General features: G+C 33.5%; 1 pseudogene; it reads left to right on the top strand.

Moving 5' to 3' along the window:
• Positions 1–15,570: 15,570 nt before the first annotated feature.
• LOC149577973 (protein trichome birefringence-like 36) lies at positions 15,571–71,135 on the top strand (annotated as a pseudogene).
• Positions 71,136–72,089: the final 954 nt, after the last annotated feature.

Here is a 72,089-nt window from a genome sequence, read left to right as displayed (position 1 = left end):
GTCACCATAAAATATGGTCACTGCGAACATACCTAATAAATGTATAATATGTTTGTAGCAAACACTATTATAATATATGTTCACAATGAACATGCTTTATATGTTCACGCAAACATGTGATAAATGCGATTAGCACATTTTGCAATTTTTTGGATTTTCTTTGTCCCACAAAAGTGAAAACATTATTGTGGGTTCACCAATACATACATGTAAGTATGTATGTATATATATACAGAGAGATCTATTTTGAAGTGCTAAGTGACTTATGTAGAGATCCTTCACAAAAATAATGCAGGCTAGGGAAAATGGAAAGAGTTTGCTAGAAAATTTACAAAAACATATCATAGCAGATATTTTTATAAAGAAAAAAGCCATAACCCAATTAAATGGGTCTAGTTGCTGATTAGCTGAGTTGATACTTATGTTTATTTTATGGCTTCTGCAAGGAAATGTGCCTCATGATTATGGCATTTACATAGAAGAAAAACTTGCTTCTTCAACTCCTTACACTCAACTCTTCACTAAAGTTATTCTTCCAGCAGTGGGAATAACTGCTACAAATTCCTGGGAGCCAAGGGACCCTGAACCTATGCTACATTTTTTGGAGACACGGGAGAAGTTACTATCTGCTTCAGTATTTCATAACATTCTAGATCATATAGTGATGCCCAAATTAATAGAAGTAGTAGATACTTTGGGATGCAGAGATCACAAGGGCATGACAATGAAATCCTAGATCTCCACATGATACATACATACATACATACACACACACATACATACACACACACATACATACATACATACATATGCATATACATATATGTATGTATGTATGTATGCATACAGAGAGAGATCTTTTTAAAGGTGCTTATTAGATATTAGCTACACAACAAAAAAAATGATCCAGCTACATACATATTCTAGAATCCAAATAATAAAACAATAAAACTCACTCAACTTGTGCTAAGTGACTTAGCTCGAGATCCTACACAAAAAAAGGTCAATTGTTCCTTTTATTGTACCTAATCTGATGACAGTTCTATAAGAATTTTTAATCAACCTAGCCAATTAGCAACTAGACCAAATTAAAGGCAGTAGTAGATACTTGGGATCCTTGTAGGGAGAGCATGCTAATACAATTCAAAACCCGTAGAATTTAAATCAAGTTATTTTTCTGCAATTATTTTAAACCTTTAATAAGATAGGCATAAAATACCAAGCCTACTAGATCCAGACATTCCAGTTAAATTTACTAGAAAACATAGAACAAATAATAACATAGCCCACTAAGTTTCCCAACATGTTCGTACATTGTTAATACCCTATCTTAGCTAATTTTCCTAGATCTAATTGAGGTCAAATTGGAATTTCAAAAAGTCATATTTCTTGAGCACATAGAAAACATAGTTATAATTAATAGGTGCAGACAAGTAAACATATTTCAAACCCCATTTCAAAAGAAAGCAACCATTAAATACATATACTCTTTAAAAAGCTAAAAAAAATTTCTCTTAAAAAAATTTGATATATTCTAGGATTCTATAAGATATTTCAGCTAGATTTTCTTAAAGAAATCATGACATTTGGAAAAAAAACATAGATTTGAAATAAAAATTTGTATTAGCCAAAACCAAATAAAAATCAACTCAATTAGATATATTCTAGGATTTCTATTAAATAAAGAATTAGGTCTTATCACAAGACACATCTACTTGATTAGTTTAGAATTTGTTCCCACCAAAAATCATAAAATGTAAGAACAATTGTGCCAAAAAGAACGCAAAAAGATGATTATCATGCACAATCATTTTTTTTTAGCTCTTTTGGCACAATTGTTCTTATAATTTTTTGGCTCAATCTCCAACTGGTCAGTATGTTATTCTTGGATTGTGAGTTAGGAAAAAGAGAAATATCACACTTGAAAAAGATGTACATAAATTCAATTAATTTTTAAACTTCAATTTTATAAACTTACAAAGAGATCAAAAGAATTATAAGAAACTGTTGTAGTTTGCACTATTGGAAAATTACAATTACAAGTGATAAAGTAATATACCTTTGATTCAAAGAGTGCAAATAATGGAAATGAAGTATTACCAAATGTGCAAGCTCAATTACCACCCTCCCCAACATGGGGATGAAACTGTTAAGTAGAGAATAGTTACATACATACATACATGGTTAAGTGCTATGTAACTATGCCCAAGGCTACCTAACTACATCCAAGGTGTCTGCACACTGGAGGCATACTTCTCCTACCAGGTTGCCTACATACCCATATCCATGGGATCAAGACCTTTGAACTACTCTAAAAAATATGTAGTTATGGTTTCCAATTTTTTTCATGTATCTATATTCCCATTACCACTAGTGAGCTTTACTCACCTAATACAACTTTTTTCAATCTTACACCCACTTGGGCAAATCAAATGATTTTCTATAATTAAAATACTATAATGCCCTGGTGCAACCTTTTTTTTTTAGTTTATAGTTAATGTAAGGTTAACCTTATACATCCTAACTCACTCCTTTTATAGTTATGTTTAAAATCTTGTGACAATACCCATGTCCATGCTACTTATTAAGTTAGTTTTATTTTTTTCTGTTGTGCCAAGATCTCTCTATTTATATACATACATACATATACAGAGATCACAAGGGCATGGCAATAAAATCCTAGATCTCTACTAATCTCCACAATCCACAAGATATCTCTCTATATATACATACATACATATACATACACACACACACATGCACATGCACATGCACACGCACGCACACATGCACACGCACATGCACATGCGCGCACACACACACATGCACACACACACACACACACACACACACACACACACACACACACACACACACACACACACACACACACACACACATCTACATATGCAATTTTATCATCTTGGAAAATTGTATTTGATCCTACTAGCTGGGAACAACTAATTATTTGTTTTATTGTACCTAATATGATGACAGTTGTACATAAATTTGTAATCAACCCAACTAATCAATAACTAGACCAATTTAACTAGGTTATGGCTTTCTTTTTTCTAAAAATATTTGCTATGATATGTTTTTCTTAAATTTCTTCCATTTTTCCTGGTCTACATTATTTTTGTGTAGGATCTTGAGCTAAGTTAGTTAGCACAAATTGAGTGAGTTTTATTGTTTTATTATTTGGATTGTGGAATATGGGCTTTGTTCATGTCCCAATTTTAATGAAGTAAAAAAGTCATTTTTAGGGTGTAAAGGAATATATAACGAAGAGGAAACTTGAAAACTTGAATGTTGAAATGCTAAAATGAAATCTATCAAAGATCAAACACCTATGGCAGAGTTACAACACAATGTGAAGTTGATTTTAGATATTTAAAAAATAATGACATAAATCATTCCCCATGTGTTTTGTTTGTGGAGAGCTCCGAACATTGGTAAAGATTTCATTTCCGTGCCCTTGTGATCACTACATTTCATTGTCATGTCCTTATGATCTTTTCATTTTGTTGTCATACCCTTGGTGGAGATCAATGGAGATCTAGGATTTCATTTTTGTGCCCTTGTGATCTTTGTGCACTTTCTCTATGATTTCATTGCCATGTTATGCCCTTGTGATATATGTGCTCTTTGCAGCACTATAACATTTGGAGTCAAATTACAATGACATTTTATGACTACAGTGTAATTTGTGGTGTTCGGGCCTAAATGTAGTAGTGCTTTCTTTGTGGTTTTCTTTAAGGGGAGAAGAGGTACCTATGTAGATGTTATTTTCATTTCCTTCTAGACATGTATCTCTTTATATTTCCCCCAATAGGTGACTAGAGAAGCTTCTCTTTATGTATATGTATGTGTATGTATATACACATATACATACATACATACATACATACATACATATATGTATATGTATATGTATATGTGTGTGTGTGTGTGTGTATATATATATATATATATATATATATATATATATATATATGTATGTATGTATATGTATGTATGTATATGTATGTATGTATATGTATATATGTATATACATACATACATACATACATCTGCACATGTAATTTTATCACCTTCAAAAACTATATTTGATCTTTACTCAATCACCAAGAGATAATATAATTTGTAAGTATAGATTTTTGCATACTTAATTTGGTATGAATAGTTTCAACTGAAATCATCTAAGAAAAGCGTGTCTACTCATGATGATAATGGCTCCATGTATTGGGTCTTTAGAGGAGAGAGACTTACATAAGATTAGATGTTGTTTATGGATATGGGATGATTCATTTGTGTGAATGGCTGATCGGGAAATTTGCAAAAAATTAGTTCACTAATTAGATAAGGGAATCAACTTTGAAAGCGGGATGATCAAAATTGGTATGTCCATCCTTATGATAGATGCCTCTATCTCATAATAGAAAATTGCCTCAAATGACAAGTGATAAATTATTAAATATACAAAAAATTTGAAGAACATACACCTATAATATTTTTGAAGGAAAAAATATTATAAAATTATAATTTAGTGGAAAAATCCATGAAGTATGTGGCTCCACATTTTGGCTATTCCACTATCCAATAGTGGAAACTCTTCACGTTAAATATGAAGATCTTCAGAATAAAAAAGAAAACTATCAGAGATCTATATTTTTGTTTTAGTGATAACAAATATACAGTCTAATTTTAAGAAAAATAACAGCCTTAAATGTATATGATCAAATAAAATAAAAAAGAGTACTAGTTGTAGTTGTATAATTTTAGTATTATTGATTGTGTTAAACAAAATGTTCAATAAAACAAATATGAAGTAACATAAATGCACCATTTGCTCAATCCTATTATGACTTAATGTGAATGCATCCGATCATTACCTGGATGATATTATGCACAAGATCTTTACTCAATCACCAAGAGATAATATAATCTATAAGTACATATTTTTGCATCCTTAGTTTGGTATGAATAAATTCAAGTGAAAGCAAGGATAATTTTTTGTGTGAATCCAAGACATGAATGATTAATTTAATTCAGCACAAGTACTATGCAATTGTTTATGTATGCATGTAAAGTGGTTCACATAGTGAGCTAATTTACATACATACATGCACATATGCATACAATCATCACAATCGGTTATCCTTGAATCTGACAAAAGCTATTATATATGAAAAAGAGATACATATTTAGAAAGAAAAGAAAAGAACATTTACATAGGTTCTAATGGGACTCAAAATCACCTTCCTGATTTGAGTACCATTTCAAGCTTTTTAGCCCTTTTAAATACATTTAATGCATGTGTACCTGACTGTCCTTTTGAGGCCTAAGATGTGTTTAATATTTCTAACACCTTGCATTTAGAATATCCATGTGTTCTATAAAGATATCTCGCACCCAGTAATGTTTCATGAATCTCCACTTTGGGAATGTTTAGTATGCATATTGGAGAATCTATTTTTCATAATTCAAGTCATTTTGATATGTTTTTGACTAGGTTTTGAATCCCTCAAAGTCGGTCATTTATTGTTGTCATGCTGATGCAAATTCTTTAGAATTCTAGGAGGCCCTGTTTGACTTGTTATAACTTTGACCAAAGTGAGAAAATTCTTTTTGCATTGCATTCTAGAGGTCAAAGACTTGTTATCTTTCAATTTTGAGCTTATGATGAATCTATTTGATCAGTTTTCAAATGTGATTCCATTTGGAATTTGAAAAGTTTTACTGGTGTCATAAAGTGTAGATTGATCAGTACCCCTGTTCATGATGTCATAACTCAGAATCTGTGACAGGTGACATTGAATAGATTGTACCATTACATTCTACTTTGAAAATATTTTAAGTGTGCCAATTTGCAAATCTCGATGAATCTTTTTGGACACTTTCCCAGGTCCATTCTATTTGTGAAAATCACTTTTTTGCCATTGTTTTCAATTCTGCAAATTTGAGTAGCCTACTTTGACTGTTTGCCAAATATACCTTATTATTCATCATGAGCCTAAATTCTAGATTTATACTCTTATCATGAGAGTGAACAAATGCCCCAATTTTCACTTCCTCAAGTATCTGTTTGCCCTATTTTTGAACCCAAAACCAAATGTGATTTATGGTTTTCTGACATGTTTGCTTGTAGGTAGTTTTGAGAAAGCAACTTTTATGGTCAATATTTTTTGACCTTGATCTCGTCTTGGCACAAGATTTGATAGTGTAAGATTATGTGGAACAAAGAATCAACATGTCTAATCTCAAAGCTTAGTCAGATGTTTTGATCAATTTTTTAAGGCCAGTCAGAGGACCTCTTGGCATGGAATGGAAAAGTTGCAAAGAAAGGTGAATTGAGTTTTTAAATTGTCAATCAATGATCAGTTTTTTTTTCAATCACTACAATGAGTTTTGTAGGGTCAAATTGAGGAATTAGTGTTTCAATAAAAAAAATTAGTCAAACCCACTTTCAGGCCTGATTAATCTACATTGCACGTGTTGAGATTGTTTCATCTCTTCATCATCTGATGTAATCACTGATTAAAATTTGTATCACTAGTAATGTGAGAGTGACTCTCAATAAGTGAATTGAAGCCTTAACAAGGTATTTGTATCTTAGTCAAGGCTATATACACGATAAGGTTGAGTTAGAGAAATGCAACATCTTAAAATCTGAGAAGGATTGGTTCTGATGTTTCAATGAGAAACACAAGTGCTTAATTATTATGATTGCTTGTTCAAAGATTCAGTACACCTATTCAATGACCAAATAGCAACAATCACTATGGGATATTATGGAATGATAGAGCCAAACAATGGAACACTAATATGTAATATTGTGCCAAATCAATGCATATGTGTCACAAAGATGCAACAAACACAGAGCTACTATCAATTGTGGGAAGATAAGATACAAAAAAAAACTTGAATCATTATCATATGTTGGCAAGAAATATCGATAGTTTCTGTGATGACTTAGTAATAAAGAGATGGAGACTCAAGATATCATAATACAAAAACATAATAAATAATGAAGAAAGGTCTCAAAGAAAGGATAAAGTTCATTCATGATAGACGAGTGTGAGAACTAGTAAGGCAAAGGAAGAAGAGTTGGTACAAGGAAGGAGAACAGTGTGAGAACTAGAAAGGAAAAGAAAATTGTAAAAAACACTAAAGACTTTAGTCCCACATTTTTGCCATTATATACTTTTAAAACCTTTATATGAATTAGCACTTTCTTTACAAGTGTCTAACAAGACAAGCGCTTTTGAAGCACAAAGCTCATATTGGGGCCCACACACTCTGGACGACCAGTTGGAGGTGCGAAGACCAAAGTTTTGACCAAAACCATGGGCAAAGAGAAAGCATGTATGATGTTAGCGACAGATAGGTGGTGCCATTCCATGGATTCACATCAAAAATCCCCCAGTTAATGTAAATGGCTCTAAACATGCAAAAATCATCATTTCATACCCTAATATGAGTTAATCACAGTTAAGCACGAAGAGTTTCGACTGTGTGCCAATGCATGAAATTGCCAGTCCACTTGAGTTAATGTGTAATCCTAGGTTATACCCATGAAGCCACCTAAAGATGACATGTGTCAAAGCTAGCCAATTAAAGTTGACACATGGCGCTCAACTAGGGGTTGACTCAGATTGACAAAAAAGGAAAATATGAAAATGAAAAAAATAATTTTTTCTTTTTTTTTTCATAAATTTTGAACATGCAAAGTCTCATATGAAGAATTTAAATGAATTTCATATTTTTCTATAGTTTTAACTATAGAGAGTTTTTAAAATTTTTATTTTAATGCTCCGAACTTGCAATGGGGGTCTAATTTTCAAATGCATGCTAGAGGGCCATTTTTTGTCAAAAATATGCAATGCCATATACCATCACAACTAGGAGAAGATGAACTTTCCAAATATAGGATCAAAATTTGCAATAGTATTTAGTGGTACAATCTATAAGCAAATTTGTGCTTTCTGGGACATTCTCAACAGAATGGGTAGAATTCATCATTGAGCATCAAAATCAATTGGAAGGAAGATATGAAAGTTTTTTGAAGCCAAAATTTGGGGAAAATGATTTTGAAAGCATTATATTTCCTCAAGAAGTTATTTGAAGGGTATTTTACCCTTGATTTGATCTTAGATCCAACATCAAAATAAGTTACAATTTTTAATCATTCTAGGGATATTTTCAGGCCATTCTTTGTTGGTCAAATAAATAGTATTGACAAATGAGTGTCAACACACTTAACCATTTCCACCATACATGTCGAGTATACAATAGGTGTTGCGTCACAGTTAGTGCCGAGCAAACTATAGTATAACACATGCTGAGCAAGACAGGAATCATTCAAGTTCCAAGTAACAGAATCATTTAGATGCCAAGCAACTCAAAACAACATATGGCAAGTGATACAGGACACAAAAGTTGCCAAGCAAACCAGCAAACATAATAGAAGTCGAGCAATCCAGAAATAGTATGTGTCGAGCATCAGTAATACTTCATGTGCCAAGTAACACAAGATCATCATAAGAATTTCTGCCTACACAAACTAAGATGTAAATCATTTTTGAAGTCGACGTAGAGAAATTTTGAAGGAGAAAGAGGATAAGGATGAGTCATTTGTATTCCCTATGAAATTTGCATGCAACCAATCAAATAATTGTGAAGGCATTCTACTAATGAAAAAAATGCAAAATATGAGCGAGAATTTGAGATTCAATTTGGATCGTAGATCCATACCTAACCCTAAGTCTTCACATTCTTTATAAGGAAGATGAATGCACCATTGTATGCATAGAAAGAAAAGTTGCATAAGGGGAGATTATAGTGAAATCTCAGTAAAAGGGATAGCAGTTATATTCAGCTGACCATAGTAGAACAAGAGACACATATAGAGATCAGATCAAGTAAGGATCAAAAGAGAAAGATAAGATCAAGTGTCTGAATCCAACAATTTGAGATTGCATTCAATCAGGTCAAAAGTTCTAATACTCTCTTACAACTGTATTAGAAGTTGAAATCCTATGGTGATAGGTTAGCTTAACAACTAGATAGGAAAGTCTTTGGAGAAGGACAAGAAAATCCTATGTATTGGGTAGGTTTAACAACCTTTATGTAAATCCTTTAATAGGGTGACACTTCATGTAAAGTGTTTGTAAATCCTTTCAACAAGTCACTATTGACATAGTGTAAAGCCTTTAATAGGGAAAACCATTAGAAGTGGTTAAATTCATTATTGCAGTAATTTTGTGGGTGTCATCCCCACCCCAGTTTTACCTTCTTATTCCTGGAGGGTTTCTAGGTAACCAAAATCTCTTGTGTTATGTGTTGATGCATGCTCTCATTTTATATTAGTTTACTTGCATGCATGTTAATTTTAGTTATATGTTATTATGAATTTGAAAGGTTAACAATTGGTACTTCTGCTTCACCCCCCCCCCCCCCCCCACTCTTAGAAGTCCTCTTCCCATTTGAATATTCCAACAATTGGTATCAGAGCACTGGTTCTCATAAGGAGAAGCCTAATAGCTTGGAGAAAAAGGTCAGAAGATGGAAGTCTTCAAACTTGGGAAGATCATTGATAGTCAGGTGATTGATGTGCAACTAGCTCTACACAAAGTAGAGGAAGCCAGGGAGGAACTGAGAAAATCTTTGAAAAGAAGGAAGGGGATAGCCATAGCTGGGAATGACACACATTACAAGGAGATTGATATCACACATGTATTTGCCAATGGATATTCCAAGGAATTTGATATAGTAATAGCAGAATTAATGGAGAAAAATAGAGCACAAGCTAAAGAAATAGGATTACTGAAGCTTGAACAAGAATCATAAGCCACAATGCTTTGTGAAGTAACTAAACTAAAGAAAGAGCTATTGAAGACAAGGTCATGGTAGAAAATGACAAGAGAAATCTCATCAATAAACTAGAAGAAAAGACAATTAAATTTGAAAATATTTCAAACATGTAGCTAGATACCTTGAGCTAGATGATGAATGCTCATCATGAGTTGAACATGAAGGACATTGAGATCTCTAGCTTGAAGATGAAGAATGAACAATTGCAAAATGAATTGAAGAGAGAAAAGGAAATAGTAGAAAGCTACAACAAACCCAGTGAGGCCATCAAGTATTTTGAGCAATTGCTAAAATCACCAAGGGCTAGTAATGATACTTAAAGACTTGGCTACATTAGCACTGAACAAGGAGAATCATCTAAGACTGTAGAAGAAAGAATAAAAAAAGGAAAGAACACTAAACCCAATTGTCATTATTGTGATAAAAAGGGACATATCTCTAATATGTGTAGAAGCAAGAATAGTCATCAACATGTTAAGCCCACAAATGCAAATTTTTGTCACAAGTGCAAAAAGTAAGGACATCAAGCACATGAATGTAGAACCAAGACACTGAGATTTGAAGGTCACTGCTACAATTGCAGAAAATATGGACATAGAGCTTTTGAGTGCAGATCAAAAGCCTATGTGGACACCTAATCAGCCTACAAGAAGAACCAATCATGCACATCACTGCAATTGGGATTACAACACCAGGTAAAGCTGTCACTATTGTCAAGAGTATGGACACATTCCTGAAAATTGCATAAGAATGCATTTTAAGGGAAATTACAGCAGATGGTTAAATCAAACTACTTGTTTTAGTTGCTTGAAGATTGGTTATATCAACAGAAACTATCCAACAAAATTCAAAGCACCCAAGACTAAAGTTAATAAGGAACACATTAGGGAAGATATGAAGAAGACATGGTAGAAGAAAGGTGAATGCAACACATCAAATGGAGAGATCACTTCACCCAAGACATCAAGTGATCACACCTCATCTAATTAAGCACTAGAAAGGCACATAGGGTTGATACATATAAAGATGTATCATACATCAACCCAAAAAGAACATAAGAACACTATAAAGAAGAAATCTACATAAGTTAAGATGCCAGGATAAAAGTTGGAAGATGATGCCAAGCTATCTTTGGTTGTCGAGTAAAACTCCAGTACATACCAAGTTAAAATAGATTAGTGGATGTTGCGTGAAGTGATAATAGTAGCTATCAAGTAAGTGAAAAATAGTTGATGCCAGGTAAGAAAATCCTTTGGAAGTCGAGTGTACAGCTGTAAAGCAGAAAAGCAATAAATGCTAGGTTTCAAGCCTAATAAAAGTGAAAATCATTCATTTTCATGGCATTCAAATGAAGAGCAAAAATTAGAAGAGCTAAGAAGTGATCAAGTAGCCACCTTACAGTTACTCGCATCTAATACAACAAAGATTCAACACAAACTTATTGATCTAAAGGTATTTATTAAGTGCCGAGCTACACAGAGTTTTAATTTTTAATACATTTTAAAGCCCTAGTTTGGTAATATGGCTTCTAGCTCAAGAAACCCTAAGGCTAAGGGAGATCATGAGATTCAACTAGTTAGCAATGAAGTTAAATAGCCTGAATTCAGACCAATACCCAAAGTAGCCTATAAAAATGACCCAGTTGGCGCACTATTTGTCATTCCACCCAAAGTGATTATGGTCCAAGATGTAAGGAAATGCTACAATTATAAAATCGGTGCTATAGGTGACCTAGAAAACTTTAATGCCTATGATAAGTTATGTGAGAATAAGATATTGAAGGATGAGTTTTCAATCATTGAGAAGAAGGGTTTAACTAAAACCCTAGTTTTTCCCATAGTGTTTAAAAAAGAATGGATTCATGATGGATGTTTGTGGCTAGAGTTAGGACCGGTCAAGATTAATAAGAGGATCGTACATAGGGTTACTAGTCTTCCAACCCTAAATCAACCAAAAACATTGAGAATGACAGAAAGGAGGTAATTGAGAAGAACACAGGTGTAAAATGGAATAATAGGGGAATAACTATTGATACTGTGAATGACCCCCTACTTGACTTTGCTATGAGGATAATTTCACATAAATTTTATCAATCCAGCAAACTAAACAATGTTCCCTACATAGCTGTTAATGTGGCATTCAAGTTAGTAAAGAAAGATCACACCTATGATTTGGTTGAACTCATGTTGCAACAAATCAATGAGAACATAGGAGCCATAAGGAGATCAAAAGGTGCACAGTGTAAATTTGGCTCAGTTCTCATGTGCATATTCTTTTATGTGATGGAAGAATTCCCTTCATTTGGGAAGGTAAATTGGAATTCTAACAAGACAATAGTCAATCAAATTAATGAGTTCATTGATCAAATGGGAGACAATTTTGAGGCTCAAATGACTAGCTACTTTGAAGATTTTAAGAAATCTATGAAGCAAAGGATGAGGATACCAGTCTCACTAGTTGAGAAACATGTCAATGGCATATGCTTCTTGGTTGATATTGACTTCACATATATTCAAGCTGCAACACCAAGGGTAAGATGGTTAAGGCCATTAGGATATGAACTGGATATTGATGAAGTCTCAGCAACAATCACAACATTGTTATCAGAAGAAATTGACAAAGCAACTCCTCACTTTGGAACTTACGATGTTGTTAAGTCAAAAATTGAGATAGAACTAAAAAATGCTTCAGTTGTTAAGAAGAAGGATAAAATGGTGAGGAAAATAAAGAAGACATTTGGAGCAAATATTGAAGGAGAAGCAAAAGAAGCAAAAGAAGTGGAAGGAGATAGTGAAGAAGAAGAAGAAGAAGAAGGGAAAGAAAAGGAAAAAGAGGAAGGTATCAAGGAAGAAGAAGCCAAGGAAGCACCTACATCTGCTAAGAAAAAGAAAAGAAAGGCAAAAACACAGCTTGCAACTCATTCAAAGCCCAAGAAGGAAACAAAACCAGCCCCAGCCAAGCTACATCCAACCAAGCCAATAGCAACAAGGGTCTCAACAAGAGCATCAACTCAAAAGGCCAAAGAGGCAACTAAACAAAAGAAGAAAGCTACTACACAGCCAATAGAAGAGACCAAGAAAAGACGAAGATATGTGGCTCAACTAGACACAGAAGATGAAAGGACAAAATCTGAAGATATAAGTCAATTGAAAGTGGTAAGTCATCCACCAAAGCCTTCCATTGATAAATTATGTGTTAAGATTAAGAATGGAGACTTAATGATTTGAAGAATGTAAATTTTAATAAGATCACAAAAGATGAGAAAAATAAAATAGAGACATATGTCTATAATATGATGGCAGAATATAAACATATACCTCTTGAACTGGACAGTTCATTGCCAAAGGAATTATACAAGATTGTAGAGGAAAAATGGCATTTTTGTTTGCAAACTAAGAAAGAAATAAGGGAGTCTACCTTGGCAAGGATGTTGCCTAATTTGACTAAAAGTCAAATAAAAAGTGCAGTTAAAAGGATCAATAGTAGACTTACTCCCAAATACAAGGCATTCAGTATTCTACAAAATAAAATTGTAGAAGTTGTGAATAAAACCACAAAAGTGTGAAAAGTTATCTACAAGAAAATTGATGATGTATTTGATGAAGAATACAAGGCAGAAGAAAGTGGCAAAACAAAGGAAACAAAAGAAGCAAGAAGAAAGAAGGTAGAAGAGAAGAAAGTGGAGGAAGAAAAGAAGGATGAAGAAGAAAAAGGAGGAGGAAATAAGTAAAGAAGAAGAAAAGGGGATAGGTGAGCAACACGAACATAGTGTGCAAGACACACAACTGCCACCTCCCAGCCCTCCTCACTCAACTACTACACCTATAGAGATAGTCATCATAAAAGATGTTACTGACAAAACAGTTCAAAACATCAACCCACTCACTATAGAGGATCTCTCAAAGATCCTTCACCAATCTACTCTTTAGGCACAATTACGCACAAATCCTGTATTGGTGAGTGTAGATGAAATACAAAGAGCAGGAGCTGTAGGATTTGAGCAAAAGCGCACAACAAATCCACGAAGCCCAAGAAAACCTGCATGCAGAAAACCTGTCACGGAGAAGAAAAAGATAAGAAGAGGCAAGGGTTTGATCTAAAAAAACTCAAACGAAGAAAATATTATTCAATGGATCTTCATAATTAAAAATACAAAGAGATCAATCCTTATAAAAGGACATCAAAACTCAAAAAGGGTAACCTAAAGCCTAAAAAAGCTAGGTTGCACAATATAATTAATAAAATGTTAATTATATGCACCTACAAGATAGCTTAAGAAAACTAGAGTAATAGGAAACTTAATTAATTAAATCAAAGTGATTTAATTAATAAGTGTGAACAAATAATTACTCTAACACCCCCCCTTAAACGAAGCTTAGGAGGTAAGCTAACTTAGCACAGCTATGAAAGCAGGACAATTGGGTCATGGCAACAAGGCCTGATCAAGTACCCAATCACAACAAAATCTCTATAAAGAGGAGAAATAGAGAAAATTACATGGGAAAAACCCTACTCCAAAAAAGAGATAGCCAGATCAAAAGAGAATCACTAAAGCATGAAGAATCGCAAAACTCTGTCAAAATGCTGATCTGTAGAATCTCCATGGAAATAGAAGGCACAAACCGAGCATGTCTATATGGTAGATGATCCATCTCATCGAAATGCATAGGTAGCTAGCACTTGCAATCATCTAGTATGTAGGATCAAGTACTAAATACATAGCTCACACCAATGAACCATCAACCAAAGAAGCATAGAACAAAATAATAACCCCCCCTTAAGGCAGGTGAGGTGATAGGCAACTGAAAAGTTGGGCCAAAAAAATCTCCTACAACATAGGAACCAGACACATCGAGAGTGAGGTACAAACACCTATAAAGGCACATGTCATCAACACTACATGAGGCAAAAGAGAAAGAGGGTCTATAAATGACAAACAACTATCCCCCCCACGACACTTTATAAAATAGTGTGAGTACAATGAATCAAATTGATGAAAAAGATTTTGAAACACAAGAGTGGAACTTTATCTTAGTGTGTTGCATAAAGATGCTTACAATGAATATAAAAAATGATTAAAAAAAATATAAGGCTAAAACAATAGAAGGTAGAGCCCAAAAAAAAGCATCTGAAGCAACATAATTGATCCTCAGACCTGAAATAATCAGGATATCCACCAGAATGCTAAAATGCAAAAGACTGAATAAGATGTTCTAGAATAGAATCTAGAACAAAAACTAGCATCACTGGAAAGATTGCAGAAAGAGCTTTCCAGCGATATAAAGAAGTCCAAAAATGGAGATTAGATGCTCAAGATATGCCTCCTAGAGTGCAAAATAGAATATCTTGCTTTGACTACCAAAACAAGCAACCAAACTACACCAAAACCCAAAAACACCTATACCAGCATTTCCATCTTGAAAATAATTTTTTGGCACATTTTTTAGATTGAAAAAATACGTTCATATGCTCAAGTTATGGAAAAAAAAATCCAGGCCCTTTGAAATGCATGAAAAAATTATTTTTTAAAAATAAAAAAAAAATTTAAAAAAAAAAATTTTAATTAAGAACATCGCACCAACCCCGCACCGCCAACAGAGCGGCAGTCGGGTAGTGGGTGGGCAGTGGAGGAGTTGAGCTTGATCAGGGAGGTGCTAAGGTGAAGCGGGGCACGACCCGAGTGGAGGAGGAGCAACGATGGAGCTATGGGTGAGCCGAGGTGAGGCCGAGGCGGTGCTATGGCCGTGGACAGGCGATGAGCAGTAAAATCAACGCCAACGCCTATAGATGCTAGAGTGGGCCGGAGAAGGGTTTTTTGGTGCTGGAAAAGGGCTTGTGGGCCGGAAAACCTTTTTTTACTTGGAAAAGTGTTGGGCAAAAATAAATTGCCTCCCAAATCAACATTGTCCAAATCAGACAAATTTTATATCAAAATGAGGGTTTTGACACCTTGTGAATCCATCCGTGAGGTCTGTTTGGCCTCAAACTACTTCAAAAATTAGTGACCCCCCTATTTTCTTAGAAAAAGCTAAAAAAAACCAGATCTGATCTGCCAAACCCTTGTTCTCTCTTTTTCTTGAAACATTGAACAAGCTATAACAGATCTGGTTCTAATACCATGTAGGATTTGAGAAAAAGTGCACAACAAATCCACAAAGCCCAAGGAAACCTGCATGTAGAAAACCTGTCATGGAGAAGAAAAAGACAAGAAGAGGCAAGGGTTTGAGTTGAAAAATTCAGACGAAGAAAATATTATTCAACGGATCTTCATAATTAAAAATACAAAGAGATCAATCCTTATAAAAGGAGATCAAAATTTGAAAAGGGTAACCTAAAGCCTAAAAAAGCTAGGTTGCACAATATAATTAATAAAATATTAATTATATGCACCTACAAGATAGCTTAAGAAAACTAGAGTAATAGGCAACTTAATTAATTAAATCAAAGTGATTTAATTAATAAGTGCGAACAAATAATTACTCTAACAGTAGCAACACCACAAAGACAAAAGGTGAAGCCAAAGGTATAGCCTTTTACATACACTAAAGCTAATTTTTTTTTGTTGCCACCACCACCTCCACCAAGTGTAAATATGCATAATGCTTAGATACTGAGTACATAGGAGAGGAAATCAAATGAAAAGGATGATGCAGCAAAAGAAAAGGAGCAGGTCGCCATTCAGACATTGATATAATTACCAAAGACTAGCACTCCTACTAAGACTATTCAGGAGCTGAGCACTAAAGCTATTCCATTGCAATTCTCCATGCTAGGCTCGAGTTCAACAAAAGTGGCCAGGGTACTTCACTATGGAGACCCTAAACTCGATGAAGAAATTGAGATACCCTCCTATGATTCCAAAACTATCAAAATGGCACAAATGACTAAAATGCAAAATGCATTGGATAGAAGGATGAGGTAAGAAATTTTGAGAAAAGAGTTTAAACAAAAAAAAGCACTTCATGATATCAAGGACATGTTCATGGATGCCTTCAACTTGTAGTCACCAAATCAAGGAAAACCAATAATTGAGCAACTATCAGACATAGTTGATCAGGTGACAAATGAGGACCAAGAGACCAATGTTAAACTAATGAAATGGTTAGAAAGAAAGTTTCAAGGTAATGTTAATAAGAAGTTATCAAGTGGCATTGCACTTGAATAGGTAAAGTTGGCCAAAACAATTGATAAGGCCAAAATTGTTCTTGAAAATATTTTTTTATTGTATAGGAAGTTGTGTGATTTTCAAATTTCACACAAGAAACTAATCAACGAATAATGAGCTTGGAAAGGAACTTGAAAATATCTAGTATGCAATTACATAGAGATCTAGCTCAAAGTGAGAAGCATTTTGCACAGATGCTTCATACACAAAGGGAGTTAGTTGTGCTAATAGCAGAGGAGGCAAATATAAAGGCTAAATTGATGCAGATCCAGTCCTCTATAACCCCTCATTTCAAAATCCTCCACAAGGAACAAGTCTATGCTGAGATAGTATTAAAGAAAGATCCAAATCTTTCTACTCTTGATGGACTTGTACACCTTGCTGCAGAGACTATCATCCAGCACAAGTCATTGGACATTGCTTTGGAAAATTTGGATGCAACTCTAAAAATAATAATGGATGTAAATAGCAATTTTTTGGCTAAATATGGTATTACTCCATAGAATCCTTTGACATTAGTGTCAAAAAGGGGGAGAATGAAGAAAGGAGGAGACATATATTATAGTGGGAGTAATTACAATAGGAGAAGAAGATATGTAACTACCAGGGTAATTACCAAATTTACCAAAATTTTGACAAATTTTGGTCATTCATTCATTTTGAAAATAAAGTGGAATGATTGTATAGAGCCAAAAAGGGGAGACAAGGAATAAAGGAGTGAAGAAGAGATGTAAACCTTTGGTAATGACATGGAATATAGGCACATCATATATATCAGATATAGCATATAGGGTCAGAATGTAGAATAGATCAAAGGACAGAAAGGATTAGGCATATTAGTACAGAATTTCAAAATTCAAAGGCATAACCAACTTAGGGGGAGCTATAAGTTAAGTGTTTTTGACACTCATGTCAAAGGGGGAGATTGTTGGTCGAATAAATAGTATTGACAAATGAGTGTCAACACACTTAACCATTTTCACCATACATGCTGAGTATACAATAGGTGCCAAGTCATAGTTAGTGTCGAGTAGACTACAATATAACACATGTCGAGCAAGATAGGAATCATTCAGGTGCAGAGTAACAGAATCATTCAGATGTCGAGCAACTCAAAACAACATATGCCAAGTGATATAGGACATAATAGGTGCCAAGTAAACTAGGAAATGTAATAGAAGCCAAGCAATCCAAAAATAGTATGTGTCAAGCATCAGTAATACTTCATGTGCTGAGCAACACAAGATCAACATAAAAATTTTTGCCTACACAAACTAAGATCTAAATCATTTTTGAAGCCAACTTAGAGAAATTTCAAAGGAGAAAGAGGATAAGGATGAGTCATTTGTATTTCCTATGAAATCTACATGCAACCAATCAAAAAATTGTGAAGGCATGCAACTAATGAGAAAAATGCAAAATATGAGCGAGAATTTGAGATTCAATTTGGATTGTAGATTCATACCTAACCCTAAGTCTTCACATTCTTTATAAGGAAGATGAATGCACCATTGTATGCACAGAAAGAAAAGTTGCATAAGGGGACATTATAGTGAAATCTCAGTGAAAGGGATAGCAGTTATATTCAGTTGACCATAGCAAAACAGGAGACATATATAGAGATTAGATCAAGCAAGGATCAAAAGAGAAATATTAGATCAAGTGCATGAACCCAACAATTCGAGATTGCATTCAATCAGGTCAAAAGTTCTAATACTCTCTCACAATTGTATTAGAAATTGAAATCCTATGGTGATAGGTTAGCTGAACAACTAGATAGGAAAGTCTTTAGAGAAGGACAAGAAAATCCTATGTATTAGGTAGGTTTAACAACCTTTATGTAAATTCTTTACTAGGGTGACACTTCATGTAAAGTGATTGTAAATCCTTTCAACAAGTCACTATTGACACAGTGTAAAGCCTTTAACAGGGAAAACCATCAAAAGTGGTTGAATTCATTGCTCTAGTAATTTTGTGGGTGTCATCCCCACCCCAGTTTTACCTTCTTATTCCTAGAGGGTTTTTGGGTAACTAAAATCTCTTATGTTATGTGTTGATGCATGCTCTAATTTTATATTTGTTTACTTGCATCCATGTTAATTTCAGTTATATGTTATTATGAATTTGAAAGGTTAACAATTGGTACTTCTGATTCACCCCCCCCCCCCCTCCTCTCAGAAGTCCTCTTCCCATTTGAATATTCCAACATTCTCAAGCAGCAATGAAAATATCTTATGTGTAGTTATGGAGAGAAAGTAGATAGATGTGTTGCATCTAATGTTGGAGGTTTTCCAAGTGGAAAAATGGCAACATCTAATCTGATTTGTGATTTCTTTTTTTTTTAGTCTCTTCTTTCTCAAGGGTTGGCAGTTTTCACTGTGAAACCAGTTTGTTCGAATTTGTTTGTGAGACCATATTGTTGGATCCAGAGCTGCGATTCCACCATATTCTTCAATATATTTCTCTTGTATGAACAATAATAGTTAAGCTAATATAGCTAATTCTAATCCATTTAGTGGTTTTATGAATTATTTTACATGCATCTAAATGTATAGTTTTAAAGAAATGAATACAAATGAGCAATAATCTCCTTAGTTTCATTTTGATTCTCATCTTGTATCTCTATAATCTACGATCTTATGTGGTTTAGGGACAAAGAACTGAGACCCATTTGCATGCCCTTAAGGTTGTATGTCTGATTTATTTTGTTGTTGGAACAAAGGGCTGAGTAAATGCTTGATGTATTTGACAAGGTTGCTGGTTATTTGAGAAGGATATTTCCTAAGAATGAGGTCTTTATAAACACCAATTTTTGATTCACAAAGTGATAAGATAGATCTGTTATTTTGATGTATGGAATATGTCACTAGTATCATAGATGTATGTGTGTGATTAGTGGAATTTCCTAATAGATAAGGCATTGATCAACTATAGGATCAACTTGTTCTTAATGTTGCATATTTGGAGTTTTTTTGAAATCAACATCATTAATCAAATATATTTCCTTGTAATGTTGAAGGAACTAAAAAGGATGCCCTCACTTAGCTTATCAATTTCTTAGGCCATGTTATTATCTATTTCATGTCTGGGATCTTTGCATAAGTGTTATAAGATTAAGGATTTTATCTACTTTGTTTTAGATTTAGTGTATGCTTTGAATACTAGTACCATATAAAGAATTTATAGGTCCACCCACCTAGGTTTTGCAGAGCCTAAAGTAGAAGAAGGGTCTAGCCTTATAGTTGGCCTGGTGTCTAAAAGGGTATTTTGAAAATGGGAAGTAACTGCCCCTAGATGTATCTTGTTCTCATCTGGGTAATTTGAAACCATGATGTTTCAAAACACCAAAAATTACCTCTTCTCCCCTTGAAAAAAATCACAGAGTAAGGGCATGAAGACAACAAGGGAATGACAAAAAAATCCTAGATCTCCATTGATCTCCACCAACGTTTAGAGCTCTCCACCTTCGTTTGGAGATTTCCACCCTCTTCCGCACGCAACTCTTTGCAATCAATCAAAACAAATGGAGAATGATTAATGTCATGCTTTCTTTTCATTTTTCTATAATCCATAATCCACAAGATCTCTATGTATACATATATACATACATACATATATTTATGCATACATACATATATACATACATACATGAAAAAAACAATGCACTTTCTAAGAGTTTACAATTATTCAACAAAATTGATATTTCACAAGAAAATGCATCTGAAGAACTATTAGCTCAGAAGAAAGAACATGGTGTTGAAATAGTACAAGAAGTGCTTGATGTGAGAGGTCCACAATTGAGGGTGTTGACCAATCTTGAAAAATTGAATGTTGAAATGAAAGGTATCAATGATCAACACCTATGCTAGAGTTACAATGCATTGTGAAGTTAATTTAAGATAAGGTAGAGGAAGATATTCATAAGTTTGATAATAAAAGTTTAAGGCACGAGAGAAAAGGAAAAGGAATGACTTTAGAAAGAGAATAAGAAGGAGTGGCTTTACAAGGAGACTACATGATAGAAACAATAGCTTGACAACATAGATGATATTAAGGGAGCCACTAGATAGAATCTCAGAAAGTGTTGTGGTAGGTAGTATGGCAATCACTTGCAAGTGTGTTTGAGAATTTATAGTCCAAATATAAAATGTGTATAAGAGTGTTTCAAGTATTGGAACAATCTCCCTACAATGATCCCAAGTATCAAATACTTATAAGAGTGTTTCAAGGTTGGGAACAACCAAAAATAGAGATCACAAGGGCATGACAACCAAATTGCAGAGCAAGGGCACAATAATGAAATGCAGAGATATATCATAGGAAAGAAATGCACCAAAAACATATGCATAATCATAAGGCTCATTCCCTTATAGATGTCATAACCAAGTTAAATATACATATATATCAACCCAGCTAATCAGCAACTAGACCCATTTAACTGGTTATGGCTTGTTTCTTTCTAAAAATATCTGCTACGATATGTTTTGGTAAAATTTCTTGTTAACTCAACCCATTTTTTGTGGTATACATTATTTTTGTACAGGATCTTGAGGTAAGTCTCTTAATACAAGTTGAATGAGTTTTATTGTTTGATTATTTGGATTCTAGAATATGTATGCAACTAGATCATATATGTAATAAGCACCTTGAAAAAGATCTCTCTAAATATGTAAAGAGATACATGTTTAGAAGGAAATATAAAGACATACATGTTTTCAATGAAAAGAAAAAACCATTTACATACATACCCCTTCTTGCCCTTGAAGAAAATCACAAAGCTAGGGTGCGTAGATCACAAGGGCATGACACAAAAATAAAATCACAAAGCAAGGGCACAACATGACAAAAAAATCAAAAAGAAAGGTCACAACATGACAATGAAATCATAGAGCAAGGGCACAAAATGACAACAAAATGTAGAGATCATAAGACCATAGCAACTAAATTCATCGATCACAAGGGCACCATGAAAATGTTCATACCTCTCCACCTCTTTTGCATGCAACTCTCTCCAAAATCAAAACAAATGGAAAATTACTTTCATGTTTCTTTTTTTGTTTTATCCTTGTGAGGGTGTCGCAATTATGATGCTAACATTGCTATTGTGATGTCGTTGAGGATAATTGCAAAAAAGAAAACATGAAAATAACCACAAATTAGATCATTGTTGCAAATTGTCAATGCAATTTGAGCCCAAATGTTGTAGTGACTGAAATAAACACATGAAAAATGAAAGAGAAAAAGAGGAATCTACTTACCAATAGGTGTTGTTATCGCATATGTGGCCATGCACTACATGTTGCTAACATTACAGTCAACATTACCTCTATGGTTCTATTTGATGTAGAGCCACACCTTGGAAAACTCAGGAGGAATCAGACACTCAACTGAGTTTCTTCAAGGGGCATCTACAACCTCTAGGATCACACACTAAAATCAGATTCAAAACAAAAATTTGAAAATAAAATCTCCCAAAATATCTTCTTGCTGCCTTCGGATAGACCCGTGAACCGACATGTATAACTTTTGAACTAGACAATATTTTCTCAATCCAACCATTGATATTTTGCGTAACTAGGTTTCAAACAACATATAAAAATTTGAGAGAAATCCAACAGTGCATTTGGGAGATATTACCCATGCACTGAGACTAATTTTCTGCAAACATACCGAATTTGACCCAAAACTAAAACTTTTTAATCTTCTGCAAACTATCAACTGGTTTCCAGTGAGAAGATAAGAAAAATCCATTCAAAACTCAGACCATTAAAAACTTGCACAAAGACAAAATGAAAAAAACATTCCATATCTCTCCAAATTCGATTCGTGTCTTCCATAGCCAACTGGCTCACCCTTAAAATTGACTTTCTTTTTCCTATTAAAGGATGTGAAACGTTTTCTTCTTATTTTAGAAAAGAAGAACATCTTCTATCCAAAAAAAGGATAAGAATCTGAAACATTTTTTCTACCAATATTAGACAGTCATTTTCTAAGTCAGGAAAATAGACCAAAACAGACTCAATCATTTACTAACTGCATCCCTTTATATATATGCAGAGGAATCAAATTCAATAAACAAAACTTTGAAAATAAAATCTCCCAAAATATCTTCTTGCTGCCTTCGAATAGACCCGTGAACAGACATGTATAACTTTTGAACCAGACAATATTTTCTCAATCTAACCATTAATATTTTGCGTAACTAGGTTTCAAACAACATATAAACATTTGAGAGAAATCCAACGGTGCATTTGGGAGATATTTCCCATGCACTGAGACTAATTTTCTGCAAACATACCTAATTCGACCCAAAACTAAAACTTTTTAATCTTCTACAAACTATCAACTGGTTTCCAGTGAGAAGATAAGAAAAATCCGTTCAAAAATCAGACCATCGAAAACTTGCACAAAGACAAAATGAAGAAAACATTCCATATCTCTCCAAATTCAATTCGTGTCTTCCATAGCCGACTGGCTCACCCTTAAAATTGACTTTCTTTTTCCTATTAAAGGATGTGAAACGTTTTCTTCTTATTTTAGAAAAGAAGAACGTCTTCTATCCAAAAAAAGGATAAGAATCTGAAACATTTTTTCTACCAATATTAGACAGTCGTTTTCTAAGTCAGGAATATTCCAAAAACTGCCTACTACCTATTATTGGATTCTAAAAATTATTAAACACTCCACCTACGAACTAAAAAAAAACTATTCTAATTTAAGATCCACACACCTGGTCCTAGGTGGCTATATCTGGAGAGCTTATCGAACTGCTACTCTAGGTATGCCACCACATGTAGGACGTTATTACAAACTTCAAAAACTAAAAGCATTTAAAACATAACATTAAATTTCCTATTACATTTTCAACAATGTTGCCTCCTATAGTGTTTCTCTTCTCTGCCACTGCAGCACTATTCCTCATAGAAAGCGGTGTAATCAACATAAGATCAATGCTAGGTGCTAAAAAATAAGATTTTTAGAGCATAAAAAATATTGACAACCATGGACAAGATTGTTAGAGCTATTAAAAAAAAATTATTTGAGAAAATCACACGTGGAGGATAGAACATGCAATGTACTTGAACCAATTGTGTAAATTTATGAGATCATATATTTGAGGAGAATAACTAAATTTTATTTTCAATGTATGAGTAATCCACAACTCTATTTCTGAGTTCTTATATATATCTCCTATTGATAATAATAATTTGTAGATGTATCCAAACTTTCCTTCTATGGTATTTGAGAAAATTTCATTCAAGTATATATTAGTGCAGTTCTGATTTTATTGACTAAGATGATATTGCCAAATTTTTATTGATATATCTTAGAGAATTAAATGCATTTTATATATAAATTGGAACACGATCACATAGGGGCATGATCCTATGTGGTCAACATATACAATATGTCTTATGAAAGCACTGATTCACTTAACATTCATTGATACCCAAAATGATCAGTGAGATTATTAGAAGTAACACTGATACACTTAACAATATCCTTGCCAACTTACAATCCCCAATAGTAATGATCAGTATTAATGATAAGATTATAACATGTGATTAGTAACTTCAAAATATTATAATACTATGATATTTTTTTATATATAAGCATGTGTATATATACATGTGTGTGTGTGTGTGTGTATGTATGTATATGTGTGTGTGTGTGTGTATACACATGCACATATATATACACACACATATATATATGAATATATACATACATACATACATACATACATACATACATACATACATATATATATATATATATATATATATATATATATATATATATATATATATATATATATATATATATATATATTTACATACATATGTACATGTATATATATTTATAATTAGACTTTAAGATATCGATTTATCATCAGACATATAAATTTCCATATATTATATTTGCTTCAATTTCCATGAAGCTAATATTCTCAACACTCCCTTTTTAGCAAGGATGGAATTGAAGCAGGTATAATACAAGATTAAATGCCACTTTGAATGTGGTCGATCAAGTTATGGTGTCTGGAAAAATCCAACTTGAAGAACCATGATGGTTATCAATGTGTCCAGTAAAATCTAGCCCAAAGAACAATAATAACACTTTGCTTCATTACTTTTGGTAGTAGAAGATAGATCAAATATTGATAAGGTCGTCACCTTACACATATGAAATATTGTCACCTTTCATAACACAAGTTTGCAAACAAACTAATTTTTAATTCATTCATAAATAGATATCACTTACAAATGTATTTATAATTTTTTCATACCAAGTTTATCTTTGAAGATCTCAATATTTTTGTACTTCAAACCAAGACCAAGAGTGCCACATAGATATCTCGAGATATGTTTAGCAACCATAAAACGAGTCTTCTTTGGTTCACACATGAAATGACTTAAGACATTGGTGGGATAATAGATATTAGGCCTAGCATTTACTAGATACATGGGTGATCCAATGATCTGTCTATAGAAAGTGGGATCAATAGACTCTAAATTACAATTTATTCTTTTAGCTTGTGTAGATTTGTTTCCATTGGAGTTGCTAGAGGTTTATTATCCATCATCCCAAATCTAGCCAAGATGTCATGGGTGTACTTCCCTTGATTTAGAAAAATATAATCTTTCTTTTGACATACTTCTAGACCAAAAAAATAGTGTAGTAGGCCTAGATCCTTAATTTCAAATTCAGGTATAAGATTTTGTTTGCATCTTTCAATTAAGTGATCTTCACATATTATCAAAAGTTCATCAACATATAAAACAAGTATTAACATGTCACCATTAGATATTTTGAAATAAATGTTAGGATCAATTTCATTTTTAGAGTATCCTAGTTTGGAGAGGTAGTTATCTATCCTTTCATACTAAGCTCATGGTGCTTGTTTAAGTCCATAAATAGATTTCTTTAATTTACATACATATAGATTCTTATCTTTTGTGACAAAACCTTCAAGTGGTTTGATATATACTTCTTCATTAATGACACCATTCATGAATGCGGTCTTCACATCCATTTGATGTATCTTCCAGCCTTTAGATTCTACAATTGCAATAAGTGTTCTTACAAAAGTATATCGAGAAACTGGAGCAAAGGTTTCCTCATAATCAATGCCTACCTTCTAAGATAAACCTCGAGCAATAAATCTTGCTTTATGTTTTTCAATACTGCCATCTGAAATATATTTGATTTTTTTATAACCACTTGGATGAAAAACTAATTTGTCTTTAGGCCTAGGTACAATATCCAAACATCATTTTGTAATATGGATTGATATTCTTTGACCATGGCATCTTTCCAAGCTTGAAAAGTTAAGGATTCTTCAATAGTTGATGGTTTAGATTTAGTAAGCTCAGTTACTAGTGCAATATAACAAGATTTATTTCTATTTTTCTTGGTCTCCCTAGAAATTTCATCTGGCTCTACATCATTTTCTTCAAGTATTTTCCTTGCCCATGATGTCCTTTTCTTGATATTAGAGATGTCTCTATTTTACGTATCTTGTAATGATACATTCTTCTCTAATATGTTCTCCCTTTGATTTCTAGTTTGTATATTTTCATCTAGTAAGTATATGATGGGCTCATCTTTTGTACTTGTTGATAGTTTTAGAGTAGTGTTTTCTTCAAATTTGGCATCTCTTCTTATTTCAATTGATCTTTGCCTAAGTACATAGACTCTATACACTTTGGAGTTCTCATTGTACCCAACAAATATTCCTTTCTTTTTGGATGGTTGTAACTTGGTTCTCTTTTCTTTAGGTATGTGAATGTAAATAGGGTAACCAAATAATCTAAGATTATTTAAGTCAAGTTTAATTCATGTAAATACTTCTGCAAGAGTTATGTTTTCTAGGATTAAGTGAGGGCATCTATTTTGAATATATACAATAGTATTAGTGGCCTCTGCCCAGAATAAGAAGTGTATATTTTGATCATGAAGCATGAATTTTGTTGCTTCAACAATGGTTCTATTTTTTCTTTTTTCTACCCCATTCTATTGAGGATTATAAGGTACAATATACTCCCTCTTAATCCTAATAGAGCTGCAAAAATATTTTTAAAATTTGGAGGTATATTCACTTCCATTGTTTGATCTTAGATTTTTTATTCTTTTTGACATTTTATTTTCCACAATTACTTTGTACTTTTTAAATTTTGATAGAACCTCATTTTATTCTTTGATTTTTAGAAAATAGATCTAGGTTTTCCTAGAGAAATCATCAATAAATATTATGTAGTATGAGAATCCTCCTAAAGGAAGTGTTGGCATAGTTCCACATAAATCAATGTGAACTAGTTCCAAAACTGATTTAGATTGTGTTTGCTAGGAGGAAAAGGGTATTTTAACATTCTTTCCTAGAGCACATCCTTTACAAATGCATATATGGTTTGAATTAAAGTTAGGTGTTCCAATGGTGATGTTTTCTACATTTGGTAGTGGACTGATTCCAAAAAGTTTGAGCTTTCTATACCATATTTCATTAGGATTTGTCACTTCATGAATTAGGGCTTTCTTTTTAATATTACATAATTTTATAGGGTTCCATCTCTAGTCCCTGTGGTGATAGCATTCTTGAGATTAGTACTTTTTAGGCTAGTACATCACTTTTTCTTCATCAAAGGTGACTTGGTACCCTTCTTTAGCAAGTCCAGAAATCGATACTAGATTCCTTTTTATGCCAAGTACAAAAAGAACATCTTTCAATTTTAGAGTAACCCTAGTTCTTAGTTGTATAGAACAAGTCCCAATTCCTTTTATTGGATAGGTGGAGTTATCTCCAACGGTGACTCCTTTAGTGAGATAAGTTTTAAAAGTTTTAAAATTATCCCCAAATCTTGTTATGTGGTGGGAAGCACCATTGTCTATTATCTACACATTTCCGTTGGATTTCATCTCACTTGATAGAGTTGAGTAGAATAATAGATTTTTCATTCTTTTTTGTTTCAGCTAAGGAAGCTAGAATTTTTTCCCTTTTTGGACAATTTCTAAAGGTATGTCTGAATTTCTCATTCTTACAAAATTGAACTTTGGAGAAATCATTTCTTTTGTAATTACTATTTCCTTTTCTTTTATCATTTCTCTTTCCTTCAAATTTTCTTTTCTTCCTATTTTTATTAGAGACTAAAATAAGAGCTTGATTTTCTCCCTCTTGATTTGAAACGATCCCTCTAGAAATTAGTCTTGATTCTTTTGAAGTGCAATCATTTTTTAGTTTATCAAAAACTAGTATTGATGATCTGATGACAACCTGGATAAATGCTTCCCAATATATAGGTAATCCTCTAAGTGCTATTATTGACAATTCTTGATCTTTTACTTTTTTTCCAATAAAAGACAATTGATTTTTTATTTTAGAAATTCTTCCAAAGTAGGAAGAGCTTGATTCTCCTTTATTCATTTTTCTATTCATTAGTTGATTTTTTAATGTAAGAAATCTACTTGAGTTGTTGATCTCAAAAAAATCCTTAATTGTTTTGAATACCTTGAATGCTTTCTTGAGATTTAATATAGAGGGAATAGTATGATCTTTTACTAAATCAATAATGATTTTCCTAGGTTTATTATTTTGCCTTTTCCAAGTGGCTTTTTCTACCTCACTTTCAGGTATTGAAATATATGATTCAATGAGTGATTCTAATTCCAAATCTTCAAGGATTGTTATAATTTGAATTTTCCATGAGAAAATGTTTTTTGCTCCAATTCTATCCTCAACTCTAACATTGTTTAACATGATGTCCCTTTTTAATTTAAATTTAGTTTTAGCAGTCTCTCTACAAATTTGGCTTTGATACCATGTAAATTTATGAGATTGTATATCGAAGGAGACTAACTAAATTTTATTTTCAATGTGTGAGCAATAGAAAAATTTATTTTTGAGTTCTTGTGTGTGTGTGTGTGTGTGTGTGTGTGTGTGTGTGTGTGTGTGTGTGTGTGTGTGTGTGTGTGTGTGTGTGTGTGTGTGTGTACACACACACACACACATATATATCTATATATATCTATATACATATATATGTGTATTTGTATATACATATATATACATATGTGTGTGTGCGTGTGTGTATTATACTGATAATAATAATTTGTATATGTGTCCAAAATTTCCTTCTATACTATTTGAGAAGATTTAATTCAAGTATATATTAGTGCAGTTCTAATTTTATTAACTGAGATGATATTGCCATTTTTTTATTGATATATCTAGAATATATTAAATGCATATTATATATACATTGGAACATGATTATGCATGACCCTATGTGGTCATGCTTCAATGCATATACAATATGTCTTATGAAAGGATTGATTCACTTACCATTCGTTGATATCCAAAATGATTGGTGAGATTATTATAAGTAGCACTGATACACTTAACAATATCCTTGGCAACTTACAATGCCCGATACTAATAATCAATATTAATGATAAGACTATAACATGTAATTGGTAGCTTCAAAATATTATAGTATTATGATGATTTGTATAAATAAGTATGTAGATATATGTGTGTGTGTGTGCGTGTGTGTGTATACATACATACATACATACATACATACATACATATATATATATATATATATATATAGATATATGTATATATGTATATGTATATGTATATGTATATATATGTATGTATATATTCATATATGTATAATCAGACTTTAATATATAGATTTATCATCAGACATAAATCTGTGTATATTATATTTGCTTCAATTTCTATGAAGCTAATATTCCTATGTAAAAATAGCACATATGTTTTTTAGTTAATGACATAAATAAAAGAGTTTACTATAAAAACCATTATAAAACTTTTTCTATAATTTAAAACTACATTAATACTTACTGTATAAGTCTAGACCAGGTGCATCAACTCATCCCAACTCCATTAATAGATTCGAAGGGGGGTACTTGATGGGGAAGGTAGATTAAGGATAGTGAGAGGTAATTATAAGATGTTAATTATAGTTAATTAATTCTTATACATCATCAATATAAGTTGTTTCTAACTGGTCTATTTGTTTCCTTTATAGTTGGTCATGAGTGGGATGCACTACATTTGTATATTGCAAACAATCTTGATTAGATGACAGTATGGATTCAACAGTTTCAAGAAAATGGTTGCTCATTAACATGGGATAGTGTTACATAATTAGTTAAAGAAGCTCATCGTAATGGAGATCCCAATGTTACACCAATGGTACTTGATCTAGCTTACAACTTAATAGATAGAAAGTTACGTATAAGATTACTAATCATATCCTATAAGTTTCATATCAATACATAGATCAATGTAAATAATCTTGACATGTTTGAATTATTGCAGATCAAACACCACAAAGCTATGTTCTACCATGGTCATAAATTTTGCATTAAAAAGTTAGATAAAATGAAGAAAACTTGTGATTTTGGGATAAGTACAGTCTTCGAGGTCACCAATATTTTATCTCAAAATGACATACATCCTCAACAATTTGAAAATTGAGATTATGGCATTTTGGATGATATACTTGAGTGCAACTATAATTCATTTAAATTAGTTCTATTTGTCATCAAATGGTATAGGCTACGGCTGAATTGAAATGTTCCTGATATGACCATTATTAAACATGATAGTGGGTTTATAATGATTAATATAAGGTCATTTGAGCTAGTTGGAGATGAGCGCTATGTTCTTCTAAGTCAATGTGAGCAACTATTTTACTTTGGTGTTCCACATAAACTGGTTTGGTCATTTGTTGTTAGACATGATCCAAGAGGAAGGCCAGTAAGGTATAATGTGATAGAAGAAGAAGATACTGAAGAATCAAAAGATGCAATAAATGATGATCATTAACAACTATTACAAAATAATGAAGAAGAAGAAGAAGATGATGATGATTCTGGTGATGTTGACGATGATGGTGGTGATGATGGTGATGATAATGGTGATGAAGATGATGATATTGATGGTGATGAAGATGGTGGTGATGACAACGATGATCAAAGTGACAAGTGCCAAGAATCTAGTGCACCAAATGAGACATAGATAAATTGGTCAAATGAAAAGTAAATCAAATTGACTAGTTGAGAAATTTTATTTTTGGTTTTAGTTTCCAAAATAAATTGACTATTTATGTTTTATATATCAAACAATGATAATAATATGCATAACATTTCACCACAACCTTCAAATCCTATCACAGAACCTACACTTGATGAAGGTCATGATATGCATCATAGTGGTGGAGGTATTAATTTTCTATTGGAAATTAATTATGCAATTATGAATAAAATATAACATCTTCAATTTTAATTTGATGTGTAACCTTTTTTTCAATATTTTAGAGCATGTCGAACCTCATGGTGAATGAGTGAAACATGTTCAAAGTGTTCAACATTTTGAGGTGGCAATAGATCAAAATGTTATTGTAAATGATGTGGCATTGTTAGGTAAGAAAAATGTGTGTTATGTTCTACTAGTTAATGAAATACTTGTAACATTTGAAAAAAGAAAAAGAGTATGCCAATTTAACCCATTTGCTTGTTATGGAAACAGAGCCCACTTTAGTGCAACAACCTCATGTTCCTCAAAATAGGATGAGGGATCATAATTTGGCATTACATGTGCCACAAGAGTAGGAGAATGAGGAAGATATTGATGCTCCTATCGGCCTTTTCCTTAAGAAAGCTAAGAAAAAAAAAAAGAATAAATGTTTTTTAAAAAATTGTCTTTGATAAACCTTGTTTGATGAACTTTGTTAGATAATGAAAAAACATTGTTTTGAGTAATTATCTATGAATTTTGCATATTAATATTAATTTTTATGTCATGTTAATCAATATTGTTATGTGTTAATGAAGTCTTGATTAGTATTGTGTATTAATGAATTTTATATCATATTAATGGATGCTATGTGATTGTATTGATTCAATGTTATAGTTCATAAATGAATGAATGAAGGAATGAAGCATGTAATTATATGTTAATGGAGAATTTATATTGATGTTAGGGGGTGGAGGTGAGGCTAGATGAATTTTGACCTTCATATGGTTGGCCTTGTTAAGTAGAGAATATTAAAGTATCCTCAAAACCAAGTGAAGCTTAAACTAACTTACTTTCATTAATTAATCAATTTCATTCATTGTAGGTCTAGAATGATGGGATGATACTCTATGGTATAGGTATGAATAGTTAGAGGAAGATTAGGTACTCAATCTTCTAGCTTCAACAACTTTACCACTTTCCTCATTTTGGGTCTTGCAGCTAGATCTAGATAGGAGCACCACAACCCTATCCCTACCAATTGTTCCATTTCAGCCTTCAAAATCCCCATTTATCTTTATATATGCAGCATCCAAAAATCTTCCTTAACCATAGAGATCTCATAGTCACTCCACAAGCCTTATATGATTCTCTTGCAAGCTCACATCTACTACTCTCTTTCTTGTAGCAATTTCCAAGGCCACAACCCCAAAACTATAAACATGCAATTCAGGGCTTGTTCTTCCTGTCATCACCCACTCGAGAGCCAATTGACTGAGGGTTCTAGCTACAATTGTAATCTAAGACAAATTATTTTGCTCCAACATCCAAGCTAAACCAAAGTCCCTCATCTTTGTATTGAAGTTGTAGTCAAGCATAACATTATTGGATTTTCTAGCCTCTTTAAGAGTGGAACATAAGATTTGCACATTATTTTTCTTGTCTCATATTTGCATCTCTTTACCTTTCATAGGTTAAAACTTTGCAATAGCATACCCATTTATCATAAACCTTTGCATGATACAAGTTACCTAAGTGTCAAAACCACTTGAAGCACCAAGGTGGTGGTTTAGTTTGTGTTACCATAAGTATAATATTTTATTTGTGGTTTAAGTGATATTGTCCTAATATTTTCATTGTTCATTTTCTCAATAATTTATATTGTGTATTCCTTATATTTCCCTCTCAACCCAGGGATGAGTGGGCCTCTACAGGGTTTGTACTGGCAACCTTGCTCTCACTAGGGCGATGTGTGACTACTGATGCAAAGAAAATCTAGCTCAAGTATCATTGCTCTAGGTTAGGGTAGCCAATAGGGCAGGCATGCAACACCCAAGAGATCTTTGATTTCTATAAAGACATCTATTTCCAAAATACCAGTCTTTTAGAAGGTAGTCTTTAAGCCAAATTGGAATACCCAATGTTGTATATGGAGTCATAATCAATTAGAAACTATGGATATGCCTAAAATATTTTTTCTAATTAACCTTTGCATGCAAAAGCAATTTAATGTAATCTATTGTGTGAAGCAAAACTTTGATATTGTTTTTGACCTTTCAGATGTTATTATACAAAAATATTTCATCGAAGGTTACATTCACATGAAATGTCAAATCAAAGCTTGATCTTTAGATTCAATGGAGTGTAGATAGAAGACCATGCAAGTATTTGCAGAGTTTTTGAGTACTTGTGGTTCTAACAGCTTGTTGAGTTCTCCTATTTAACTTGAAAATCTTTGTAGATGAGTGTCAAATGAAAAATCTCTTGTTTTAATCGGGATATTATTATTATTATTATATATCGTAATAGTTCTTTGCATAATTGGAGATGCTAGAATTCAAGGCAGTGTTATTGTAGAAAGGAGTGATGAACACTTTGAATTGTATTAGGGGAACAATGGTGGTATTTACAAAGAAAATGTTGTTGTAACAAGTCTCATAGAAGCTAAATGCAATTTCTTTTCAAGGAAGTAGATTCATGATGCTTCATATCCACTTTATAATGCTATAGATTATTTGACTAGGATCTAACTTTTTAACTCCTCTTCAACAATCTACTCTATCTTATCCATGTTTGATTTCTATTGCTCAGTGACACTAGGTATTGAACGTAAATTGAATACACCTTGATTATTACTTTTTTTGATTATGTGAAAATAGGTTTTAATTATTTTTTGGTTGTTGAACCCATTCAATGTAATTGAATCCATTATCCTTATTGATAAGGTACTTTAAAGTAGATAACTAATTTAATGAACTTTTGATCATTGAATCTTCAAAAATAATGAACTCTTTTGTATTTGATTTATTCTTAATGGATAGCTTCTATTTAGTTGCTTGCTAATGATGAATAACTTGAAGTAGTATATCTATTTGAATGTGACTATCATAAATCCAGTTTACTTTCAATAGTTTAGGCCAATTCATTAAATGCTTCTCTTCTGATCAATGACAAGTAAATGGTTTTTTTGATAGATAAAATTTCATATTGACAATTTTATTGTAAGGCCAATGCTGATAAATAAAATAGGTATACAAAATCTAATTTAGATTTTTTACAATGAATCTTCCAAAATAATGAACTCTATCATAAATATTTGGAACTTTGAAAATAATTCATTTAGATAATGATGAACAATTCATTTTCATTGATATTTGTATACCCAAGGTCCATTTACCTAAAATTAATCCAAGTAGCCTTAAGAGAGATATACAGTGTAGACCCAAAACATTGGAAGTGCACCAAGAAATATTGACTGAAATATGTCAATTTATGAACATCTACAACTATTAATCATAGATATTATATTTAAAATCCGGTATCAGGTTCAATAGTAAGGATATCTTAAAGAATTTGAGAGGGAAGAGATTGATGTTTGTTGGGGACTCCATAAGAAGAGGTCAATTTGAGTCCATGGTCTGTCTACTTTAGGCAGGAATTCCAAGCAATAAGAAATCTATGGTTCTCTTCTTGCAACATTCAAATCTTTGGTAAGTTGTACAATGTATTCACTTCAATATTTTTTATTTTATTTTGCAAGGATGTATCTAAGTTATAAATATTTAATTGGTTGTTTGTAGGATTATAATGCTTTAGTTAAACTGTTCTGGCTCCATTATTGGTTGATCTGGAGAACAATGAACAGGGGACTAATATTATTCATTTGGATTCTATACAAACTAATGGAGAGTATTGGAAGAAGGTAGATTTCCTGGTTTTTGAGTCATCACATTAGTGAGATCATAGTGGTGGAAATAGTAAAACAACATAAGATTATATGATATATTAAAAAAATTATTAATACTTTGGTTTATATTCTATGATCTATCACCACAATATTAGTTTGAATATTTGTTGATTAGATTCTATGAATCTTTCTATCAATATTTCCATTTTCACATTCTACAATCCACCATCAAGATGAACAAAAGAGAGAAGAAAATGATTAATCTAACTAAAATCTTTTCCAGCCATATGGAAAAATTTGAATGAATATTTCATGAAAAATAGAGATATGATACAAGGTTTAATTGTGTATAAATATATGGGACATAGTCATGGAAGGCAGTACAACATACAGAAGTATAGACCAAATGGTTGCTTACATAAAATCCCTAAATATTTGGGCAAATTGGGAAAATTCACAAGTAGATTTCAAGAAATCAATGGTATTTTTTAGCACCATGGCACCTCACCATTCAAGGTTGGTCATCTTATAAGATATTTATTTCTAATTTTACTCAAGAAGTTTTAAATTCTCATGATCATGCACTATAGTAAATCACATTACATTGTTTAGAGTTATTATTTATTTATGAAAAAATTTATATCATAATTTGATTGCATGAAACTTCTTTCCATGAATGTTGTTTTTCATACACCATTATCCATCATTAGAATAAAGAAAGTATAACAGTAGACAAAGAGAAGATCATAAAGTATGATTCATAGTATTGGTAGAAATAATTCACACAATCAAGCCCTAAAATGTTTTTCATGATCAATTTCAATCTGAACATGTTCATTTGAACTCTAGTTAGCATAATTGCCATGATTTTGATATAGGTGTGAGCAAGATACAGAGCCTTTGTAGAGCACATCTACATACAATCCTCCATTACCATTTCAGGTGCCAATACTAAAGCAAGTTGTGAACATCACAAGTTTTCCTCTTGTTTTTTTGGATATAATAGGAATGTACCAACTACACAAGGATTCACATCACTCTAAATATGGTGGTAGTAGTTGAAATGGAAACTGCAACCATTGGTGCAACCTAGGTGAAGCTGATATTTGGAATGAACTTTTGTATTCCTATGTAAATTAGGGAAGGTATCAAAGATAGACTTAATTTCATGTGAAAGATAAGGCCTATGAGTTAGAGTGGTGATCAATAGTTTAGATGCATCATATTTAACATATTTATATTCTTTTAATAAAAATTAAGTTGAAAGATATCAAATGTCAATTTTGGGTAATCATAATTGTACTAAAAACTTTAAAGTCACAAGTATTGGTGCAACGTTGTCAAAAATAATGGACATTAAGTCAATATGGTCTCCTCACCCATTACAAAATGAGAAAAGGACAATATGGTTGTAGGAGAGGTAGAGGTTTTTATCACCACAAAATAACAATGAGAATGAGAAAGTTGAAACAATACAAACAACCAAGAGTTAGGGACCTTATTTACCACACTATAGAGAACTAAACCTTGAGGTTAGTGATTGCCTCCAATTCATCCATTATTAGCATCACCATCTTTGATAAAGAGTGGTATCCACTATATCCATATTTAATAAAACCTTAGTTTAACTCTATAGGAAACAATCTAACAAAACTGAATCTGAAGTTGTATGTTGAGTTGGATTCAGATTTGGAAGATTGTTTGGTTATAGTGGTAGTTGATTGGGTCCTCAATGCATCCATTTAATATTCAACCAAATATACATTTTGTGATAAGATATATAAGTAGATACAATGGGTTATTAATGGTCAAGGTAGATACAATGGGTTATTGTAATTAAAGGGCACAATATATTTTGGTATGAGATATCTGAATTCTATTATTGCTCCTCATATGGCTTGTTATGTATTTTATTTTTTCTTTCATGTAAACTATATTCTATTGATTAAAATGTTATCTAAGTTCAGATTGTCCATCTTACAAGACACTCTTGCAAATTCATTTTTGGCTGACCTTGACAACTTGTCTAGCAATGATATGTCACTTAGTGTAAGTCTAGTTCAACTTTTATAAGTTTTGTTTTAGATAAACTGGTAAGTACTAAGTGCCTTCTTATTTTTTGGACATCGACATGAGGTAATGATTGATTTTCATTTTTCCATGTAATCTTGAAATAATAGTAGTTCTTAATATCAAGTTTCAAATGTTCTTAGTTAAGTTGTGTATTGGTAGGACCATGAGAATGATGATATAGGGGAGGAGGTAGAAGCTTTTGATGATGAGATGGCATACATTAAAACATACTCTATGTACACTTCCCCATAGAAAAATATTGGGCATGGTGGTCATTCCACTAGAGGTTATGGTCCAAGTGGAGGTACTTGTGGAGGTTATGGTCCAAGTGTTGTACATTCTAGGCCAACTGAAGGTTATGGCCCAAGTACTAGTCATTTTGGTGTTGCTAGAGGTTATGGTCCAAGTGTTGATCACTTGGCTCCAACTGGAGGATATGTACCAAGTTCTGGACATTCTGTTGGGGGTTATGGTTCTCATTGCAATAGTTATCAATATTAGATGGATAAGGGAGTACATTTACTATTTATTCTTTTATTTTTAGGGAATCCAAAACATTGACAAGGTTATAGATGTTGAATGCAGTTGAAATGGCTTGGGTACTTATTTATACTGATTTGCACATTACGCAAGTTGATGTCAATGCAACAAGGCTACTAAAATTCTTGAAATTTTGCAATATCTTTAGGAATCATATAGTGTATCCATAGGTAGGATTTACTCTTGTAAGGTATGATTCCTCTTCTTTCATAGGTTCCATTACAAAGTAAAATATTATTGGGATGTTTATGATATTGAAGATTTTTCAATGTTTACATGTTCTTAACATTTAACTTCATTATTGGTTAAAAGTTTGTACCACGTCATCTTTTTTTTTGTATTTAATTTTTATATTTTTCTATTTTTCCAATTCATGTTCATATAAAATAATTGATTATCCCCTTTCAAAGTGGTGATAAAATGGGTAGTTTCTTTTGAAATTTGCAATCTTGGCAGTCTCTGTGTCTTCACTGTTCCAAATTTTTAGTATGCGATATTTGAGATTGAGGAATGTACAATGGCTTGTATGAATCTAATAGTAGATCTCCAATGTCTAACCTATGGTGTCTATGGTGTCTTCCTAAACTAGTTTTCTCAAATGGAAATTGTGAACTCAAGAGAAGCATTACCTTCAAAGTTTCAGCTAATGGATTGCATTTTGTCTGCATGTGAACATAAATAATAAATTGAATTCTTATAGTAGTAAGGAATATTTTTAATATTATTGTATTTGGGGTCTTTGCACTATGAAATCCATATTGGGTTTTATTCAGTGTAAGCTTGGTGGTAAGTTGTTTAGAATACAATGGTGATGCATATCTAAAACTTATAATATTGAAAATAAATCGATTAGCAATTATAATACACTCAAAATAAATTTTCCTAGAAGCCATATGTAATTAGATGAATGCATGGGCCAACTTAATCTTGGTGTCTTAATCATTAATCATTAGTGGAGGCCTTGTGTTACTAGGAGCTTCGATCATTTTATGAATATGATATTAAGTGTGGTGGGTGCCCTCTATTTTCTGTGTAGATTCAATCATTTTTTTCATCAAAGGTGTTAGTTTCTTAGAGTAGCAAGGAATATTGTTTAATAAAATTCTATTTACGGTGTTTGCACTATGAAAGCCTTATTGGGTTTTATTCAATGTGAGCTTGTTGGAAAATTGTCTAGAACAAAATGGTGACGCGTTGTCTAAAACATATGATGTAAAAAATGAAACAATTAGCACTTTTTCTAACATTGAAAAACAACTTTTCCTAGAAGTAATCTGTAATTATACAAATGCATTGGCCTAGCTTAATCTTGGTGCTTTAATCATTTAGTGGAGGCCTTGTGTCATAGGAGCTTCAATCATTTTATGAATATGATATCAAGCATGGTGGGTACCCTCTATTTTGTGTGTGGATTCAATCATGTTTGTTCTAGTTTAACTTTGACATATTCTACTCATTCAATGTCCAATCTTAATTCTAAACATGTATGAATGGTATTCATAGAAAGTGTAGATAAAATCATATATATTTTTTTGCATTAATGTTTTAGTTCAAACTATGTTATCTTCTTGATGATGAATCATAGGGTAATGTGAAATGTTAATATACACATGGCACACACTACTAAGTTCCTAGGTCCTTGTGAGGGAACTAAGCATCAATAGGATAAGGTTAACTCACATGCCTACTCATGGTATAGGGGGGTCAACATGATATGACCCCAACATGTATTTTCTCTCTCTCCATGATCTAGATGGAGGGAATGTGACACCCTAATAGATGGGAACCTCATCCATCTATAGCCACTTGTGGTGCTACTGTGGTCATCAAAATTTACCACATCAATAGAATCTGACACCATCCTTACTCAAGAAACCACAAGTAGAGATATCCTTTATTATCCACTAACCTACCATAACCTTATAGATGCATGACTCATAAATGTCATCTATCAATGGTTTATCTATCATAACTTGTTCCCCACACATAATAATATATAGTATATGATAGATGTTTACTAATTTAATGGCCAACTCCCAACATCTCCCAATTAAGAGATGGGATGATGTCATACTAGAATCTCATCTCTCTATAAGTTCCATCAATATAGGTCTTTGAAATCTCATCTCAAGGTGTTGGTAGATGCACAAATGACCTAAAGATAAAAATCCAAACTGATCACGGACTAGGCTATCATCGGTGATTACTTTGGATATTTATCTTTGGGGTAATTGTTTTTAAAACAAAACATATTGGTCAAAAGTTTGACCAGTGTTGGGAAGCATTGGTTAAAAATTTAACCATATTTTGTCAAACTTTTGACCAATACGTCAACTGGGATGTCATCATGGGTTTGGCATCCTAGTCAATCAAGGGTTAGTATTGGTTGAGATTTCGACCAAACTTGGTTGAACTTTCGACCAATGCATCAACTAGGATGTCATCATGGGTTTGGCATCCTAGGTTTGGTTCTCATAAACAAGGGAGGCCATTTTCAACCAAATTGTGCATTGAAATTCTGATCCTCACAAGACTTGGTCAAAGTTTTTATAAAGGAAAATAGTGATAAAACAATTTGTAGATCATTCGGCCAACATGGATATAAAATTTGACCATTTTTCATCTTAAAATGAGGACAAATCTACTAGTGAGGGGAACCTTGATTTAGAAATATGCGGGTTCTTTTGGTTGGTTGAGGAAGGGTCCATAGGTGATAGATCAAATTGTGCTACTATTAGAGACTCATAAAAAATGCATTCACTCAGGAGCTTTGATGCTAGTACATGGACCATTTGGACATGACAACTAGCTTGCTTTTGTCCTAGTTATTTTTAGTGTGATTGGGATCACAATGAGTTGAGTGAGTGGGTGGATGCATGGGCTCCATTATCTTACTCCATTGTCTATCATACCCTCTATTAGAAATGATGACATGGAAATTTCAGTTGAGCATAACAATCTATCAAATCTTCTTTAGCCAAGACATGTTTTTGCATTGGTTGCACCATAGGGGAGTGATGAGAAATCAGAATATTGGTTAGCACATTGTGCAAGAGGTAAGAAAAATCTTTTGCAACTAATCACAAATGATTATGGATTCACATATCCTACTAGTTTAGTTTTTTTTGTTGGAACATGGCTACATATATACATGCTTAAAAGGAATGAAATTCTTGCATTCAGAGACTATCAAAAGCACAAAACAATTCTTATATATTCACATCTTATTATAGAAAAAAATGTGAATTTGTTGAAGCATCAAGGAAGAATTAAAGTTTTTTTTTTTTTTACTAAATTACTAATGTTGATCATAAAGCCCTATTGGAGATCCTAAAACAGAGAGACGGCCCTTCCTTGACTAGGTATACTTACTTCTTATGTTCTTTTGTTCATAGCGATTCAGTGAACCAATGATTATCTTGTTTAATTTGATTATTTACTAATATTTGTTATGATATTGGAATGTAGGTACATCATGAAGAGTAACCATGCATGAAGATAAAAACTAAATAAGGAGGAAAATGAAGAAAAAACTATTCAAATTTTGGTAGTTGTGTATTGATGTAATAATGATGAAACACTTAAGATATTGTCAATTTAAACTTTTTGATTTAATGTAATTAATGTGGAGGGAGCTAAAAAATAATGCTTTTACTTAATACTAACCCTAGTGACACCCTTTTTTCAATTTTGGAGAGCCTCCAAAATTCGTGGCCACCACGTACTGAAGTGTCTCCAAGGTGCTCTAATTGTGTTTGGAGGTCAATCTTCTAAATATTGTAACTCATCTCGTTGGGGCTATCAGTGAAACATTGAGCACTACAGGATGGTCATGTTGATGTCTACAATAACCTCATTCTATTTGGCTTCAGTACAACAAGCTCATTCAATGCCAAAACTTGCAATGTGCCTCAATTCATAGGTGCATCATTGTGTAACATTGAAACCATTGATGTTGGCATTAAATCATCAACACCATTAGCATAGGATGGGCGGGTAAACCCTAGTGACACCCTTGTTCTAGCCATGGACAACCTCCAATGTTTATGACCACCACATTCCAAAGAGTCTCCAAGGTGCTCTAAGTGCATTTGGAGGTCAATCTTTCAAGGGTCATGACTTAGAGCTTGTGGAGGCTACTGGTGAAATGTCAAATTCTATAGGACAATCATGTCGAGAGCTATAATAAATCATCTCATTTTAGAGAGATCACATTCTGTTTAGATTTGTCACAATGATCTCGCTTGATGCCAAAACTTGTAGTGTGCCTTAGTTCATAGGTGCATCACTACATAACTTTGAAACCATTGATCTTAGCATCAAATCTTTAGTGCCCTTAGCTTTGGATGGGTAGGTAAACCTTAGTGACACCCTTTTTTAAGCTATGGAGAGCCTCTAACATTCGCAACCACCCCATACCAAAGAGTTTCCAAGGTGCTCTAAGTGCATTCGGAGGTCGATCTTTTGAGGATCATAACTCAGAGCTCATGGGGGCTATCAATAAAATGTTAAATGCTATAGGATGATCATGCCAAAGTCTGCAATAGCCTATCTCATATCAAAGTGATCACATTTCATTTGGATTCGAAACAACGATCTCACTTGATGCCAACACATGAAGTGTGCCTCAGTTCATTGGTGCATCACTGTGCAACTTGGAAATCACTGATCTTGGCATCGAATCATCAATGCCATTATCTTTGGATGGGCAGTGAACCCTAGTGACACCCTTGTTTTGGCCACGGAGAGCCTCCAACATTCACAGACACCTTGTACTGAAGAGTCTCCAAGGTTCTCTAAGTGTGTTTAGAGGTTGATCCATCCATCCATCATGGACATAAGTTCTATTCTAGTAACTCTCTGTAGCATTGCTTCCATATTAGGAAAGCCATAATTGTCCTTTAATGAAGATATATTTAGATTCCTAAAATCTACACACAGTCTTATATCTCCATTTTCCTTTCTAACAGGGACTAGATTTGATACCCAAGATGAATGATTTATAGGCTTGATAATGTTGAAATCTCTTAGCCTTACTAGTTCTTCTTGCATCTTGGGTGCTAGAGTGGGATTTATTGGCCTTTACTTTTGTCTAAAAGGCCTTGCTCCCTCTTTCAATGGCACTTCATGCTAAAATAGGTCCTCTCTATATGCTTTCTAGTCATCATAGTGCCAAGAAAATACGTGTCTATATTTTCTCAATAGACCAATCAATTCTTGCCTAATCTTAGCAGCTAATTTCTTTCCAATATAAACCTTTTTAGGTATTTCATTAGTGCCTAAGTTTATCTCTTCTAGATCATTGGCATTAGATTCTTTATTGCCCACTTTGGATCTGGCTTGACTGTCAAAAATAGTCTCTAGAACTACTAAACCCTTTGGGATTTTTTTTTTTTTTTAGTTGCACAACCTCTTGTCCAAACATAGTGTCTTTACCATCAACATTCTCAACATAGGCTACACAATCAACTTCTTATCCATGAAAATGGCCTCTACATTTCAAAAAAATTATGATATCTTTATCATCCTCAAAGACTTTCCAATTATGGACATTATCAAGAACTGGTGGCCTATTTTGCACTTCAATCTATGATATACTAGAAAAAGATATATCTATAGGTTTAATAGCTACATTGGCTAACAGATCTACCATCTTATTATTACTCATATCCATCCAAGAGATGCCAAAAGCATCAAATAGTTCTATTTGGTCCCATATAGTATTTTTGTATTGTTTCATTCTTCTATTCTTGGATGCATAAGTTTCTCTTATTTGAGAAATAATCAATTCAGAATCATCAATAACATGCAACATCTTTATTCCAAGGGTGGTTGCAACTCTCAAGCCTAGCAAGAGTGCCTCATATTCTGCTATGTTATTTGTGCATGAGAAATTCAAAGTGAATGAATACCTAAATTTATTTTTCTCTGGGGATATTAACACTACCCCAACTCTTGAACCATCCTTAGAACTTGCTCCATCAAAATACATGGTCCACAAAATTTGTGAATCCATGCAACATGTTACCTCTTGCGTAATTAATGGGGGCAACTTCTCATCCTCCTAAATGATCAACTCTGCTCTGAATGCGCTGACATCAATATCTAAGAAGCGAGTGGAATCTTTGTCAATACTCTCCTCAAAAATATGATTGAACCCTAGCTCTCTATCAACTTTAACAACCTTATATGCTATATGGAAAGTAGCATATGATAAATCACATTGTATACTACCTCCCATTGCAACACTCTATTTTCTAGACAATAACATTCCATAATGAGGAGGGATGTCTACCACAAGGAAAACCATAGTCAATTCAACATCAGGATAGGCCACTAACTTAAAAGGCAATGCATTTATTGTACCTATGATAGGCACTTCTCTAGCATCCATTGCTAACTAAACTAAGGAAAAAAGGATCTATATCATACAATTCTTTAGGGTTCTGCCTTTTATAACTAGACTAAGGAAAAAAGGATCTATATCCTATAAGTAAGCCACAGATGAATTATCTAAATACATTTGGGTTATTTGGGACATCACTTCATTATCCTCCTCTATAATTGGGATTTTTTATAGAGCTTTTGGCTTAATAGAATTATCATTACTTATTCCTCCTAGCCAAGATAAAGCATTACTCTCATGTGATTTAATTCTAAAAAGTTCTGATAAAGGAATTTTCACAATTATTTGAGACAACATAGCAATCATATTAAGTGAATCACATATAGTAGGTTTTATAGAAATACTTGGAGCCAAAGCTTCTTGGACAATAGGTACTATCACTTGCTTTGGAATATTAGGCTCTGACTTTTATTTTGTGCAATAGCCTTAGCTGTGTCAACCACTTGGAATTGCACTTTCTTCTTAGGCTCCCATTTCTTGTTTCTTTTATCTTCCTTCTAACTATCATCTATCACCTTATGAGTAATATCCTTTATGAATATGTCAGATGGTTTGCGAGTGTCAGTGTTGATATTTTTGTTTCTAATATTGTAGGTGCCATGCACTTGTGATATCATTTATGTAGTAATCTTGTCAATCTCCTCTCTAGACGGTTGTCTTAGACTTATATAGTCCACACTTGAAGACACAACACATACTCTATCCTCATCACAACCCTCTTCATTTGACAATACTTGCTAATGATGAGACTAGTAGAAATTTCTCTAACTTACAACATCATTCTTAGGGTACTTCAAATCAGACTCCTCACCATTGTTTCATAAATTTATCATGTTATAGCCTATATCTTTATGCTCCTTTTCTTCTTCTCCTTCATCTTGACCTTGTGTTTTCTAATTTGCAACAAGGGATTGAGCTAATGCATAGTGGTCAGGAGAATGGGGGTCATGACATACAATGCACAATGGCACATCATTAGTCATGTTGACTAAATTTCTCTACAAAGGATCTGGTGTATCCTTATCCTTATGACCTTCAATAAGGATAGGAATAGGCTTTCCATCCTTCCATTGAGTTGTATATGGGTAATTATACATCTTTGGCTTCCTATTATAATTACTTTTGTTAAAAGCTACCTTCTCACTAGTACTAGACTTGTTTGCAATAAAATCTTGAGGATTCATGTTTTTGAGGAGACTTAAAACTTGACCTATTGTGGCTTCTTCAAGTTTCTTGCCTACAGGAGTTTTCTCAACTTCCTTCTTATTATTTTTTTGGATTGAATAGTTTGGGATCATCTCTTTTCCCTAACTTACTAGAGGCTTTCATGTTATTTTCTATATTTATTTCTATCTTATAAGCATCTCTTAATGTCCTTGGACTTTTATCCTGGAGGTTGTAGGCCATTTTATAGTCAAAAGCATTGAAATATGTGGTAAGACATACATCCTCTCCTAGAGCCATCACTTGAAATAACATATACATCCCCTTTTTAAATCTCACATTAAAATCAAATGTGGATTCATTTGAGTTCTTCTTGATGTTATTAAAATCATTCACCATGAACCCAACATTAGTATTTTCCCCATATTGTTCTTTAAACAAATTTTCCAATTCATTCCAAGAACTCACACTATCATTAGGAAACCTTTTGAAGCAATCCCTTGCATCCTCTATCAAAGAGTGCACAAATAGCTTTATAGCCACATCCTCGTGCTCAACCTCATAGTCATTTAGCATGTCAATAAACTTTCTCAAATGTTCTTCACCAGTGACAACATTATTACCTAATAATTTGATGACTTTATCTCTAAGGTTAAAAGATATTGGATGTGGGAAACCAAGAATACCTAAGAATGAAATTTTTCTATAATTTTCCATGTATATAGGTTTCTTTTGAAAACCAACAACATTTGACATGCTTGCTACTACTACTTGGTTTTGGGTAGGGATCTGAAGTTGTTGGGTTTGTTGGACAATAGGGATCTGCATACCAGTAGTAGAAGACAATGTAGGAGCTGATTGAGATATACTTTGGCTTGGAATTTTTGGTCCACTAGTGGGAATAGAGGTTGTAACTAGGGTGGACATATTCGGCCATGAAGTCAAAGTAGAATTGGATTTTATGAACTAAATTTTCCTTCTAGTTTCAGCTACTTGTGCTTCATTTTCCACTTTCTCAAGTTCTTTGGCTAGATCTTCCTTCTCCTTCCTAGCCTATTCTAATTCTAGAACAAGTTTAGACATGGATATAGAAATATTGGGAGGCTTGTTAGGCGTAGCTTGAAGTTCATTGATATGGATTCCTACAACCTTTTGTTTACCCTTATCAATTGGTTTAATAGTAAGATCTATGATTTTTGGCTAAATAGGCTTGTAGGACTTAATTTGAGCTATAATGGGTTCCTCCCTTTCCTTTAGAAGATTTTATTGCTCCTAGACCTTAGACCTTAAAGTTTCAACATCTCCAAATACATCTACATGTATTTGGAAGGATCTTTCTTCTAACCTTTTATTTTTTTCTTCAAGAGCAACCATTCCTTGGAGCAAGAAATCTCTTTCAATAAGAGTGTTCATTGTTATCTACTCTTTCAGCTTTTTTAGAGGAATGTGTCTAGCTTCTTCATCAAAAAATCTCCTTCTAAGGACCTCAACCTCAAAAAATAAATCATCATGATCTGTTATAGTTGCTTCAAATTCAACAAGGTCATCCAAATCTATTAGGTTTCTCTCTATATAAGAAACTTGCTCAAGATTTTGTCTATTTGATTGCATACTCCTAGGTCTGAGATGTTGATTCATCTCTCCTATAACCTTGGTTCTGAAAATAGTATCTCCTATAGATGACACCATTTTATCCTCATAAAACCTAGCTTCATGATAAGGCATTGTGAAAACATTACCTAAAATTCTGGTGGTTTCTGATTTAGAACTATGAGATGAAAATTGTTTCTCAACTAGGGGGGGTATGATGGGCTATCTCTAGGTTTCCAAGTATGACCAGATTCACCTTTTTTCTTAAGCCAATTTTTTGTAACACCCTTTGGTAACTCATTATACAAGGGAATTTCTAGGTTCTCTTTCACATAAACTCTCCTATTCTTCCTATTTTCAACCATCTTTCACCTTTTCAAATATAAGCACTAGTATCAAAATTTAAGACCGAGTTGCCACCCACTAGGGGAAATATCTTTGTTTAGCTAAAAGACAAGGAACCATTTATGAGGCAAACCTTACTTTGGAAGAGATGAGACAAAAGAGGACCCAACCCTAATTTTCCATAATGTATACTTCTTAGAAAGCTACTCTATGCAATCGATAAAGCACTTTTACTGTTGGAATTATAATAGGAAAGGTAAACTTCTGAGAGGGGGAGGGGGCAGTGGGTGAATCAGTGCTTTAAAATTTGACCCATAAAACATTCACCACACAGCCATCTCATACATTCAATAAGTATATTGAAAAACCATGTAAAACATGTACATCTAAATCATGTAAACAAGTAAGCATTCACACATATATGACACCAAATATGATTACCCAAAAACCCTTCAATGAGAAGGTAAAGTTGGGGTGGGGATGACACCCACAAATATCCACTATTGTAGTAATAAAGTGTATCCAATGAAGGTTACAATGTTTGATCATGAAAAATGATCTACCCTATGAAATGTCTACCCTGTTAAAGGCTTACAAAGACTATTAGGTCTTATCCTATTAAAGGATTTAAACACCCTATTAAAAGTGTGCCTTGTTAAAGGACTTCAACTCACAATAAAGTAAGCACCTTGTTAGAGGATTTCAATACAGTCTATTAGGACTTCTCTGTTAGGAGATTTAACTGATTCACCTATTAGAATGTCTCAACATTGATCATGTGGTTAGCACTTTGTAGCCTGATGACAGATCACCTCTAAATTGATATATTCTCGATCCTTCTTGATCAGATGTCTCTCTATTGCTCACTATTTACTTCCTTTTTTCTCCTTTGGCTAATTTTGCAATGTAATTTCAGATCATTATACCTTGGTCACCATGAATATCCTAGTTTGTGCATGCAAAACTCTCCTTGATCATTCATTCATTCCCTTTCATGCTCATAGAAAGTTTAGGATTTATCTTCCTTAAGAAGGCCTAGGTGACTTAGGGTTAGGTATGAATCAATGGTTGTGATTCATCCATTTTGTTTCTTAAACCTTCCCTTTACTTGATTGGATGCATGTAATTCATAGGGATTCCAACTTGAGATTCATCCTTATTACCAAAACATCATAACTCAATTTGTAAGTTGGCTCAAAAATTGTTTACATAGTAGTTTGTGCCAATACAAAAAACTATGAAAAAATTGTGTTACTCAACATCTAAAGTCTCTAATGCTTAGCATATACTAATTTCTATACTATGACTTAGCATGCACTACTTACTCGGCTCCTAAATCACTTGGCATACACTATTTGCTTAGCACATGAGTGACTTGGCACTCACTATGGACTTGGTATACTTTATCTTATACATGTTGTGCTTGACATATACTACTTGTTCGACATGAACTAAGTAAATGACTTAAGTGTATAAACACTCACTTGTCAAAACCAATCTAAGATCAACATTTACAACCTCACTTTATGTCACAACTCTCGTGGTTTCAGCTATTGCTTCAAATTCTCAAGGTTTGTCACTCAACAACAACCAATACCCAAACATATATGGGATGCACACAAAGATCATAGAACTTCAAAGTTCTTTACTTTTATGGAATCCCTAGCAAATTCACCATTTTGTTGGTGTTTTTTAGACTACTAGGCAGAAAAAGCCTAATACCAGTATTCAGATGATTTATCTTACTCTAAGGATTTAGCTACTTCTTATGTTTAATTGAGAAAACTTCAGATCTAGTTCCAACTTCAATAGAATCACCAAGATTCTTGACTCTTCAAACTCTGCAAAGCTTAGGCAGGTTCACCTTAGGGATACAATGGTTATATAATTGATTATTTGGCAATTTTCTCACAATTCTTTCAACTAATACTTCTCTTTCCTAGATCTATCCCTTTAAGGAAAAAAATGATCATATATCTTCTATATTTGTTAATTAATCCTTGACAATAGTAGCTAATAATGACAATCAAGAGATTACTGCAAATAAGTGCTGACCAACAATTTAATTATTCATACAGTAAAGTAAAATTGATTTGATTTTATGTTTATGACTATTGCAACCCTATGTCTTCTTCAAAATGTAATTGAATGTATGATCAATGTCCTATCCATTGGGATTTAGAGTCTACCCAACAAAACATTTTGAACTAATTAATTGTATTACAATTAATCTTATCAACAATTGTCCCTAAACCCATTCTTATGAATAGCTCTGCTATATAACTAGAAACCCTATCAATTTATTGGAGCATTTACTTAATTCCTTGAATTAAAAGAAACAAAAAATTAATATACAACCTATCCTAGTTACATTAAATCACATAAAACTTTCTTACACAATCCTAGGATAACCAGTACACAACAATGGAGATAGAATTCAAAGACAAAAATATGGCAGAACTTCCTCCTTTGCATCAATTTTCATTGAAAATTGCAAAAATGCTTGTAAAACTATAGAAACCTTCAAAATAAAAATAGTAGATCCTTCAATATTCACTTATATTCTCAATCCTACAGGAGAATACATCATAAAGTTTACAAGAGACTTAATGGACTGACAACAATAGCATAATTCTCAAAATTACAAGAAAATCAAACCTTTACTCCACATCTTGGGAATCCTTTTATAGAAAGGATTGCAACATGCTTCATATGGGAGGACACTTGTCAAAATATTAATAAAAAACAAATACAAAAACATTCCTATTCTGTTACAAACAAAATATTCTTCGTACTTGGCCTCAATATTAAGATGCAGTTACAAAATAGATAGGTGGCACTTCTCAGCAAATATCTCCTCAAAAAATTCAATTTGTATTTAGCTCTTGTCACCATCCATGCTTTTTCTTTGCCTTTTTCTTTTCTGAACTACATCTAGTCACTATCATTGGTTGGAAATGCCTTGATAGCTATGATTAGCTCCCATATGGTGATATCTATATGTATATTAGGCCAAGTGACATCTCTGATTTTATCCAGCTCTTCTAGGCATTTGGTCCACTTGACATCAATTATAGCTTTGACCTTAGTAGCCACCTTAGACATCTCTACCTCTAGCCTATAGAGCATATCCACCATATCATAAACAACATTAGCACCTACTTTTAATGGGCACCCTACCAGTTATAACTTCATGAAACACTTTGCAAGCAAGCTCTAATACCACTATAATGGTTAGCTCAGGAATTTCCAAAAATTGAACCAACTGCCGAAATAGATCTTTTATGCAAACTAAAGATTAAACCAATGCTGAAATTATATTAATTTTTAAAATGATGAAATCAAATACAAAGCAATGTATTCGAAAGGCTAAACCCCAAGGGAATGATGTCTAGAATGTTACAAGAGAGGATGAACGTCCTCTATTGCCAAGAAAGATATGTGACTCACACATCCAAGCTTTTATCAAATGTCATTCATAAAAATACCATGCTCAACAATGAGACTCTCACCCCTATTTATCCTTTTCCTTCACCCTTCTAGAAGGAACTAAAACATTAATTAATTGCAAGTTCTAGAAGCTTCCCCCTTCCAATAATTAATGCACTCTCTAGAAACTCCTGCAATATAATAATTAATTGTGCTTCTAGAAAATCAATTCACTAGAGGCTTCCACCTTTCCAATAATTAATACACATTCTAGAAGCTTCTCCCTTGTAATACAATAATTAATTAAAATAATTAAATATAAAGTCACCTTTGAATTTTTAATTTATTTAATCACTTTATAAGAAATTAATTTTACTAAAGTGGGGACATTACAGTCTACCCTCTTTGAAATTGCTTTTCCCCAAGAAATTAAGCAACACAATGAACTCCAACCTCCACCTAGATCCCAATTAAAGTAATATGTGATATCCATATGGACATTAAACCAACTGCAAACCATCATCATTAGGACCAACCACATGTCCTACAACCTAGCACCCAAAACTTGTGTTGATGAAGTAGAAGTTCAAATGTCACCAGAAAGCGGCTCCATAGAAGATCTATGAAATCTCTTCTTCCCAACTACTACAACACAAAATTGAATCTTTGTAGATGGTGAAAACTGATCCCAACTCCACTCAGGTGAATGATCAACAACTTCAAACATCAGATTGTCATTAGACAATGTTGCATCCATGTTGAACATAGTACTATCCTTGAAGTGAACATCAACACTTTGTTGATTGATAGTATAATATGACTCTGTCACTATATCACTCACCTCATTAGAAATAAAAAGTGCACTATCATCAGAGCACACATATACAACTGCATGCATATTGCTAAACTCCTCGTTGGATGGTTCAACTAACACAGAAGTGGCTGTTAATATGACTGTATCCTTGCATTCTCCTAATTCCACTATTGTTGCATCATCATCCCCTGACAAAGCTTCATTTGTGGACTCTTGACTCTCACCAACATCATAGCTAGGTGGTTCTATATGTGTCTCAATCCCTCCTAAGGAAGCAACTACCTCCTGCACTAGAGCAACATACAAATCTTCAATATTGATGCCCATCTGTCTAGCCATAAGCTGCAACATCATATCCATTCACCTATTCTACTCCTGTTGCATCATATCCATTTTCCTATTCTTCTCTTGTTGCATATGTTGCCCCTTCTCTAATGTATCTAGTAATCATCTGAGCATCACATCCTGATCTAGACCAATATACATTTTGTTAAACACTTTTCCCTTTATCTGGCTATTCCAGATTCCCTATAATACCTCCACAGGATGGTAGGACTTCCGCTCTAATACCACTGTAGTGGGCACCCTATCAGTTATAACTTCATGAAACACTTTGCAAGCAAGCTCTGATACCACTGTAATGGATAGCTCAGAAATGCCCAAAAACTAAACCAACTGCTAAAATAGATTTTTTATGCAAACTAAAGATTGAAACAATGATAAAATTATATTAATTCTCAAAATGATGAAATCAAGTACAAAGCAATGTATTTCAAAGGCCAAACCCCAAGAGAATGACATCTAGAATGTTACAAGAGAGGATGAACATCCTCTATTGCCAAGAAAGATATGTGACTCACACATCCAAGCTTTTATCAAATGTCATTCACAAAAATCCCATGCTCAACAATGAGACTCTCACCCCTATTTATCCTTTTCCTTCACCCTTCTAGAAGGAATTAAAACATTAATTAATTGCAAGTGCTAGAAGCTTCCCCCTTCCGATAATTAATGCACTCTCTAGAAACTCCTCCCTTGCAATGCAATAATTAATTTAATTAATTAAATTAATTAAATATAAAGTCACCTTTTAATTTTTTATTATTTTAATGACTTTATAAGAAATTAATTTAATTGCTAAAGTGGGGACATTACACTACCTCATTGTTACAAAAAGATAAGAACCTAGGATGATCAAGAATATTTTTAAAAGATGATGACCACTCAACCCAATCCTTTATTTTGCCCTCACTATCCAAAATTGCAGGAACAAAATTTGGTGTCTCAGTAGCAATTATTTCCATCTCATTTTGGACTAGCTGCATCTTCCCCCCAAAGAAACCATTCAAATCTCTCACTTTATGGATTTCTTTCCTTGTAGTTACAAGGGGTTGCCTTTGGTAGATCCTTCTTCTGGGGGAGTATAGTAATTATACTATCAAAGGATTGAATACAGGGGCCTCATGTGTTGAATCATGGAGATAATAGAGCAATGGCCTCTGCTCATTTGTATTCCACTCCGTCTAATGCAATTTATCCACCATATGCATTTTGTGAAACTGTCATCAATGCATTGATCTTATGAATTAAGAAATTTTTCATAGCTTTGATTTCTACCTCTTTTCTTGCTTCTAGCTTTCCTACATTAATTTCCATAAGATGGTCTGACGTTTCCCCTATTTCAAAAGTTTGGCCCTCTGTTTGCATATTTTTGTCATGATTTTTTGTCACAAGTCTGACAACTTTCTTCAATGATGCCACCTCCATCTACAACTTAATAACATTTTACTATAGGACAAAATTTTTCTTCATTTCTTCTTCATAACTCCTTGTCCCAATAAATTTTTCATATGTTTTTTCAAGCTAGGCCTAAAGAGTGTCCATCTTGTGCTTACCCATTAATGCTACTAAAGGATACATTCCCAAGATCTAGTCACTGGAAGTAGATTGCACATACCAAAATATCACATTTCCCCTAGGGGACTCCTTGATTTCCATGAGAGTGGGCTTATCATCCTCTGGAGCTAAACTCCAAATGGTCATTGTTTGGGCATCCACATTGAACCATGATCCCATCATCTCCCCATATTGATTCTCATCCTCAAAAGAAACTAATTTCTCTTGTCTTCTTATTTGATCTAGCAGAAAAAAAGAGCTTAGATCCCATCCTAGGAATATAATCATTCCACTTCTTGTTACTAGATCTCTAGCCTCTTCAGCAGTAAGGGTTTCATTGGCAGGGTCATACTCTTGCAACTTTTGCACCAACCCAGAAATTACTTCATTTGAATCTCCAGGCTTCATCTATAATTTTAATTAATTTATTTTTATTTTAAAAAAGGAATTTTTTGAGTACACACTTTTTGTGTAGATAATCTACCCCTAATTGCAATCTTTTTGTTCTCTTCTCATCTTCAGATGCTTGGGATGTTAAGAATCTTCTTCTAACATCATGAAAATATTTTCTCCCCTTGGCAAGATCTAGAGAGCCTTTTGCCAAGCCTTATCTAGTATTTCTACCATTTTTTGCTTCTTATGTCTTTGTTCTACCCATGCAAACATCTCAGGAACATCTTTTTTGGGTTGGTCATCTTCAAATTGATCTTCTTCATCAAAAACCTCCACTATGTATTCATCATCAGAATATTCCGATTCAATCTTCTTTTTGATTGCCTCTAGGACTTGAGACACCAACTCATCAAAATTATCTACACACTTATCTAATCTGGCCCAATATTCTTCATCAAGATACAACCCTTTAAAAGATGAGTTTGTCTTTCTCATTTCTTTCTCATAGCCAACAATATCTCTACATTTAATCATTTTTTCCCTACAGACATCCTCACTCAATATATCAACAATAAAATCCTCTTCCCACATAGGCTTTCTAGGGGGCAGATTATATCCTCTCATATTCTTCAAGGCATGCCTTACTACATTAAAGGGGTCATAGGTTCTGGCTGGCCCAATTGGAATTTTATAATTTTGTAAAAATGAATTGGTCTACTCAATGGTGTTCTTGAAAATTTCAAAATCCCCTACCTTAGTACATTTGCATAGAAATGTTCCCTTCTTAACACTTTTCCCTAAATATTCCCCATTCAAAGAAATCAACTACCAAAATATTTCTATCAACACTAAACTCTTAGGAACATATTTAGGCAAAACATGGGGTGGCTGAGGACATCCAAAAATCCTTATAACAATATAATCTTCAAATTAGAAAACACTACCCCAATCATGAGTCAATTGTTTTCCAGCATCAAAGCACCATTTAGGTCTAACAACCTTCCAACATTTCTAGGAACTCTTTCAATTATACATCCTATCATTTTCAAAACTAGATGAATAAAATCATTATAGAAAGAGATAACATTTGAATATGGATAATAAATTTATCATACCCATGTCCATTTTTGCACTAGCAAACTCTCTCCCCACTCTTGTGTTGACTCAAAGAAGCTTTGATCAAATATGCCAATATTCTTTGACAAGAAAAGGTGCATGATTAGGGAGTAGTGAGGGAACTTGAAATCCTCCAATTCTCCTTATTAGGCAACAATGATTTCTTTCTGAATACTCTCAATAATGTATTCTACAAAATCATATCTGGTATAGTGATTTGTGTCTTGAATATTCAAAGCCATGACATAGTATGCCCCTGAAGCATTCATGGTTCCATCTGTACCTAGGGTTTTGTCAATCCCAAACATGGTATTCTAAATGTATCTCTAAAATAAATCCAAGGGCATGATTTCCTCAATATCTCTCCTCTTTGGAATCTCTCCTATAGCCTTCTTCACCTTGGGAATGTGTCTAGTCATGTTTTTACCGATATAAAACTCTTATGTTTTTCGAAATTCTCGTTCAATTTTTAATATCAATGGGAAATACATAGGTCCACCCAAATCAAATGCATCTATGATTGTATCCTTATCCAATGATATAAAAATACTATTATCCTTCTTATGGAATGACTTATTAATAGGATTATAACATTTGATTAACACCTTGACCAAATCTATGTCCACAAATACTTCTGGCACTATCAATTATCCTAAATTTCTTACCCAAGGGTTACAATTTGGAACTTCTTTCACTCTATTTTTCTAGAAAAACCAAAACAATTCATATTTGTTTCTATCAAGGATAATTGCATTTTTGGACATTGCATATGGGTCTTTGAATGCAAGTTCATTGGCATTCTGAGCATTTGTGGAACTAGGCAAGATGTGTATCCATTCTTCTATAAATGTGTTGGGAGCCTTTGGCAGTGTAGATGGTTCTTAAATTACTACCTGTGCAATTAATTCTCCTTCTCTTTGGGTCATTTCTACAAGCATTTTCACTGATTCTATGTGCTATTTGGATAAAAATCACTCAAAGATCACTTTTGCACTTAAAAATCGCTCATAAAATTTAAACAATTGAGAAAACAATAATAACAACCTATTTCTTTCCAGGATTTATCAATTTATGAAATGAGAGCATAGCTTTAATTGGCATTTAAGGATGGCACACTTAAAAACCTATTAATCATTGAAAAATAGGTTAAGTATATGCTTTTTCAAGTTTCCATACATCCAACTCATTCCATATTTATCTAGCTCAAATTTTTGTTGTTGAAAAGTCATTTTATGCTTTAAAACTTATAGGTGTGATAGTTGAGAATAAGACAATTTTGAAAATTAGCGCCACAATCTCTCTTTGCCATAACATGGCTTGTGATGTTGTGAACCCTTTGTTTCTCATTCAGTCATAGCTTCATAGCTACATTTAATCATACCTTTGTGATCACTATGACCTTGCGATAAACCTTTAACTTCCAACACTTTGCAACCTCACCATGATCTAGCCCTGAAACATTTTATTATTGTGACCATGTGATGCTTTAGATTTCACCCTATCACTCCTTCGCAACTCTAAAACTAGGCATTCAACTTAACCGTGCGATGGTGCGCTTAGTTGGCTAACTTAAAATTTCTTTTACCTCGCAACTTCACAACTTAATTTTTTAATTTTTTATGAAAGACTGCAAATGTGTGCTTCACTATCAATTGCCACTTCACAACTTAAAGCATTAACATCATTCAAAGTTGTGTGAGGCTGCAACATCAACTTTAACCACCACACATATCTTGTTCTCATTCTCGCAATTCAATTTGTTCCCTTTTGGTTTTGACATGCAAAGGTGTGATCAATGCTTTATTTGAATTTCATCTTACTTTTGTGGCTTTGCATCTTAACTTACAATATTACTTCAACTACATGCGAGCATGCAATAGCCTTCAACTTAACTACCCTCACTGCTTCGCAACCTAAAAACCTTAACTTTAATTAAACCATATGACAGCGTGATTACAAGCACTCGCAACTTCGCTTCTCTAACCCATGGTTCATTTATAATTCCTATGATGATACACTTAACAAAAACTTTTAACTCAACAAGTGCTAACTCCTCGCACCTTCATGGCTTATCTTTGACTTTCTAACTAAACCTTTGCAATGCCACACCAATAGTTTATATTGACTATTTTCCTTCATTTGCAGAATCGTAGCTATTAATGCCTTAAGTCAAAATAAGCAGGCGAACATGCACTCTTCTTTGCTTCGCACAGTCACAACTTAGCACATTTGAAGCTTTTATGAAGTATAATAGAAAAAATATTTCAAAACTTAGGATAATAATGCATGCATGTAAAAAAAACATATATCCTTTTAAGGATCAAAATTATATTGCATGAGCTTTAAAAGATTAGAAAAGAACTTGCCCAGGGTTTTTCTTAAGGGCTGACACAATTTCAAAAACCCTAGCTTATTCTCAACACATATCTTCCTGATTTTTTATAGAATCATGCACAAATTAGGTGAGCAAAAAATCAGACCATCACATACAATGGGGCTCTTGTTGCGAATGAAAATGCTAGAGGGTTTGTGATGTCGAATCTTCTTGGACTCATGACCAATAGCCATGCCCTGTATGATAAAAAATGTAATTAAATTTCATTAACAAAAATATTTTACAAGAATGCATCAATATTTAATCACTTTAAAAGCACATAATTACCTTTTCCTTGTCATGGGCTCTGCCTCACCCCCTGCACTCTACCCCCCATTGATAGGTGATACTTGCAAGAGTAAAGAAAGATTAGAAACCATATATGCTCCAATATCAAATATTAAAATAATGATAACACAACACAATGTACCATATTTGTCTCAAGGTCAAATGAAATAGCCAAAATTGTGACATTATCAACCTATCTAAGGTCCTTCTCAGTCATCAACTAAACATAAATGAAGATCACATACATGTATAAGTCAATATGGGTTAAAATTACTCTAATATATAGATTAACTTTAAATCACATATGTCATAACAAAAAAATGTACACATGTACCAACAAAAAAAAATTCCATGCCTGTGCATGCCCCTCCTCTCTCATGTCAGGGTGTGTAGCCTATGTACGCATATTTGGTGTATCATCCTCCTCAAATACAAATTGATACTCAAAAAGATCACCTATGGGACCCAAAAAAATATTCTTGCATGTTATACAAGTATGGAGCACACAAACATGTGATGAGCTCATCGATGATGAACTCTCGCCAACATCATCAACATGAGGAGGCAACACTGACCTAGGCCAGGATATCAATAGGCTACTCAATCTATGGATGCCTCTAATAGTCTGAGAGCTAGCCTCTACAATGATATTAGGATGCTACAGTGGAGGAGGGGGGAAAACATCAATAGGAAGGACAAAAGTGCCAGCTTTCTTCCATTGGGCAAAGGGTCTATCTTGAGGAGCTCCTCTACCTACACCCATGTTGGGCCTCATGTTCTAGTAGTTCACCTTGAGGTGCAACACAAATCTAGCATACAAGTTTCTAATGAAATAGAATGACACCTCTAAATTTTTGTGTGGAGGTTTGTCAAAAACCATCCACCAAGGATCCCAAAAGTTCACATGCATAGCCTCATTTGTGCACCATTTAATTGATAATTTGGGCTTTTTGTGACCTACTTTTCTACTATTTTTTGGGTCTATAAAAAGGTTAACTATATCATCTTTACTTATATTTAGGGTCCCAACCTCATCAAAGTCCAACCCATCATCAAACATGATATGCATTTTCTCACTCCAGTGAAGAGCAACATTTTTTGTTCATTGGTAAGTGTTCGAATATTATTCACTATGGTGTTTTGGTGTAGGAGCATCCTAAGTTGCCTTGTTATCCTGCTCAATTTTGTTCATTTTGCAAGTTGGTGCCAAGTTACTATAGCACTCTTCATGTGTCAAGTTATTGTAACACTTATTTGGTGCTGAGTTATTGTAGCAGTCATCATGTGCCGAGTTACTGTAGCACTCTTCATGTGCCGAGTTACTATAGCACTCTTCATGTGACGAGTTACTATAGCACATGGTGCCGAGTCACTCTAGCACTCTTCACGTGCTGAGTTACTATAGCATTCCTTCATGTGCTGAGTTACTGTAGCACTCTTCATGTGATGAGTTACTGTAGCACTCTTCATGTGCCAAGTTACTGTAGCATTCCTTCATGTGCCAAGTTACTGTAGCATTTCTTCATGTGCCGATTTATCCAGTGTATGCCGAGTGCCAGTAATTGGACATGATTTTTGCAGGCCAACTTCCAAGATTTATTTCATTTGCAATATTTATGTTAAGATCTTTTCTTGGGATGAGTCCAAACCATTGTTGGGTTGGCCTTCCTCTTATGTAATGTTCTAGAATGATCTATAAGTCATTTTGGCAAGTATAAATAGAGTGTTTAGGCTTAGAGTTAGGCAAGTTTTTGGGAGAGTAGATTGGAGAGCAGAACTGAAAGTGTGAATTTGTAGTTGGATCATTGAAGGTGAATGCATTTGTAATTGGTCATAACCCAGAAGGCCTTACAACTAGGCATGTATGTTGAATATTTCAAGAATCTATAAAAGTATTTCATTCCTCTTCCTCCTTTGGTTGTTGTTCCTTGTGCTTGCTTCCGTTGTGTTGATTATTGCAAGGTGGTTTGGATAGCTGGGTAAGCCTTTGGCCCTAGTTATCATCCTTTGCTTGCATTAGTTGGTATTGGAGCTTGAGGTTCATCCTTGTGGAGATTGGATTGTGTAGAACCCTGAATTGGATTTGGTTGTAGGGTGGAAGATCTGCGGATTTGACCTATAACTTGAAAAGGGTTACGATCTTGCAGGAACCTAATTTGTAAAGATGGTTCATGGTAGAATAAATGCTAATGATGCTATATTAGATCAGTTGAGACAAATTGTAGCTAGATTAGATGCTGTGGAGATAGCCTAGAGGAGAGGAGCACATCTTGATGATGTAAGTGATGATGAAGCAGCAACACCAAACCATAATCTAGAACTTGAAGAAGATCAAGATGAGGAAAGATTGTTGTGAGTGTTGTCTAGGGAAAATTCAAAGCCTGATGTAGAAGTTGTTCCTTATGATGGAAAATTGGACATCGATGTTTTGTTGGATTGGATCTCTAATATGGAGAAGTTCTTTGAGTATGAAAACACTCTTGATAATAGAAAGGTGAAGATTGCAGTCACTAGGTTGAAAGGTCATGCATCACTATGGTGGGAGCACTTGCAAATTGATAAACAAAGGAGAGGAAAGGAGAAGATCTGAACTTGGCCAAAGATGGTGAACAAGGTAAAGAAAAAATTCCTTCCTGCTGATTACCAAGTTAGCTTGTTGAGAAAGATGCAAAATTTGAAGCAAAAAGACATGACTGTGAAAGAGTATACAGAGGAATTCTATAGACTGAACATCAGATCTAGACATGTGGATGATGATATTGAGAAAATTGCAAGGTACATAAATGGATTGAGATCTAGAATACAAGATGAAATAAGTTTTGTGAAGTTGGAGAGTGTGGAAGAAGCATACCAATATGCCTTGAAGGCTGAGGAGATCTTGACAAAGAAGCATGAACAAAGACAAAGAGGTAGAGGTGGCAGATTCCAAAGAGGCAGAGGTAGATCTTATGATGAAGGTTGTAGATTTGAAAGTTCTGTGCGGGATAAAGGAAAATGTAAATGGAAGAATGATGACAAAGGCAAGACTGAATGGAAAAGTGGTCATTCTTACCAGGGAGGCACTAGTTCTTACCAAGGAAGAGGTAATTCTTATTCTAGAGGTGGATTTCCTGGTAATTGTTTTAGATGTGGAAAAGAAGGGCATAGCTCTTTTAATGTAGATCCTCTAAAAGTGGGCAAGGTAATAGAAATGTTGATGATGAGGGTTCACCAAGTGGACCTGAGGCTGGAGAAATTCTGATGGTGAGAAGAACCTTATGTAATAAAGGAAGTAATGAGGAACTTGTTTTAAGGAGAAGTCTTTTCAAGACAAGATGTAAGATGGCTGGAAAATGCTACAAAGTGATCATTGATAGTGGAAGTTCTACAAATCTGGCATCAGAGGAGCTAGTTACAAAGTATGCTAAAAAAATAAGAATTCTCCAAAAGAATGAGCCTATGCATTATAATCTAAGACCAAAAAAAATTTAGTTGAACAGACCAAATTACTGAACCTTGAGCTATATACTAAGCAAAGGAAACAAGTAGACCAAACGGGGCTACCTGAAATTAGATACGGAGCCTATCTTATATAATCATGTCATAATTAGAATGAATCAGTAACTCCAAGACCTAAATAATTGATCCTTTAGCCAAAACTATTAATCACGATCTTCTTATCAATGATTCATAAAAATACCTAACCAAATTACAACAACATAAAAACCCCTCAGACCATACACATAAGGGTTTCAATAGCATAGAGCTAACTATGAGAAAATCACATTTGTATTGTTAACATTATTTATTAATTCTTGAAAAAAATTAACTCCTCTATTCAACTGAGGAACAAAATTCCATATAAAAGAATCCTCAACTGTTCCTATACATCACAATATCCATAACCAGAACATATTGGACACCATGATAAGCATAGTAAGAAAGGATGTCTCAATCCAATGACACACCAAACAAACCAAATATTTAAACATATGAACCATATTGTCTTCGTATATATAATGGATACAATAAACTTCAAATATGCAGAAGCTGTATAAATAGAGAGCATACCTGCCCTATCTGAAGGTATATCTGATAAAAATTACAGATAAATACATCCATCCAAAAACCCTTCTACGGGCTAGAAAATATCAGTTTGAAAAATTAACCATAGTTTGAATTTCTACAATAGTTATGTATAATACCAAAAATATCCAAAAGCACCTGCTACAAGAAAGGAACATCAAACCATGGCCCAATCATCAAATTAGGGCCTCGTAGACCTAGAAACTAATCAAAACTAGAGTTGTGAGGGTACTCAACACTCCTTACTTCTTATAGAAAACCATGATGACTTTGGCAATGTTATTGGGATTCTCCAATTGAAAATGATGAGGAAATTCAAAGAAGGACCTTTCTCTGTTAGACCTCACGAGATTGGGGGTGTAGAAGCCCAAATCTTCTAGCTTGCCAAAACCTACTCCTAGGTGGATATAGGCCTTAAAAAGGCTACAATAATTTTTGAGCCAATCGATTCCTGTGTCCATTGAGATCCTTCTCCATCAAAGGAGGAAGTGAAAGTAGAACTCCATTTTTGGCCACACCATGTTGAATGCTCCCATATCCCTAATTACTAAACCAGGGCACCTGGGAATGTTTTCCACAACTAGACTCCCTGGAGGGTGGTTCATATACATCTCTAGGAAGGGAACCCTTAAATTTTCATCCAAACTCATAATAACTTCTATCACACCTTGACACCACATTGGATTGAAAATATTTAAGTAGAGCCTTACCATATCACATTTTCTTATCTCGGTTCTCGCCATGCATCTGATGAATATGCCTATAATATCGCTATTTATTCTCCAAGAAAATTCATAATCAAAACAACCCTCGTCGATTGCCCTGCTGACCACAATGCAGGTCATACCATCAACCAACCTAAGTATCTAGTTCCATCTTCCTGGCTTAATGTAGCCTTGGAAGGCCATAGTACGAACCTCAGCAGTGTGAAAAAAACTGATGAAAGTATCCATATCAGAAAGAATAGAGCCAAAAGATAGAGATAGGCAGACTTCAGCAAAATGAAAAGAACTGAATCAAAAATTCTCTAGAAACACCTCGAAACCACTTGCTTCTCCTGAGAAGCTTGACATCACCTAGGCATCATGACTTGGACTTACACCCGCTTTGAAACAAACTTTCATGATAATTCAAAATCACTAAAAGGCCTACCAATTAAAACTCAAGACTTACCGAGACCTAAGACATTTCAAATCGGAAGAATTATAAAGGACCCCAATTATTGAAGAATAAAAGTCGTTGGGGCCAAAAGGAAACAAGCCCAAACCCATCGCCCCTTCGAATCACTACTTAACCACTAATGGGAATATAATAAGGAAATAAACACTATGATTGACTAAGAATCTTGTAACTACTTTCCTTATACAAGACATACCCAAATTGAAAATCTTAACTTAAAATAATAACCATACCAGAGATAGCCAAGCTAAATAAAGGAATTCACTAAGACTATCAATTCAAATGTTATCTTGGAATACCAAGAGATTAATACCACCTGCCCCTTTATTTTCCAAGAGATCTACCTTTTGGTTTCCTTCCTAAAAGATGTGACAAATCCTTATTTCTACAAACCGATCCACCAAATTGATAACTTCTTCTAGCTTGGAATTAAGGACCCAATTAAGGGTAGCTCTCTTCTTTATAGCATTTAGGATGATTTAAGAATCACCTTCAATAATGATGTTAGTTAAGCCTAAATCTAAACAAAGCTTCAACCCTTCCTCCAGTGCTTCAAGCTCTGCTAAATTATTGGAAGTGGGATTAATAGGCTTAGCTTTTTTGGCAATCCACTTACCTGTATCAACATTGGTAATACACCCAATTCCAGTAATTCGAGGGTTACCTTTGGCTGCCCCATCAAAGTTAAGCATCACCCATCCCTTTGGAGGGGGAGACCATTTACAACTATCCCTCACCTCCTTGCTCTTCTTAAGATAGATGAGAGGAGGGTTAATTAAGCTAGGCCATACCTTTTTAACTTGACCATCCTAGATAGAGAAGGAGCCTTCTTCTATTCTAGTCTTCCTGAGATGGGAATTAGTTGTTTCAACTATGTTGGCTTCAATTTTTTGGATTAACTCATCTGACTTCATTTTTGTTCCATGAAAAATTCTCCTATTCCTTTCTTTCCAAACTTCCCACATTAGGATGGAAGGGCATATGTTCCATAGTTTACTGTAGATGCCCTTACAAAGATTGATGGGCCAACCTTTGAAAAGATCAATTAAAGACTTAGGCAACGGAGAAGACCAACCTAACATTTGTCCAAACCAATCCCAACAATCTTGAGAGTATGGGAAATTATATAATAGGTGATCAGAATCCTTGCCACTTTGCTTACACAATGAAGATCTAGAGGGGCCTTCAAACCTAATTTATGGAATCTATCTACTGTCAAAATCCTATTCTGAAATGCCAACCATAAGAAAAATCTAGCCTTTGGCAAACAAGCCAGATCCCAACAAAGATTAAGTGGGAATTCCACTTCATGCCATCTTTTTGAATGTATCAGAGCTTTATATCCATTTTTTACACTATATTTACCATTATTTGAAGCTGCCCAAATAAGCTTATTGTTTCTTTCAAGCTGCTTAACTTTCCTATCTTGCATGATCTTTTCGTATACCTTTAAAGCATCTAGATCCACCTCTATCTCTTTTAAAGGTTTCTAGATCCAGCTAGAGATACCTTTCATTGTACCCATAGTCTTGTAGTTACTAACTTTATTACCCCACATTTGGACTAACTTTTCTTTCAGATTTCCTAAAATTTGGTTGTTTTCTATTAGGGGATGCCTGTCCCAGGATTCTTCCCAAAAAAGGGCTTCATTGTCGTTACCAACATCCCAAGTTAGGAATCTACTAACAAGGGGTTGACATCTAACCATGAAGTTCCAACTTTCCAACCCTCTAGGGAATGACTTCATCCTAAAAATTGACAAAGGGTCATCTAGATTTAGATATTTATTGTATAAAATCTTAGCCCATTTATGCTCTCTTTTTGTAAAGAGACACCAAATTAATTTAGCCCCTAAAGCTTCATTCTACCATTTTAAGTTTTTAATTCCTAGTCCTCCCAGTACCTTAGGTCTACAAATATTTTCCCATTTTATGAGAGCTAGTTTTTTAAATTCCACACAATCATTCCAAAGGAAATCTTTGATTTTAGACTCAAAATTATGATGGAGAAACTTGGGCAAAGGGAGGCACAACAGAGGATAGGTCAGAATAGCTAACAAAACAGAACTTATCTTGATACTCTTACTAGCTTTCGAGAGCCACTTATCTTTCCAGCACCCAATCCTCTCTTCCAATTTCTCCAAAGTGTTATACCATACCTTACTTGACTTCACACCCTTTTCTAATTCAATGCCAAGATACTTGCATGGGAACAAACCTTTTTGATACCCCATGATGTGACAAATCTATTTTTCCACCTTTTAATCTATGTTGATAAAATAGATCTCATATTTTGACTCATTTACTTTATGTCTGGATTCTTTCATATATTGCTCTATGATGGACTTTAAAATAAGCACTTCTTGTACTATACTTATACCTAGCAGAATCATGTCATCTGCATATTGTTGATGAGTAATGTTAGGAATATTCTTTGTGATAGTAATACCTTAAATCTCATGTTTGTTATATGCCAAAGTGAGTGATCTCCCAAAAGCTTCATCCATAATTATATAAAGAAACAAAAAAAGAGGATCACCTTGTCTAATACCCCTCAAAGTTTCAAAAAATCATTCAGGGGATCCATTAATAAGAATAGAGATTTTTGTAGAGGAGAGTCATTTATAAATAAAGTTGATCCATTGATGGGAAAAACCAAAAGCTTCTAGAGATTTGCAAAGGAATAGCCAATCCACCATATCATAGGCTTTTTGGATGTCAAGCTTCATAAACATGCATGCATCTTTGTTCTTTTGGGCAGAGTGAATAGTTTCTTGGATGGTAAGAATACCAACAAGAAAAGATCTACCTAGAACAAAGCCTGTTTGCTCTTCCAAAATAATTTTTGGAAGGACAATTTTTAATCTATTAGCTAATTTTTTTATAGTATTTTATAAATAGTATTACACAAAGCGATGGGCCTAAAGTCACTTGGACTTTTAGGCTTTGTCTTCTTAGGGATTAGAGTAAAAAAGGAATAGTTAATTTCAGATAACAATGAACACCCATTCCTTGATGCTTCAAGAGCTTTCCATAGACCTAGACCAATGATTTCCTAGCATTTTTTATTTAAAAAATACCTAAAATCCATTTGGGCCTAGAGATCTATCAGGATTCATATTAAACATCATCGTTCTAACTTCTTCCAAAGTAATGGGCTTGTTTAATACTTTGTTATCTTCCACTATAATCAATTTCAAGATTACTTTGAGAAGCTTGGATTGAGCCTCTCTATTAGATCCTTCATAATTATTTAATGTTTTTTAAAAATAATCCACTAATATTGTTGAAATTTCATTTGGTTTATCTATTGGAATACCCAAATGATTTTTAATACTGGATACTTTACTTTTAGCTCTATTAAAAAGAGTAGAGTTATGAAAGAATTTTGTATTCCAGTCCCCCTCCCCTAACCATTTCTCTCATGATTTTTTCCTCTAGAAAATTTCTTCTTTGGATGAAATATCCTCTTGTCTTGCTAGCAATTCTTTTTCTAAATGATAGCTATCATTATTCATACCATTATTAATGACTTCTAAGTTTAATTCCTTTAATATTTCTTCGATATCCATCTTTTTGTGAAAAATGTTATTGAAATGTTCCTTGTTCCATCTGAGAATCTTTTCTTTAAGCACCTTCATTTTAGAAACAAAAATAAACATTTTAGATCCTTCAAAATTATCTTGAGACCACCACTCCTTAATATTTCTTAAAAAATTAGAACATAAGAACCACATTTTCTTGCATTTGAACAAATTTCTAATAGGTTATGAGGCTCAGTAAATTCAATTCTAACCAGGAAGTGATCAGAACTAGCTATTGGCAAAATGAATGATTGGATGTTCAAGTTATTAATATCTAGTTCTCCTTTGATAAAAAAACCTATCTAATTTTTCTTCTATATATGCAAAATCCTTCTTTTTTTATTTCATTTAAATTTCCCATTGCTAAAAGGAATATCAATCAGATTGTGGCCTTCACACCATTTTAAAAAATCTTTAGATGATTGAGGCATCTGTTGAGTACCCCCAGTTTTGTCATTCAAATTTAAAATGGTATTAAAATCTCCTCCTAGAAGGATTAAATTATTTTTATGCTCCTTCATGAATAGACTTAATCCTTTCCAGACTTGTTCTTTCTCTACATTGCTTGTAGGACTGTAAACATTGATTAAAGTAAACTTAAGTTTAGATTTCAAACTATTGACTGTGCCACTAATCCAATTATTGTTTGTACTTAAAATGTCTAAGGTGATTTTCCTGTGATTCCAAATGAAAGCTAAACCTCCAAAGGCACCTAATGATTTGTGCAAAGAAATACTCCAATTGCCTAGCTTCTTACATAATTTAATTCCTTCTATCTTGTTTAGTTTAGTTTCTTGTATTAAAATTATTTCAAATTCAAATAATTTTAGATTTTTTTTAATAGCCTTTTTCTGCTAGGGGAATTTAAAACCCTAGCATTCCATCTAGTAGTTTTCATATTTCCTTGGGAAGGCACTTCCCCTTCCCATTATGAAATATCTGATCAATCTTTTATTGTTCTCTATTCTGGCCTTTTGCTTCTCTGAGTTCTTTAAGTGACTTTCTTCCTCTTTTAGTTTTTGGTTTTCCAAACTGAGGTGAGTTTAAACCTTCCTGATTCATCTAAAGTCCTAGTTGTTCCATGTTCCTTTGCACATTTTGAGAAACCTCCATCTTGCTACTATCTTTTACTTCCATATCTTCAATCTCTAATTCTTTTAAAATTTAATTTATTATATTTGATTGATTTTTTTTTTCTGGGACTAACAATTCTTTGCTATCTTTCCTCATGACTACCTCCCTTTGCTCTAAATCTTTTATCTGTGACCCTTTCTTTCCAATGTCCTCATTTTCAATATTCATTAGATCCCTTTTTAAATCTTCACATGTATAATTGTCACCTCGTAATTTGAGAACCCTTTGAATTAGGTCTTCTTTTTGAGCATTTGTGTTGTTATCTATATTCTGAAAATTGAACACTTGGATTAATTCCTTAGTTAATTCATCTATATGATCTAAATCCATCTTAGAAATACTCAAGTTCTCCAAATCTTCTTCCCATACCGTATCCCTTTGTAAGAAATCATGAAGCTCTTGTGATAGAGGTTTTGTTGCTTTATTCAGCTCACTGCTTTCATCCTTTTGGTTGCTGACTGGTGAGAATGGTGAGCTAGTTGCAGATGAAGGTGTCTACCAAAATTTAGAAAACCTATTGGAAATATATTTGGTAGGAGTATCCATTTCTTTCTTTTTTCTTTCTTGTTGACTCAATTGATGACTAATATCCTTAGTTGAGATTTTACCTTCCCTTTTTCCCACTACTTCCTTTTCGAAAAGAAGAGAATTTTCTACATCCTCTAACATGTCCTCTACATTGCCAAGTAAATTATTAGTATGTTGAATTCCTATGGTCTTTATAGCTTCGGCTTCTATATACATCTAGCTTGAATTGTCTAGCTCCTACAATTGTGTATTGGAGCTGCTGGATTTTCCTTTTCCCATATCCTTAGGATTTGACTTTGCATTTGTAGGCTGAAATTTTGTACCCACACTGATTTCTATGCCCTTGCCTATGTCTATTGTCTTATCCTTTCCTTTATCATTTTTGATACTGACTATTTCCCTTTTTCTATCCTCTACCTATCTATAGACTTGTTTGCTTGTTTTTTCCTCACATTTTCCTTTTGATTGACCTTTGTGGCAGTGGTGAGATCCAAACTATCTACTAATGTCAATTATGCCTCCCATTGTTATCTCCTTGTTCTATGAAGTTAGGTTCTTTGAGGTTCTTAGAATTCTTTTGAGAATGTGATGAAAACTTATTGTCAGGGATCACTTGACACATTCTATTTTTTTTAATTCTCATCATGGGAAACTCACTATTGAAATCTGAAGTAAGTTGCAATTTCTTGAATGTGATTTTCCTATTGTCATCTAATCTAATAGTTTATGATATCTTACCTTCATAGTAGTGTAAATTTAGATTATAGATGGCTTTTCTTGTGATCACTTTCCTTTGCATTGAAACCAGGTGGTTAATTTTACTTTTGATAAGCACTTTGACATTATTATAGTACTGGAAAGAAGAATCTATACCTATTCAATCTCCCATACCCGATCCTAATTTCCTAGAATCTCTATTTGAAGTAACTTCGTTCGAAGAGATTGAAAGATAAACCATGTAGGTAACACAGATCTTCCCTACAATATGGGAACCAATCTAAAAATTTAACAACATATCCTTTAAAAAGCATACAAAGACAAAAAGAAATTATTTTTTAATGAATTCATCATAACAATGAAAATACAGTATTCTATCTAAAAAGTGTGAAATACTTACCAGTCCCTTGCAGTTATCCTGTAACCAATTGGAAAGGTTGAGTAATTCCTTCTTGGGACCATTCTAGAAAGTGAATAGTCTGACCTCTTGGCATTCTTGCCATCTATCTTCACTGTCTTGATTACTGATAATAATGGTATTGCTATTAGAAGAAGGGTGGATAGAGAAAACAAAGGGCTTGCTAGTCAATGAAATAACTAGAGAGCTCCCACCCTCAAATCTCCGATGGGGGGGAACATATGTACTTGGAAAATTGCCAGCAAAGTGGGGCCTAGTAAACCCTAGCCTGTTGGGACTGGCCTAAGAGTGAGGATATTCTACTGACATTTTTGTTAAAAGCCCTTTCTGTTTCATTGTTTTTCCAAAACTGTTTGAGCGGGCATACTTATTAAGATTAAATACCCTAAATTGATTATCCAAACTTGTGGTGGAGAAGATAACAGGTTGTTGTCTCTCAAATACATGTTTGGCTCCAGTGTACTAAGGCAAACTATCACTTAGTTGAATTCTTGACTCCTATTGTGGAATGATATATCCACCATTATGTTGATATTGTCTCTGATCCTTAGATCCATCTATACTGGTGAAATTGTTTACCGCTCTGATCTTATAATCGGGCCTAACTATGTCATTTTGGTCAGAGGTGCTCTGTACTTTATTCCATGCTTCCAAAATCACCTTGGAGTTGTTTTCCTTCCATTGTTGTAAATTAGGGTTTCTCGCCACATGTTTACTACTGTTATCCACTCTTGAATTTTTTGCTAGATTTTGAGAGGGTTTTTCCTTCCAATCCTCAGTAACACTTCGAATTTGTTCATGGTTGGAATGCAAGGGTGTGCTTGTCTTCCAACCAGTTCAATTGCTAGTTTAGATGATTCTCTAACATATCTGTCTATGCAGTATTTACCACCAGGAGGGTTCTAATAAGTAAATGGTTTTTGCTCGGAGCTACTTTTTTCACAATACCTACTTTTTTTGCCTTTTTCCCTTCTTCCCAATTTTCCAAATCATTCTTATAAATAAATGGCATCTCTAAAATAATAACTAGACCATACATAAATAAAATAAAATAAAAATATTATATTCTATCAAAATAATATCTTATAATCATATACATAATAACAATAAAGAACATAGATCATACATTTTATTTTTAGAGGAATGCATAACAATAATAATTATGTATTTCTTCATCTAATATTGTCCTATCAAGGATCTCCTGTATGGTGGAGCAAAAAGAATGTCCTTAAGAAAGGGAGCAACTTTTTTTTTGGGTAATGAGAAGAAAGGTGGTATGTAGAGAACTTGTCAAATAAGGTGTTGTAAAAAAATGGGAGTGATCTTTAAAATCTTCACACCAAATTTTGAGAAGTGCAAAGTTGGAGTTCTCAATAAATGGTTAATCTCCCTATAAACAGTATATTATTTGGTTCAATGGAAAATTTAATGTCATAGGCATCTAGATGGTGCTAAGTTTAAATCTTCTAAAATATTTTTTAAAAGTCTTAATATTTTCTCAATTGTTTTAAATGGCTTACAATGAACGTTTCAATATGTAGGTAGTTTGCAAAGTTGAATATTTTAATAGTCAATAATCTAGGATTATCTCTAAAAGGAACCCTAATATTCAATTATTTTGCATCTCTAATAATAATGCCATATTGTTTCTAATAATAACACATTATAAAAATAAAAGTATTAATAAATGAAAATTGAACCTAACACATAGCTCAAGAAATATATACACTAAAGCTTGCTAATCACTTCTTATTTCATTTTAAAATAATTGATTTTTCTCTAATCTTAGTTCTACTTTTTTAATCTTCTTGGGTAAAAGCACAAAGCTTTGTCACCGTTTGTGATATCTTGTATCATTTCAGCCGAAATGCTTTCGACCGTAACGGCTCTGGCCGTACACACGTGGCAGTTTCGCGTGCCTACGTGGAACGTACCATTTCGACCAAAACCCATTCGGCCGAAAGGGTTCCGGCCAAAATCCCGAGCCGATATAAAAACCGTCGTAAACCTCTAGCGGTTATCATTGTTACTATTGCAGTTCTTGGATGTTTGGAGAGTAGGTTAAGGGTTTCGGCCGTAACTAGTTAGTGGTTTTTTCCTCCCCATTTTTTAATAGTTTTTAAACATATTTTTTGATTAATAGATGTTAATTGTACTTAAAATAGTTGTTTTTGACGTATTTTGTGAGTGAAATGCTTAAAATTGTTTATTTTTTAATATGTTTAAATTATTTTAATTATTTTAGATTATTTTAGAATGGTATTTGAATTAATTTGTTAGCAAAAATGTAGTTAAACATGAGATTAAAATGTAGAAAAACATTAATTAAAAGTGTAGAAAAACATTAAGTTAAAATATAGAAAAATATTAGGAAAAAGATTAGGTTAAAATATAGAAAAACATTAGTTAAAAGTGTAGAAAAACATTAGGTTAAAATATAGAAAAACATTAGGTTAAAATATAGAAAAACATTAGGTTAAAATTTAGAAAAACATTAGGAAAAACATTAGGTTAAAATATAGAAAAATATTAGGTTATGAGGTAAACATGTAGAAAAATATTAGTAAAAAATGTAGCAAACCTTTAGGGGACATTATTCAGTTTCTAACATAACTTGATGGATCTAGACGTGAAACAATAATATGTTATGGTGAAATTAATTTTGACATTAAATGCACCTTCTAACATAACCTTATATTAACTACAATCATAACCCATACCACATTCTAACCATAACATAGGCCCTCTACTAACTGAATGAACCACACTTAGATATTGATGATGTTCATTTCAACAACTAGTTATTGTTAGGTAATAATGAGTCTTACATTACCAAACAACACATTAAGATCACTTATGTCAACTGCGTTTTTCAATACGTTATCCATACATGTGTGTCTTAAGGGGACATAGGAGTCGTAATAGGTCATACTATTTTTTATAGGTTCTAATAAGTCTTAATATGTATTATTAGGATATAATAGGTCTTATTAGGTAATGATGATTCTTACATTACCAAATGACACATAACGACCTCATGAT

Source organism: Cupressus sempervirens, chromosome 1 (assembly GCF_028749045.1).
Source record: "Cupressus sempervirens isolate cs-2001-9-10 chromosome 1, ASM2874904v1, whole genome shotgun sequence".
NCBI classification, from domain to species: domain Eukaryota; kingdom Viridiplantae; phylum Streptophyta; class Pinopsida; order Cupressales; family Cupressaceae; genus Cupressus; species Cupressus sempervirens.
Note: the sequence above shows the minus strand (reverse complement) of the source record. Positions and strands in the feature narration are given on the sequence as shown.